Raw genomic sequence first — 72089 nt, forward strand, 5'->3', positions numbered from 1 at the left:
TTCAAGAAGGGCAAGGGAACCAAGGGATACTTCATGAAACGGCAATTCAGCTGCTGCTCTAGTGAAGAAACCCAAGGTTGAACCCAAACCCGAGACTAAGTGCTTCTGTAATAAAGGGAACAGCCACTGGAGCAGAATTACCCTAGATACTTGGTAGATGAGAAGGCTGGCAAGGTCGATAGAAGTATATTGGATATACATTATGTTAATGTGTACTTTACTAGTACTCCTAGTAGCACCAGGGTATTAGATACCGGTTCGGTTGCTAAGTGTTAGTAACTCGAAATAAAAGCTACGGAATAAAACGGAGACTGGCTAAAGGTGAGCTGACGATATGTGTTGGAAGTGTTTCCAAGTTTGATGTGATCTAACATCGCACGCTCCATCTACCATCAAGATTAGTATTAAACCTGAATAAGTGCTCTTGCACCTAAAGGAATGGTTTATTGAATCTCGATCGTAGTGATACACATGTTCATGCCAAAAGATAGTAATGATAGTACCACTTACTTGTGGCACTGCCATGTAAGTCATAATGGTATAAAACGCATGAAGAAGCTCCATGTTGATGGATCTTTGGACTCGCTCATTTTTGAAAAGTTTGAGACATGCGAACCATGTCTATTGGTATATATGCATGAAGAAACTCCATGCAAATGGACCGTTTGAACTCACTTGATTTTGAATCACTTGAGATATGCAAATCATACCACATGGGCAAGATGACTGAAAAGCCTCGGTTTCAGTAAGATGGAACAAGATAGCAACTTGTTGGAAGTAACACATTTTGATGTGTGCAGTCCAATGAGTGCTGAGGCATGCAGTGAATATCGTTATGTTCTTACTTCACAGATGATTCGAGTAGATGTTGAGAATATTTACTTGATGAAACACAAGTCTGAATTATTGAATGGTTCAAGTAATTTCAGAGTGAAGTAGAAGATCATTGTGACAAGAGGATAAAATGTCTATGATGTGATCATAGAGATGAATATCTGAGTTACGAGTTTTGGCACACAATTAAGACATTGTGGAAATTGTTTCACAATTAATACCGCCTGGAACACCATAGTGTGATGGTATGTCCGAACATCATAGTTGCACCCTATTGGATATGGTGCGTACCATGATGTCTCTTATCGAATTACCACTGTCGTTCATGGGTTAGGCATTAGAGACAACCACATTCACTTTAAATAGGGCACCACGTAATTCAGTTGAGATGACACCGTATGAATGATGGTTTAGAGAAACCTAAATTGTCGTTTCTTAAAGGTTTGGGGCTGCGACGCTTATGTGAAAAGTTTCAGGATTAAGCTCGAACCCAAAGCGGATAAAATGCATCTTCATAGGACACCCAAAACAGTTGGGTATACCTCCTAATTCAGATCCGAAAGCAATATGGATTGTTTCTTGAATCGGGTCCTTTCTCGAGGAAAGGTTTCTCTCGAAAGAGTTGAGTGGGAGGATGGTGGAGACTTGATGAGGTTATTGAACCGTCTCTTCAACTAGTGTGTGATAGGGCACAGGGAGTTGTTCCTGTGGCACCTACACCAATTGAAGTGGAAGCTTATGATATTGATCATGAAACTTCGGATCAAGTCACTCCCAAACCTCGTAGGATGACAAGGATGCGTACTACTTCAGAGTGGTACGTAATCCTGTCTTGGAAGTCATGTTGCTGGACAACAATGAACCTACGAGCTATGGAGAAGCAATGGTGGGCCCGGATTCCGATAAATGGCTCAAGGCCATAAAATCCGAGAACGGATCCATGACTTTGGAAGAAATACTTGATGGTCGTAAGGCCATTGGGTATGGATGGATTTCAAAAGGAAGACGGACAATGATGGTAAATGTCACCATTAAGAAAGCTCGACTTGTCGTTAAGATGTTTTCCGACAAGTTCAAGGAGTTGACTATGATGAGATTTCCTCACTCGTAGCGATGCTTAAAGTCCGTCGGAATCATGTTAGCATTAGCTGCATTTATGAAATCTGGCAGATGGATGTCAAAACGAGTTTCCTTACCAGCTTTCGTGAGGAAAGGTTGTATGTAATACAATCAGAAAGTTTTTTGTCGATCCTAAGGATGCTAAAAGGTATGCTAGCTCCAGCGATCCTTCTAAGGACTGGAGTGAGCATCTCGGAGTTGGAATGTATGCTTTGATGATGATCAAAAATTTTGGGTTTGTACAAAGTTTATGAGAAACTTGTATTTCCAAAGAAGTGAGTGGGAGCACTATAGAATTTCTGATGAGTATATGTTGTTGACATATTGTTGATCAGAAATGACGTAGAATTTCTGGAAAGCATATAGGGTTATTTTGAAAGTGTTTTTCAATGGAAAGCCTGGATTAAGCTACTTGAACATTGAGCATCAAGATCTATAAGGATAGATCAAAATGCTTAATAATACTTTCAAATGAGCACATACCTTGACATGATCTTGAAGGTGTTCAAGATGGATCAGTCAAAGAAGAAGTTCTTGCCTGAATTGTAAGGTACGAAGTTAAGACTTAAAGCTCGACCACGGCAGAATAGAGAGAAAGGACGAAGGTCGTCCCCTATGCTTAAGACGTAGGCTCTTCAGTATGCTATGCTGTGTACCGCACCTGAAGTGTGCCTTGCCATGAATCAGTCAAGGGGTACAAGAGTGATCCAAGAATGGCTCACAGGACAGCGGTCAAAGTTATCCTTAGTAACTAGTGGACTAAGGAATTTTCTCGATTATAGAGGTGGTAAAAGAGTTCGTCGTAAAGGTTACGACGATGCAAGCTTGACACCTATCCGGATAGCTCTGAGTAGAGAGACCGGATACATATAATGGAGCAATAATTTAGAATAGCTCCAAGTAGAACAGTTGTTTGGAATAGCTCCAAATAGAGCGTGGTAGCTGCATCTAGGAGATGACATAGAGATTTGTAAAGCACACACGGATCTGAAAGGTTCAGACCCGTTGACTAAAACCTCTCTCACAAGCAACATGATCAAACATAAAGCTCATTGAGTGTCAATCACATAGTGATGTGAACTAGACTACTGACTCTAGTAAACTCTTGGGTATTAGTCACATGGCGATGTGACCTGTGAGTGTTAATCACATGGCGATGTGAACTAGATTATTGACTCTAGTGCAAGTGGGAGACTGTTGGAAATATGCCCTAGAGGCAATAATAAAAGTATTATTATTATATTTCCTTGTTCATGATAATTGTCTTTTATTCATGCTATAACTGTATTATCCGGAAATCGTAATACACGTGTGAATACATAGACCACAATATGTCCCTAGTGAGCCTCTAGTTGACTAGCTCGTTGTGATCAACAGATAGTCATGGTTTCCTGGCTATGGACATTGGATGTCGTTGATAACGGGATCACATCATTAGGAAAATGATGTGATGGACAAGACCCAATCCTAAGCTTAGCACAAAGATCGTGTAGTTCGTTTGCTAGAGCTTTGCCAATGTCAAGTATCTCTTCCTTTGACCATGAGATCGTGTAACTCCTGGATACCGTAGGAGTGCCTTGAGTGTATCAAACGTCACAACGTAACTGGGTGACTATAAAGGTGCACTGCAGGTATCTCCGAAAGTATCTATTGTTTTATGCGGATCGAGACTGGGATTTGTCACTCCGTGTAAACGGAGAGGTATCTCTGGGCCCACTCGGTAGGACATCATCATATGCGCAATGTGACCAAGGAGTTGATCACGGGATGATGTGTTACGGAACGAGTAAAGTGACTTGCCGGTAACGAGATTGAACAAGGTATTGGATACCGACGATCGAATCTCGGGCAAGTAACATACCGATAGACAAAGGGAATTGAATACGGGATTGATTAAGTCCTTGACATCGTGGTTCATCCGATGAGATCATCGTGGAACATGTGGGAGCCAACATGGGTATCCAGATCCCGCTGTTGGTTATTGACCGGAGAACGTCTCGGTCATGTCTGCATGTCTCCCGAACCCGTAGGGTCTACACACTTAAGGTTCGATGACGCTAGGGTTATAAAGGAAGCTTGTATGTGGTTACCGAATGTTGTTCGGGGTCCCGGATGAGATCCAGGACGTCACGAGGAGTTCCAGAATGGTCCGGAGGTAAAGATTTATATATGGGAAGTCCTGTTTTGGTCACCGGAAAAGTTTCGGGCGATATCGGTATTGTACCGGGACCACCGGGAGGGTCCCGGGGTCCACCAAGTGGGGCCACCTGCCCCAGAAGGCTGCGTGGGCCAAGTGTGGGAGGGGACCAGCCCCTAGGAGGGCTGGTGCGCCCCCCACAAGGAGTCCAAGGCGCAAGAGAGAGTGGGAGGGGGCAAACCCTAGTCCAGATGGGCCTTAAGGCCCATATTGGTGCGCCTCCCTCTCCTCTCCCCCCTTGGCCGCCTCCCCTTTGCCATCTAGGGCTGGCCGCACCCCTTGGGGGTGGGAAACCCTAAAGGGGGCGCAGCCCCCCCTTCCCCCTATATATAGATGAGTTTTGGGGCTGCCATACACATGAGTTCTCTCCCTCTTGGTGCAGCCCTACCTCTCTCCCTACTCCTCCTCTCCCATAGTGCTTGGCGAAGCCCTGCGGGATTGCCACGCTCCTCCACCACCACCACGCCGTTGTGCTGCTGTTGGATGGAGACTTCCTCAACCTCTCCCTCTCTCCTTGCTGGATCAAGGCATGGGAGACGTCACCGGGCTGTACGTGTGTTGAACGCGGAGGTGCCGTGCGTTCGGCACTTGATCATCGGTGATTTGAATCACGACGAGTACGACTCCATCAACCCCGTTCACTTGAACGCTTCCGCTTAGCGATCTACAAGGGTATGTAGATGCAAACTCTCCTCTCTTTCTACTCGTTGCTGGTCTCTCCATAGATAGATCTTGGTGATACGTAGGAAAATTTTGAATTTCTGCTACGTTCCCCAACAATTCTCTCTTACTTTACAAGGTCTACATAAGGAGGGAGAATGCCGGCAGCTGGAATTCTGGGCTGGAAAAGGAGCAAATATTAGAGACCTATTCTGCGCAACTCCAAAAGTCCTGAAACTCCACTGAACATCTTAAAAAAAGAAAGAAAAATCCTTGTCAAAGATGAAGGCCAGGGGGCCCACACCCTGCTCACGAGGGTGGGGGCGCCCCCCCTAGGGCGCACCCCCCTACCTCGTGGGCCCCCTGGTGGCTCTCCGATGCCCATCTTCTCCTATATGAAGTCTTTCGATGAGAAAAAAATAAGAAGGAACTTTTCAGGACAAGACTCCGCCGCCATGAGGCGGAACCTTGGCGGATCCAGTCTAGAGCTCCGGCAGAGCTATTCTGCCGGGGATACTTCCCTCCGGGAGGGGGAAATCATCACCAACGCTCCTCTCATCAGGAGAGGGAAATCTCCATCAACATCTTCACCAACACCATTTCATCTCCAAACCCTAGTTCATCTCTTGTATCCAATCCTTGTCTCGAAGTCCGGAATTGGTGCTAGTAGGTTGCTAGTAGTGTTGATTACTCTTTGTAGTTGATGCTAGTTGGTTTATTTGGTGGAAGATCATATGTTCAGATCCTATATGCATATTATTACCCCTCTGATTATGAACATGAATATGCTTTGTGAGTAATTATGTTCGTTCCTGAGGACAAGGGAGAAGTCTTGCTATGAGTAGTCAAGTGAATTTGGTATCTGTTTGATATTTTGATAAGATGTATGTTGTCTAGCCTCTAGTGGTGTTATGTGAACGTCGACTACATAACACTTCACCATTATTTGGGCCTAGAGGAAGGCATTGGGAAGTAATAAGTAGATGATGGGTTGCTAGAGTAACAGAAGCTTAAACCCTAGTTTATGTGTTGCTTCGTAAGGGGCTGATTTGGATCCATATGTTTCATGCTATGGTTAGGTTTACCTTAATACTTTTGTTGTAGTTGCGGATGCTTGCAATAGAGGTTAATCATAAGTGGGATGTTTGTTCAAGTAAGAACAGCACCCAATCACTGGTCCACCCACATATCAAATTATCAAAGTATCGAACGCGAATCATATGAACGTGATGAAAACTAGCTTGACGATATTCCCATGTGTCCTCGGGAGCGCTTTTCCTATTATAAGAGTTTGTTCCGGCTTGTCCTTTGCTACAAAAGGATTGGGCCACCTTTCTGCACTTTATTTACTTTTGTTACTTGTTGCTCGTTACAATCTATCTTATCACAAAACCATATGTCATCACCATCGTCATCACCAACGCTCCTCTCATCGGGAGAGGGCAATCTCCATCAACATCTTCACCAACACCATCTCATCTCCAAACCCTAGTTCATCACTTGTATCCAATTCTTGTCTCAAAGTCCGAGATTGGTGCTAGTAGGTTGCTAGTAGTGTTGATTACTCCTTGTAGTTGATGCTAGTTGTTTTATTTGGTGGAAGATCATATGTTTAGATCCTATATGCATATTATTACCCCTCTGATTATGAACATGAATATGCTTTATGAGTAATTACGTTTGTTCCTGAGGACAAGGGAGAAGTCTTGCTATTAGTAGTCATGTGAATTTGGTATTCGTTTGATATTTTGATAAGATGTATGTTGTCTAGCCTCTAGTGGTGTTATGTGAACGTCGACTACATAACACTTCACCATTATTTGTTCCTAGAGGAAGGCATTGGGAAGTAAGAAGTAGATGATGGGTTGCTAGGGTGACAAAAGCTTAAACCCTAGTTTATGCGTTGCTTCATAAGGGGCTGATTTGGATCCACATGTTTCATGCTATGGTTAGGTTTACCTTAATACTTTTACTGTAGTTGTGGATGCTTGCGATAGAGGTTAATCATAAGTGGGATGCTTGTTCAAGTAAGAACAGCACCCAAGCACCGGTCCACCCACATATCAAATTATCAAAGTATCGAACGCGAATCATATGAATGTGATGAAAACTAGCTTGACGATATTCCCATGTGTCCTCGGGAGCGCTTTTCCTATTATAAGAGTTTGTTCCAACTTGTCCTTTGCTACAACAGGATTGGGCCACCTTGCTGCACTTTATTTACTTTTGTTACTTGTTGCTCGTTACAATTTATCTTATCACAAAACTATATGTTACCACTTATTTCAGTACTTGCAGAGAATACCTTGCTGAAAACCGCTTATCATTTCCTTCTGCTCCTCGTTGGGTTCGACACTCTTAATTATCGAAAGGACTACGATAAATCGCCTATACTTGTGGGTCATCAAGAATCTTTTCTGGCGCCGTTGCCGGGGAGTGTAGCACCTTTGGTTGGTGGAATTTGGTAAGGAAAAATTTATATAGTGTGCTGAAATTTACTGTCACTTTTTACTATGGAAAGTAATTCTCCGAGGGGCTTGTTCGGGGTATCCTCACCCCGTCCAGTAGAGCAAATAGTTGTTCCTAAACCTACTGAACATATTGAAAATGAAACTCCTTTTGAATTTCCTTCGGGTATGATGGAAAAACTGCTAGCTAACCCTTTTACAGGAGATGGAACAAAGCATCCTGATGAGCACTTAATATATGTGGATGAAGTTTGAGGGTTATTTAAGCTTGCAGGTATACCCGATGATGTTGCTAAGAATAAGGTCTTCCCTTTATCTTTGAAGGGAGACGCATTGATATGGTATAGGCTATGTGATGATATGAGATCATGGGACTATAAAAGATTGAAGCTGGAATTTCATCGAAAGTATTACCCTATGCATCTTGTTCATCGTGATTGCAATTATATATATAATTTCTGGCCTCGCGAAGGAGAAAGCATCGCTCAAGCTTGGGGGAGGTTTAGATCAATGTTACATTCATGCCCCAATCATGAGCTCCCGAGAGAAATAATTATGCAAAGTTTTTATGCTCGGCTTTCTGATAACAATCGCACCATGCTCGATACTTCTTGTGCTGGCTCTTTTATGATGAAGACTACTGAATTCAGATGGAATTTATTGGATAGAATTAAACCCAACTCTGAAGATTGGGACCTCGACGAAGGTAAGGAGTCAGGTATGACACCTAAGTTTGATTGTATTAAATCTTTTATGGACACCGATATTTTCCGTAAGTTTAGCACTAAATATGGACTTGACTCTTAGATAGTAGCTTCTTTCTGTGAATCTTTTGCTACTTATTTTGATCTCCCTAAGGAGAAGTGGTTTAAATATCATCCTCCCATAGAAGTAAAAGTAGCGGCACCTATTAAAGTTGAAGAAAAGACTATTACTTATACTGATCCTATTGTTCCTACTTCTTATGTTGAGAAACCACCTTTCCCTGTTATAATAAAGGATCATGCTAAAACTTCAACTGTTGTTCGTAAAAGCAATATTAGAACTTATACACCTCCTGAGAAAGTTAAAGTAGAACCTAATATCGCTATTGTTAAAGATCTCTTGTCTGATAATATTGATGGGCATGTTATTCAGTTCGAAGGTGAAACTGCTAGAATTGCTAAACCTTGTGATAAAGATAAACATAGACCTGTGGTAGGCGTGCCTGTTATTTCTGTTAAAATAGGAGATCATTGTTATCATGGCTTATGTGATATGGGTGCGAGTGCTAGTGTTATACCGCATACTTTATACGAAGAAATTAAGAATGAAATTGCACCTGCTGAGTTAGAAGATATTGATGTCACAATTAAACTTGCCAATAGAGATACTATTGCACCAATTGGAATTGTTAGAGATGTTGAAGTCTTGTGTGGGAAAACTAAATATCCTGCTGATTTTCTTGTTCTTGGTTCCCCACAAGATAGCTTTTGTCCCATTATATTTCGTAGACCCTTCTTAAATAATGTCAATGCTACCATAGATTGCACTAAGAATGTTGTTACTGTTGGCTTGGATGATATGGTTCATGAGTTTAATTTCTCTAAATTTAGTAAACAACATCATGAGGAAGAATTACCTAGTAAGGATGAAATTATTGGTCTTGCTTCTATTGCCGTACCTCCTAGTGATCCTTTAGAACACTATTTGCTAGACCATGAAAAATGATATGTTCATGAATGAAAGAAGGGAAATAGATGAAGTATTCTTTAAACAGGAACCTATTCTGCAACATAATTTGCCTGTTGAAATTTTAGGGGATCCTCCTCCACCCAAGGGTGATCCCGTGTTTGAGATTAAACCGTTGCCTGATAATCTTAAATATGCTTATCTTGAAGGAAAGATGATATATCCTGTTATTATTAGTGCTAACCTTTCAGAGCATGAAGAAGAAAGATTATTGAAAACTCTGAAGAAGCATCGTGCTGCTATTGGATATACTCTTGATGATCTTAAGGGCATTAGTCCCACTCTATGTCAACATAAAATAAATTTGGAAGCAGATGCCAAACCAGTTCGCGATCCTCAATGATGCCTGAATCCTAAAATGAAATAAGTGGTAAGAAAAGAAATACTAAAGCTTATGGAGGCAGGTATAATCTATCCCGTTGCTGATAGTGAGTGGGTAGGTCCTGTCCATTGTGTCCCTAAGAAGGGAGGTATTACTGTTGTTCCTAATGATAAAGATGAATTGATTCCACAAAGAATTATCACAGGTTATAGGATGGTAATTGATTTCCGCAAACTAAATAAAGCTACTAAGAAAGATCATTACCCCTTACCTTTTATTGATCAAATTCTAGAAAGATTATGCAAACATACACACTATTGCTTTCTAGATGGTTATTCCGGTTTCTCTCAAATACCTGTGTCGGCTAGAGATCAATCAAAGACTACTTTTACATGCCCTTTTGGTACTTTTGCTTGTAGACATATGCCTTTTGGTTTATGTAATGCACCTGCTACCTTTCAAAGATGCATTATGGCTATATTCTCTAACTTTTGTGAAAAGATTTGTGAGGTTTTCATGGATGACTTTTCCGTCTATGGTTCCTCTTTTGATGATTACTTGAGCAATCTTGATCGAGTTTTGCAGAGATGCGAAGAAACTAATCTTGTCTTGAATTGGGAAAAGTGCCACTTTATGGTTAATGAAGGTATTGTCTTCCGGTACAAAGTTTCTGAAAGAGGTATTGAAGTTGATAAAGCCAAGGTTGATGCTATTGAAAAGATGCCATGTCCCAAGGACATCAAAGGTATAAGAAGTTTCCTTGGTCACGCCGGATTTTATAGGAGGTTCATTAAGGACTTATCAAAAATTTCTCGGCTTCTGACTAATTTATTGCAAAAAGATATACCATTTGTCTTTCATGATGGTTGTGTAGAAGCATTTGAAATACTTAAGAAAGCATTAGTCACTGCACCTATTTTTCAGCCACCTGATTGGAACCTACCCTTTGAAATTATGTGTGATGCTAGTGATTATGCTGTAGGTGTTGTTCTAGGGCAAAGAGTTGATAAGAAATTAAATGTTATTCATTATGCTAGTAAGACTCTAGACAATGCTCAAAGAAATTATGCTACTACTGAAAAAGAGCTTTTAGCAGTTGTATTTGCTTGTGATAAGTTCAGATCTTATATTGTTGATTCTAAAGTAACTATTCAAACTGATCATGCTGCTATTAAATATCTTATGGAAAAGAAAGATGCTAATCTAGACTTATTAGATGGGTTCTCTTGCTACAAGAATTTGATTTGCATATTGTTGATAGAAAGGGAGCTGAGAACCCCGTTGCAGACAACTTGTCTAGGTTAGAAAATATTCTTGATGACCCACTACCTATTAATGATAGCTTTCCCGATGAACAATTAAATGTTATAAGTACTTCTCGTAGTACTCCATGGTATGCTGATTATGGTAATTATATTGTTGCTAAGTTTATACCACCTAGCTTCACATACCAACAAAAGAAAAAGTTCTTCTATGATTTGAGACATTACTTTTGGGATGACCCACATCTTTATAAAGAAGGAGTAGATGGTGTTATTAGACGTTGTGTACCTGAGCATGAACAGGAACAGATCCTACGCAAGTGTCATTCTGAGTCTTATGGAGGACACCACGCTGGAGATAGAACTGCACATAAGGTATTGCAATCTAGTTTTTATTGGCCTACTCTCTTCAAGGATGCCCGTAAGTTTGTCTTGTCTTGTGATGATTGTCAAAGAATTGGTAATATTAGTAGACGTCAAGAAATGCCTATGAATTATTCAATTTTTATTGAACCGTTTGATGTTTGGGGCTTTGATTATATGGGACCTTTTCCTGCCTCTAATGGATACACACATATTTTAGTTGCTGTTGATTACGTTACTAAGTGGGTAGAAGCTATTCCAACTAGTAGTGTTGATCATAACACTTCTATTAAAATGCTTAAGGAAGTTATTTTCCCGAGGTTTGGAGTCCCTAGATATTTAATGACTGATGGTGGTTCACACTTTATTCATGGTGCTTTCCGTAAAATGCTTGCTAAATATGATGTTAATCATAGAATTGCATCCCCTTATCACCCTCAGTCTAGCGGTCAAGTAGAGTTGAGCAATAGAGAGCTCAAATTAATTTTGCAAAAGACTGTTAATAGGTCTAGAAAGAATTGGTCCAAAAAACTTGATGATGCATTATGGGCTTATAGAACTGCATACAAAAATCCTATGGGTATGTCTCCGTATAAATTGGTTTATGGAAAAGCATGTCACTTACCTCTCGAACTAGAACATAAGGCATATTGGGCTATTAAAGAGCTTAATTATGATTTTAAACTTGCCGGTGAGAAGAGGTTATTTGATATTAGCTCACTTGATGAATGGAGAACCCAAGCTTATGAAAATGCCAAGTTGTTTAAAGAAAAGGTTAAAAGATGGCATGACAAAAGGATACAAAAGCGTGAGGTTAATGTAGGTGATTATGTATTGCTATACAACTCTCGTTTAAGATTTTTTGCAGGAAAACTCCTCTCTAAATGGGAAGGCCCCTATGTTATCGAAGAGGTCTATCGTTCCGGTGCCATAAAGATCAAAAACTTCGAGGGCACAAATCCGAAAGTGGTAAACGGTCAAAGAATTAAACATTATATCTCAGGTAATCCCATAAATGTTGAAACCAATATTATTGAAACCATAACCCCGGAGGAATACATAAGGGACACTTTCCGGAATGTTTCAGACTCCGAAAAGGAATAGGTATATGGTACGGTAAGTAAACCGATTCCAAAACAATTTTTAAGGCAATATTTCTCTGTTTTGGAATATTTAGAAAAATAGGAAAATAAGTAGCAGTCCGGGAAGGACACGAGGGCCCCACGAGGGTGGTGGGCGCACCCTACCCCCCTGGGCGCGCCCCCTACCTCGTGAGCACCTCGTGTGCCTTCCGAACTCCGTTTTCTTGCACGTTACGTATTTTGGTCGGTAAAAATTCATTATATAACCTCCCGAGGGTTTCGACTCCCGTATCACGCAAACCTCCTCTGTTCTTGTTTCTAGCTGTTTTCTGTCAGGGTTTTCCAGGCTAGGCATCATGTCGTCTCCCTCCTCCAACAATGGTGACAACAATGCTTGGCTAATGAAGATAGATCTAAAGAGGGAAGAACCCACGAGGGTCAACAAGGATGAAAGGATCAAGAGGGCCACGGAGGATCAAGCTCCGGCAGCAAAAGACATTCTTCAACCTGATCATAACCTTCTTACCCCAACTGAGATTGAAGCTTTCAAGATGATTGAGTTAGCTCGTATACAAAACAAGCATATCACACAAGAAAATATTTTGTTGAAGGAGCATATTGTTGCACTCAAGGGCATTATTTGCAAGTTGGAGGACCTCTTACGCTCGATGTGCGATTATTCATCACCTCCACCTTCTTCACCGACAAAGGAGATATAATCACATGGGTATGGGCACTCCCCTTGGCAACTGCCAAGCTTGGGGGAGGTGCCCCGGTATCGTATCACAATCACAACTCCTATCTTTGCCGTTTTTCTTAGTTCGATCCTATTAGTAGTATCTTGATCTAGTAGAATAAATTTTATGGCATGATCTAGTTTTGAGTTTTGCTTTATGATCTCTCTATGTAATCGAGTTAGTGAGCTATATATAATAAAGATTAGTGTTGAGTCAAGGGCTTGATAATTTTGCCATGATCTTGGGTGAATAAAAGAAAAGAGAAAAAGAATAAAAAGAAACAAAGAGTTCATATTGATCTTATTGAGAGTAATGACTTCACATAGAAAGAGTATGATGATTAAAAGTTGTTGGGAGTTGGCAGACATAGCTTTGGTCATTGTTGCAATTAATAGGAAGTAATAAGGAAAGAGAGGTTTTCACATATAGATATATTACCATTGACATCTTTTATGATTGGGAGCACTCATTAAAATATGACATGTTAAAGAGTTGATGTTGGACAAGGAAGACAACGTAATGAGTTATGCCTTTCTTATATCTGAGATAGAGTATGTTGTCATGGATCCTCTAACTTGTTGAGCTTGCCTTTCCCCCTCATGCTAGCCAAATTCTCAGCACCAAGTAGAAATACTACTTGTGCTTCCAAATACCCTTAAACCAGTTTTGCCATGAGAGTCCACCATATCTACCTATGGATTGAGTAAGATCCTTCAAGTAAGTTGTCATCGGTGCAAAGCAATAAAAATTGCTCTAAATATGTATGATTGATTGGTGTGGGAGAAATAAGCTTTATACGATCTTGTGATGTGGAAGTAATAAAAGCGACGGACTGCATAATAAAGGTTCATATCACAAGGGGCAATATAAAGTGACGTTCTTTCGCATTGAGATTTTATATATCCAACTATAAAAGCGCATGGCAACCTCTGCTTCCCTCTGCGAAGGGCCTATCCATTATTATTATCTTCTACCTTATGCAAGAGTCATGGTGATCTTCACCTTTTCTTTATTATTTTATCCTTTGGCAAGCTCATCATGTTGGAAAGAACATGATATATATATCTAATTGGATGTAGGGGAGCATGAACCATTATTGTTGACATTACCCTTGAGGTAAAAAGTTGTGGGGCAAAACCACAAGCCCCTATCTTCCTCTGTGTCCGATTAAAACTCCATAACCACAAGTATTGCGTGAGTGTTAGGAATTATGGAGGACTAAATGATAGTTGAGTATGTGGACTTGCTTTTTAGCTCTGACATAGACTCTTTCCGATGTTATGATAAATTGCAATTGCTTCAATGACTGAGATTATAGTTTGTCGGAGCTCAATAAGGTTTATGATTTATACTTTTGCATTGTGAATAGATCATCACTTGAACATAAGTAATCATATGACAAAATCTATATATGTTGCTGTTATGAGAATAATCATGATGCCTTCATGTCCGTATTTTATTTTTATCGACGCCTCTACCTCTAAACATGAGGACATATTTATTGTTATCGGCTTTTCGCTTGAGGACAAGCGAGGTCTAAGCTTGGGCGAGTTGATACGTCCATTTTGCATCATGCTTTTATATCGATATTTATCGCATTATGGACTATTATTTCACTTTATGTCACAATACTTATGGATATTCTCTCTTACTTTACAAGGTTTACATAAGGAGGGAGAATGTCGGCAGCTGGAATTCTGGGCTGGAAAAGGAGCAAATATTAGAGACCTATTCTGCGCAACTCCAAAAGTCCTGAAACTCCACGGAACATCTTAAAATAAATAAAGAAAAATCCTCGTCAAAGATGAAGGCCAGGGGGCCCACACCCTGCTCACGAGGGTGGGGGCGTCCCCCCCTAGGGCGCGCCCCCTACCTCGTGGGCCCCCTGGTGGATCTCCGACGCCCATCTTCTCCTATATGAAGTCTTTCGATGAGAAAAAAATAAGAAGGAACTTTTCGGGACGAGATTCCGCCGCCACGAGGCGGAACCTTGGCGGATCCAATCTAGAGCTCCGGCAGAGCTGTTCTGCCAGGGATACTTCCCTCCGGGAGGGGCAAATCATCACCATCGTCATCACCAACGCTCCTCTCATCGGGAGAGGGCAATCTCCATCAACATCTTCACCAGCACCATCTCATCTCCAAACCCTAGTTCATCTCTTGTATCCAATTCTTGTCTCAAAGTCTGGAATTGGTGCTAGTAGGTTGCTAGTAGTGTTGATTACTCCTTGTAGTTGATGCTAGTTGGTTTATTTGGTGGAAGATCATATGTTCAGATCCTATATGCATATTATTACCCCTCTGATTATGAACATGAATATGCTTTGTGAGTAATTACGTTCGTTCCTGAGGACAAGGGAGAAGTCCTGCTATGAGTAGTCATGTGAATTTGGTATTCGTTTGATATTTTGATAAGATGTATGTTGTCTAGCCTCTAGTGGTGTTATGTGAACGTCGACTACATAACACTTCACCGTTATTTGGGCCTAGAGGAAGGCATTGGGAAGTAATAAGTAGATGATGGGTTGCTAGAGTGACAGAAGCTTAAACCCTAGTTTACGCGTTGCTTCGTAAGGGGCTGATTTGGATCCATATGTTTCATGCTATGGTTAGGTTTAACTTAATACTTTTGTTGTAGTTGCGGATGCTTGCAATAGAGGTTAATCATAAGTGGGATGTTTGTTCAAGTAAGAACAACACCCAAGCACTGGTCCACCCACATATCAAATTATCAAAGTATCGAACGTGAATCATATGAATGTGATGAAAACTAGCTTGACGATATTCCCATGTGTCCTTGGAGCGCTTTTCCTATTATAAGAGTTTGTTCCGGCTTGTCCTTTGCTACAAAAGGATTGGGCCACCTTGCTGCACTTTATTTACTTTTGTTTCTTGTTGCTCGTTACAATCTATCTTATCGCAAAACTATCTGTTACCACTTATTTCAGTACTTGCAGAGAATACCTTGCTGAAAACCGCTTATCATTTCCTTCTGCTCCTCGTTGGGTTCGACACTCTTACTTATCGAAAGGACAACGATAGATCCCCTATACTTGTGGATCATCAATAAGGGTTTGTGATGGGTACTTGGTATGTTGACTTTTTCGTAGACCTCCCCGGCAATGGCGCCAGAAATCCTTCTTGCTACCTCTTGAGCACTTACATTGGTTTTCCCTTGAAGAGGAAAGGGTGGGGCAACAAAGTAGTGTAAGTATTTCCCTCAGTTTTTGAGAACCAAGGTATCAATCCAGTAGGAGGCTACGCGTCAGTCCCTCGCACCTACACAAAACAAATAAATCCTTGCAACCAACGCGATAAGGGGTTGTCAATCCCTACACGGTCACTTACGAGAGTGAGATCTGATAGATATGATAAGATAATATTTTTGGTATATTTATGATAAAGATGCAAAGTAAAATAAAAGGTAATGAAAATAACTAAGTGTTGGAAGATTAATATGATGATGATAGACCTAAGGGCCATAGGTTTCACTAGTGGCTTCTCTCAAGAGCATAAGTATTTTATGGTGGGTGAACAAATTACTATTGAGCAATTGACAGAATTGAGCATAGTTATGAGAATATCTAGGTATGATCATGTATATAGGCATCATGTCCGAGACAAGTAGACCGACTCCTGCCGGCATCTACTACTATTACTCCACACATCGACCGGTATCTAGCATGCATCTAGAGTATTAAGTTCATAAGAACAGAGTAATGCCTTAAGCAAGATGACATGATGTAGAGGGATAAACTCATGCAATATGATGAAAACCCCATCTTGTTATCCTCGATGGAAACAATACAATACGTGCCTTGCTGCCCCTACTATCACTAGGAAAGGACACCACAAGATTGAACCCAAAGCTAAGCACTTCTCCCATTGCAAGAAAGATCAATCTAGTAGGCCAAACCAAACTGATAATTCGAAGAGACTTGCAAAGATAACCAATCATACATAAAAGAATTCAGAGAAGATTCAAATATTGTTCATAGATAAACTTGATAATAAACCCACAATTCATCTGTCTCAACAAACACACCGCAAAAGAAGATTACATCGAATAGATCTCCACAAGAGAGGGGGAGAACTTTGTATTGAGATCCCAAAAGAGAGAAGAAGCCATCTAGCTAATAACTATGGACCCGAAGGTCTGAAGTAAACTACTCACACTTCATCGGAGAGGCTATGGTGTTGATGTAGAAGCCCTCCGTGATCGATGCCCCCTCCGGCGGAGCTCCGGAACAGGCCCCAAGATGGGATCTCGTGGATACAGAAAGTTACGGCGGTGGAATTAGGGTTTTGTCTCCGTATATGATCGTTTGGGGGTACGTAGGTATATATAGGAGGAAGAAGTATGTCAGTGGAGCAAGAGGGGGCCCACGAGGGTGGAGGACATGCCTGGGGGGGGGTAGGCGCACCCCCTACCTCGTGGCCTCCCTGTTGGTTGCTTGACGGGTCCAAGTCTCCTGGATCTTGTTCGTTCCAAAAATCACGTTCCCGAAGGTTTTATTCCGTTTGGACTCCGTTTGATATTCCTTTTCTTCGAAACCCTAAAATAGGCAAAAACAGCAATTCTGGGTTGGGCCTCCGGTTAATAGGTTAGTCCCAAAAATAATATAAAAGTGAATAATAAAGCCCAATAATGTCCAAAACAGAAGATAATATAACATGGAGCATTCAAAAATTATAGATACGTTGGAGACGTATCATCGTGTTGTCGTGAGGAGAGGCAAAAGGAAGATCATCGGAATGGATGGAGTCGCCAATGAGCAAGACTTCGATAAGTACGGCGACCCGAAGATGGAACATGACAACGACGATGAAGTACCATACACCACAAGAAGAAGCAGGACCACCCTACCTAAAGGACGTCCGTTCAAGAGAAGAACTCCATTTGCGAAAAAGAAGGGCAGGAAGATTGTGAAAAGATAGATAAGATCGAATCACGACGTGTCGGCCGCGTGTGTGTGTGTCAGTGGCAAGCTCAATTATTACATTCAACTAAATTATTACATGTATCACTTGATTTCAACCATGTCATCGATCTAATTCTAAATCTTTGCACAATGGTTTAAATTGTATTCTTCATTTCTCGATTGTATTTCGACATATGGAAATGGCATTTCTTCTATTCTAGTCCTCTATCCAATAACATCTTTTGTTCAAAATAGTGGGGATTAATGTTTTCTTCTGGTATTTTTATTGTTTTTATTTATGTTTATTCTGGTAAAATAAAAAAGTTTGTAATGGCGGGTGCGCCATTGCTATCAAGGTATTTATGGCGCACCCCTAGAAGGTGCGCCATTGGTATACCGATATTTTGAATTCATGAATATTTTTAAATTTCATGGGCACTTTTTGAATTCATGAATATTTTTTTCAAATTTGATGATATTTTTTCATATTCATAAATGTTTTACCAATTCACAAATGTTTTGCAACGCAAGTATTTGAAAATTAGTAATAACTACTTATATCGTAACATTTTAAAATTATGTTCATTTTATAAAAAATTATTACATGCAACTAAAAATCCAAAAAAAGTTAGTAATGGCGCACCAGGGGAAGGTGCGCCATTGCTATCACGGTGCTTATGGCGCACCCCTAGAAGGTGCGCCATTGGTATATGTATGTTTATGGCGCACCCCTAAAAGGTGCGCCATTGCTAACACTCCCCCACTCCACTTGCTCCCCTCTCCCTCTGGCCTCTCTCCCTCCCTCGCTAGATCCACCGATTCTAACCCGACGACCTACGCAGGAGCACGCCGCCGTCTACCGGCGCCCGCTCCTCCGCTGTCGCCCTGCCTCCTCGGGCTCCACCGCCGCCGCCCTACCTCCTCGAGCCGGGCAGCCACACGTGCCCAGCCTCCACGGCCCCTCCTCCGGCACCGCAGCGCCTCCCACCCCGTCCCCGGAGCAGCCGCCCCCGCCCAGCAACGCCGCCACCCGGAGCTATGCCAACGAACGGTCCATAGGCAGGTAGCCACCACCCCTCCTTCCTCCTCCCTCCCACCTCCCTCCTTCCTATTGCATCCTTTGCCCGCTCAAAATTCCCCCCTGATTTCTGCACTGGATGACCACCTTCCCTGCTGCTGCCCGCCCTCGCACGCGCGCACCGGCCCCCGCCTCTGCTCTCGCCCCGCACATCATGCTCGGCCTACCACCGGCTAAGCCCCGACCCCGCCCGCGCGACCCTGCTGCCGCTACTCTGTCGTGGTTGCACGCCTGGGCGTCGCGAGCGCCGCGCCCACCGTTGCCCTGGTCGCACCCCTGCATCACTGCGCGTGTGCACGAACGTGCCTGCCGCTGCTAGTGCTGCTGCTCACCGCCTACGCCGCCGCGCTACTCTGCTGCTCTACATGCTGCTGTCGCTGCTGCTCCTCTCCCCTCGCCCCTACTGCTACTACTACACCTCCTCAAATCTTGTTGCTGCTTCTCTGAATCCTTCTTGTTACCTCTCTCTACTGCTTCTACTCCATCTCCTTGCACCCCTGCTATTCCTCTTCAGAGTCTGAACCTCAACTTCTTGCTGCTGCTATCTCTCTCAATCTATTCTCTAATTCAGTGAACATTGAGAAGTGTATTTGATGTAAGGTTCAGATCTGACTAGCACGTGAAATTGCTATATGTTTAGTCTTGTACGATATAGTGCATTTATATGTGTGATCCCTTTCTCCCTCTTTATTCTTTAAGTTTCTTGTGTAATATTTAGTACTATGTGATGTTCAGTTTTGATAAATGTGAGTGACTGCTATTTGTTCCGTTTAGTACTATGGTACTGATGGCGCTTGTTGTTGGGTTTCTGCAGCTGCTGAAGAAGTCCAGGTGGAAGAAAGCCGGTGTCTGTGAGGTAAAAATAAGAAATTTTCTCTTTTGTTTTAGCTTTATATAGGAAGAACACTGTCTAATCCATTATAGTACTAGATAGCCAGGCAGATATACAGTACTTATCATCTTAGCTTCAATTAACAAAGATTGGCAGAATATCTTGTTTTTGCCAAGAAAGGAGTACTATGCATGAGGACCATGACTTCATGAGTAGGAGAGTAGGACTACATTTTCCTTTTATAAAAGAAAGGAGTACATTATCCTTCTTATTTGCCACTACATTTGTTTTTGCTTATTTGCCACCGATGACAAAAATGCCTTCTACCTAGATTAGCAAGCTAAAATATTTGTGAGGTGTAAATAAGCAATTTTCTCCTTTTATTTTAGCTAGATAAGAACCATAGCTAATGCACTCTAGATATACTTATCATCTTAGCTTTAGTTAACAAAGATTGGCAGAATACCTTTTTTCAAATATAGCCTATGCATGTCTTGTTTTCTGGTTATGGATATTTTATAGTACTGCATATCTTGTTTTTTTAATATAATGCTTACCAAAGGTTTCAATATTTTGTTGTTACCATTGTTCTTTGAGCATAATTCTTTTTCATTTCCTACTATCATTTACACTGTGAATCATCGACCTGTGGCTGGCATGCCATGCTTGGCAGTAGCAGAAGTGACATGGAGTAGTGTAGTGGCATGGCCATTGACCTGTCGCTGGCATCTAGACATCACACACATACATACAGAGGCACATTGTGGTGCTTCTTTGTTTCTGCGATCATATTGTGGTGCCTGGCACATTTGCCCCATCACTTCATTACCCTTTTCTCCTGAAATGTTGATTAATTTCCGTTTCGGTTGAGATTGGGGCACTCCTAGGTCAAGAAAATTAGCAAAGGTCATGCCCAATTTTCTTGACCTCGAAGGTGCCCGATTCTCAACCGAAACAAAAAATAATTAACCAAAACTAATCTCTGGTCAAAATGATGGGCTAATCATGATTAAATGATAGGAGAGGGATGCATGGGCAGTGGCACCCATTGGAGCCATACATATATACAAAGCTATAAAAAGATTATACAATAGTAGTGATCTAGTGCTTTAGTGGTTGGATTAGTTTAGTATTTTTTTCACACACTCAGACACCCTTGCTTGCCATGTGTGTGAGAGAGATAGTGAGAGGAGACAAGAAGAAGGGGGTTAGAAAGAATTATTTGACCATGGGCATGGACAGGTAGCAAATAGGAAAGGTAGAATTTGCAAAAGGGGGAGGTGGTGATTAAACCCATAAAAGTGAGGTAGTACAATGGAGGGACCCAAAGGGTGCTTCCCACTAACAAGGAATTTCACTCCACTCACATTCAACTAATGGCTAATAATTAGTGGCAGGGTGATCTTAAGCACCTAGCTCCTGTTTGTTGGGACCTGACAATGCTCAGATATTTATCTTTCTGAAAGAAAAACATTCTTATTTCAACTTGACTTCACACAAGAAACGAATCCCTTAACTGAAGATTTAAGGGATTGCTTGGCTTGCTTGGCTTAATTGAAGAGTTAAGAGATTAGCTTTAGGCTTGCTTGGCTTAACTGAAGAGTTGGTATGATCAGAAAAGTCTAGTTCCTCCCTATGGGAGGCCTAATCTTCCAAGATATTTGAATGACAATAGACTGAAACATGGTGCCAAAAAGTGCCTGTTGCCACTTGAGCACATGCACTTTGAAGATTGTAGTGGCAATTCAAATTAGTATAGTTTTCTTCATTCAAACAATTAGTGCTACCTACGTCCCTTTATCCTTAGCAAAAGTGTCACTGTTTTCTTCAGCGAAAAAAGGAGAGATACTAGAAACATTCAGTCATACCAAACATATATGTTTTGAAGCCAAACCTAACTTGCCTGAGCAGTTTCAGTTTGGCCATGCACATACAGCTTCCATGTTCATAGCTTGCCTTACTTTTCATAAACTCTGCTAGGCCAAACGCATCAATCAGTTTGGAGTAAGACGTGTGTCATTGTGTGTGGCCTTGGTTGCAAGGAAGCTACTGTCTTGGCTAGCTTAGCTTGTGCACAAATCCACTGCCACTACCTTGATTAAATTATCTTAGATGATAACAATAACTAATTATCGGTATCTATCTGTATCTGTATCATATCAGTTGCTTGCACTTGGTAAAGGTGGATGCATGGCATGGCAATGCTAGCTAGATCAATTGCTTACTTACTAATTAATCAAATGATACGGCCGGGGTATCTTTAGGGGCACCCAGTGAGCTAGTATACTCCACATGACTGGCCAGTATTAAAACAAGTTAATTACACCACCATACGACCGACTAGTCGATTAATTAAGCTACTAATCCCAATGTTACAAGCTAGAAAATTAGCCTGCAAAGATGAGGTCCCATGCTGGCTGTACCACTGCATCATCCAATAGTGCCTTCAAGATCCAAGGCAATATCACAAATAGCATAGGCAATTTGACCAAACTCACAACATTGTATCTTCGCAGCAACCAACTTTCTGGACACATCCCTCAAGAACTAGGTTACCTTGAGAACGTGGACTTGGACCTTAGCAACAACACACTAACAGGTTCCATCCCAAAACACCTAGGCAATGTCACAAACATCTCTCAATTGTTCCTTGACAATAACCAACTTTTTGGCGACATTCCTCGAGAATTAGATTATTTGGTCAACTTAGAGATCTTGTTCCTTGACAATAACCAACTTTTTGGCCAAACTTTTTTCATATTTAGAGAGAACATGGCCCACAACGATGAGGTCGGCGGTTCGGGCAAGGCATTCTGGGAGTTGTCCCAGGAGATGGAGGAAGAACCTCGCCGCTATGAGGACGCTGCGGAAGACACCGATCCTGACTACACAACCCCTAGTGGCGTCGGGGATGACACCACTGATGGTGCCGCCGAGGATGCCACCACTGATGATGGCAGCGCACGCACAGATGGCAGCCAACCAAAGAGGCAACGGAAGGATCGGTGCCCGAACATGCTCGGCACCGTCAAGGAGGAATTTACTGAAGTGTCCTCCAGTGGGCATCCAACAACGCCCAAAGAATTAGTCAGTGGGTACGCGGGACAACATCTCGATCAACACCAAGAACCTAAGGCATCGTGACCGAGGGAATTTGCGTGACCTCCTCTTCACGAAGCTGCACGAATGATACAAGTTCCCCGGTGACTTCGCAAACACACGCCTCTCAGGGAATAAAGTGAACAGTGCCGCCCTCACGAAGATGACCACGACCCTGGCTTCTTGGAGAGCCGCGGTGAAGAGAAGGATTCTAAAAGGTGATAGCTATGAGAAGATCAAGGAGACAAATCCTTTGATCAGCAAAGCTGACTACCTGGAGTTCAAGATCAAGTGCGAGAGCAACACAACTGCGGAATCAAGTCAGTGGGGGAAAGATATGCGGGACTTGAACTTGGGGTCCACAAACTCGGTGCCGGTGGTTACAGAGTGGCGGAACCTATATGGGACAAGGAGGACACGGAGCATGCCGAGCAAGGCCTACCGCCCCTCTTCGATAAATACCGTGACAAGCAGACCAGGAACTATGTCAGGGCCCGGTACAAGGTGGACCCGGTAACAAAGGAGCTTACCACGGATCCGAAGACCAAGGCGCTTGAGCTTGTTCTCGTAAGAAATACAGTCCCGCGTAATTAGCTCCATATGGTTGCATTCTAATTAATGAAGCCAAATTTCTAAATGGTTCACATTCCTTCCGCAGGAAACTGAAAGCAGTAGCGAGGGGTCGTCTCAGAGCTCCCCTTGGGATACCACTTTAAATAGGGCGTTGAACGTAATGAGACACAAGGATAAGTTCAGTAAGCCGTCGTCAGCTGGTCGTGTGGCTGGCAAAGGCTTGTCCACGAAATGGTCGGAATACTATAACGCTGGGCGAAAGGAGAGAAAGACCAGCTCGGAAAGCCAGGAGCGTGAGGTTCAAGAACCCAAGGCACAAGTGCCGCGGATTCCGGAGATAGTCGAAGAGCAAGTGCGAGACCAACTGGGAGCAACGATCACCGCCATTATGCCAACCTTTCTTGAGGGGCTGCAGGCGTGGATTGCAGGTGGCCAACAGGGGCCGCCCCCGATTCCCAGCATCACGGGCAACAACTCGCACAACGCGTCGGCGGCGCCATTGGTGTCTCCGGCGGAGGCGGCATTGGCGTCTCCGGCGTCGGCGCTGACATTAGAGCTTAATGCACCCGGGTGTGGGAAGAATACACTGGCCGGCACCTCGGCGGCAAGCGGCCCCTCTGTCACTTGCCAACCCGCCGTTGGCGGTGCCTCGACATTAGCCGAGCCCGATGCCATCACGGTAACTGATACGTCTCCAACGTATCTATAATTTTTGATTGTTCCATGCTATTATATTATCAACCTGGGATGTTTTATATGCATTTATATGCTATTTTATATGATTTTAGGACTAACCTATTAACCTAGAGCCCAGTGCCAGTTTCTGTTTTTTCCTTGCTTTAGAGTATCGCAGAAAAGGAAAATCAAATGGAGTCCAATTGACCTTAAACTTCATGGAACTTATTTTTGGACCAGAAGAAGCCCACGGAGTATCGGAGTTGGACCAGGAGAGTCCCGGGCTGCCCACGAGGGTGGGGGCGCGCCCACCCCCTGAGCGCGCCCCCTGCCTCGTGGACAGCCCGGAGGTCCACCGACGTACTTCTTCCTCCCATATATACCCATATACCCTAAAAACATCGGGGAGCATAATAGATCGGGAGTTCCGCCACCAGAAGCCAACGTAGCCACCAAAAACCTATCTAGACCCGTTCCGGCACCCTGCCGGAGGGGGAATCCCTCTCCGGTGGCCATCTTCATCATCCTGGTGCTCTCGTTGACGAGGGGGTAGTTCTCCCTCGGGGCTGAGGGTATGTACCAGTAACTATGTGTTTGATCTCTCTCTCTCATGTTCTTGAGGTGATACGATCTTGATGTATCGCGAGCTTTGCTATTATAGTTGGATCTTATTATGTTTATCCCCCCTCTACTCTCTTTTAATGGATTGAGTTTTCCCTTTGAAGTTATCTTATCGGATTGAGTCTTTAAGGATTTGAGAACACTTGATGTATGTCTTCCGTGGGATACCCGTGGTGACAATGGGGTATTCTATTGATCCACTTGATGTATGTTTTGGTGATCAACTTGCGGGTTCCGCCCATGAACCTATGCATAGGGGTTGGCACACATTTCTGTCTTGACTCTCCGGTAGAAACTTTTGGGCACTCTTTGAAGTACTTTGTGTTGGTTTGAATAGATGAATCTGAGATTGTGTGATGCATATCGTATAATAATACCCACGGATACGTGAGGTGACATTGGAGTATCTAGGTGACATTAGGGTTTTCATTGATTTGTGTCTTAAGGTGTTATTCTAGTACGAACTCTATGATAGATTGAACGGAAAGAATAGCTTCATGTTATTTTACTACAGACTCTTGAATAGATTGATCAGAAAGGATAACTTTGAGGTGGTTTCATACCCTACAATAATCTCTTCGTTTGTTCTCCGCTATTAGTGACTTTGGAGTGACTCTTTGTTGCATGTTGAGGGATAGTTATATGATCCAATTATGTTATTATTTTTGGGGATCGTAGCAGAAATTTAAAATTTTCTACGCATCACCAAGATCAATCTATGGAGTCATCTAGCAACGAGAGGGAGAGGAGGGCATCTACATACCCTTGTAGATCGCTAAGCAGAAGCGTTCAAGAGAATGGGGTTGATTGAGTCGTACTTGTCGTGATCCAAATCACCGATGATCCTAGCGCTGAACGGACGGCACCTCTATGTTCAACACACGTACGGAGCGGAGACGTCTCCTCCTTCTTGATCCAGCAAGGGGGGAGGAGAAGTTGAAGGAGATCCAACAGCATGACGGCGTGGTGGTGGAAGTAGCGGGATCCCGGCAGGGCTTCACCAAGCGCAAGCGGGGAGGAAAATATGTCACGGGAGGGACGGAGGCGCCAGGACTTGGGTGTTGATGCCCTCCCTCCCCTCCACTATATATAGGGGCCCTGGGGAGGCGCCGGCCCCTAGAGATCCCATCTAATGGGAGGGGCGGCGGCCTAGGGGGTGGCTTGGCCCCCAAGCCAGGTGGAGGCGCCCCCACCCTTTTAGGGTTTCCAACCCTAGGCGCAAGGGAGGCCCAAGGGTGGCACACTAGCCCACTAGGGGCTGGTTCCCATGTCACTGCAGCCCATGGGGCCCTCCGGGACAGGTGGCCCCACCCGGTGGACCCCCGGGACCCTTCCGGTGGTCCCGGTACAATACCGGTGACCCCGAAACTCTCCCGATGGCCGAAACTGGACTTCCTATATATACCTCCGAACCATTCCGGAACTCCTCGTGACGCCCAGGATCTCATCCGGGACTCCGAACAACTTTCGGTTAACCGCATACTAATATCTCTACAACTCTAGCGTCACCGAACCTTAAGTGTGTAGACCCTATGGGTTCGGGAGACACGTAGACATGACAGAGACAACTCTCCGGCCAATAACCAACAGCGGGATCTGGATACCCATGTTGGCTCCCACATGCTCCATGATGATCTCATCGGATGAACCACGATGTCGAGGATTCAATCAATCCCGTATACAATTCCCTTTGTCTACCGGTATAGTACTTACCCGAGATTCGGTCGTCGGTATCCCGATACCTTGTTCAATCTCGTTACTGGCAAGTCTCTTTACTCGTTCCATAACACATAGTCCCGTGATCAACTCCTTGGTCACATTGTGCACATTATGATGATTTCCTACCGAGTGGGCCCACCTCTCCGTTTACACGGAGTGACAAATCCCAGTCTTGATTCGTGCCAACCCAATAGACACTTTTGGAGATACCTGTAGTGCACCTTTATAGCCACCCAGTTACGTTGTGACGTTTGGTACACCCAAAGCATTCCTACGGTATCCGGGAGTTGCACAATCTCATGGTTTAAGGAAATGATAATTGACATTAGAAAAGCTTTAGCAAACGAACTATATGATCTTGTGCTAGGCTTAGGATTGGGTCTTGTCCATCACATCATTCTCCTAATGATATGATCCCGTTATCAATAACATCCAATGTCCATGGTCAGGAAACCATGACCATCTATTGATCAACGAGCTAGTAAACTAGAGGCTTACTAGGGACATGTTGTGGTCTATGTATTCACACATGTATTACGGTTTCCGGTTAATACAATTATAGCATGAACAATAGACAATTATCATGAACAAGGAAATATAATAATAACCATTTTATTATTGCCTCTAGGCATATTTCCAACAGTCTCCCACTTGCACTAGAGTCAATAAACTAGTTCACATCACTATGTGATTGCAATGAATCCAACACCCATGGGGTTTGTTCATATCTTGCTTGTGAGAGAGGTTTATTAGTCAATGAGTCTGAACCTTTCATATCCATGTGTGCTTTACAAATCTCTATGTCATCTTGTAGATGCAGCTACCACGTGCTACTTGGAGCTATTCTAAATAACTGTTCTACTATACGAATCCGGTTTACTACTCATAGTCATCCGGATTAGTGTCAAAGTTTGCATTGACGTAACCCTTTACGACAAACTCTTTTACCACCTCCATAATCGATAAAATTCCTTAGTCCACTAGTTACTAAGGATAAGTTTGACCGCTGTTATGTGATCCATTCCTGGATCACTCTTTTACCCCTTGACTAACTCATGGCAAGGCACACTTCAGGTGCGGTCACAGCATAGCATACTGTAGAGCCTACATCTAAAGCATAGGGGACGACCTTCGTCCTTTCTCTCTCATCTGCCGTGGTCAGGTCTTGAGTCTTACTCAATACTCACACCTTGTAACACAGCCAAGAACTCCTTCTTTGCTGATCTATTTTGAACTCCTTCAAAATCTTATCACAGTATGTATTCATTTGAAAGTAATATGAAGCGTTTTTGATCTATCCTTATAGATCTTGATGCTTAATGTTCAAGTAGCTTAATACAGGTTTTCCATTGAAAAACACTTTTCAAATAACCCTGCATGCTTTCCAGAAATTCTACATCATTTCTGATCAACAATATGTTAACAACATATACTCATCAAAAATTCTATAGTGCTCCCTCTCACTTCTTTGGAAATACAAGTTTCTCATAAACTTTGTATAAACCCAAAATCTTTGATCATCTCATCAAAGTGTACATTCCAACTCCGAGATGCTTACTCCAGTCCTTAGAAGGATTGTTGGAGCTTTGCATACTTGTTAGCATCTTTCAGGATTGACAAAACCTTCTGGTTGTATCACATACAACCTTTCCTCAAGAAAAATGTCGAGGAAACAATGTTTTTTTTACATCCTATCTACAAGATTTCATAAATAATGCAGTAACTGCTAACATAATTCCAACAGACTCTTAGCATCGCTACGAGTGAGAAAGTCTCATCGTAGTCAACTCCTTAAACTTGTCGGGAAACATCTTAACTGTAACATCCCAAATTTTCAATTTGGAATGTTATACATTAGATCATCATGCATATCATATTTTATTTTGCTTTTGGTTTTGATCCTAGAAAATCCTAAGCAACTCAAGGACCCACGGAGAGAGTTGGGGATTTTGTTATTTACATATTTGAGTTTTCTCAAATTTTGTAAACAGGATCATTTGATTTTATTTATTTTATCATCAATTATTTCTATTACAAAAATATGAGAAAGGGAATAAAATGACTTTCCCAAAATATAGAAATATTGAGGATTTAATAAAAAATCAAATAAGATTTATTTCAGAGTTTTTCGGTATTTTTAATTGAATTTAGGAAAAATACACGTTTTTCAAAGTTGTATTTTGGGCTCAAATAAATGTTCCCTTTATCGGGCTTGATTTTAGAAACCTGGAAAAATTTATTTCATGAGTTTTGGAGTCCGTTTAGTATTTCTTTTTATTTTTCTTCCGAGCGTAATTATTAAAAAAACGAAACCGACTATGGGTCGTACCCGAGCGGGACTCCGCCCGGGGCGCCTTTAAATAGCGAGGCACCCGGCGCCCCAGCACATAACCGCGCCCGCGCCCGAAACCCTAGCCCGCCGCCGCCGCCACCGGACCCGCCCACGACTCGCCGGAGTTGCACGCCGCCCGAGGTTCGCCGCCGCCTCGACTTCCGTGTCGATTTTTTTAAAAAAAATATTATATATATATATATATTCATCGGTTTTATTTTCGATTTTTTTATTATTTTAATATTATTTTATTATTTTAATTATTTTTGGATTAGGTTAATTAACGATTAATCTGTTCGTCGTTTTTCTTTTTCGTCGGATTTTCCGCGGTTATTTTCTGATCGTGATTTCTGATACGATTTTCGTTTTAGTATAACTTTTCGCTCATTTATCGAAATCAGGCGATTCAAGCGCCTCGAGTTTCGTCTCGAAACCCTCTTTCCGAATAATCAACTTAAACAAGTTTTTGCTACTGTAAAATTTGACTTAGATCTAGATTACTAGAACGAAGTTGATTTCTTTCGTTGTTTGATTTTTTTTCGCTTCGTTCGATTTGATTCTTTTTGCAAACCAGGATTCTTAAGTTGAACTTTCTGGTTAGATCTTCTATTTGAGTTTTACCTGTGCATTAGATGAGTACTTATTGTATGCTTGTTTGATTGTCTGTGATAGAGTACCCGGAGTGCGCCGCCTGTTACTTCGAATCGTTAGGTTTCGCGGATCATCAGCAAGGAAAGTAACACTTTGATCATACTTTTTCTACAACCCAGTTTTATTGCATTAGATCAATCCTCACACATTGCATGATTAGGATCTAATTAAATTATGGGATGGGAAGTAGATGAGGTAGTACCTATTACCTGTTTATTATCAAACCTTTGGGAGTTATTTCTACGTTTGCTTATTATGCCATGCTATGCTAGTAGACGTGGATTGGGTGAGTGATATACATGACAGATGTGAGATTGTTAATTAATGGTTTATCTAAGGTGGCAACCTAAACACACATCTGGGTGGATTGAGGCACCTGGGTATTCCAGGACTTGCCTGTTTTTCTTTTGGACCGCCACCCAGGCTCAAAGGGATCATGAGATTATTCATACTAGAAACTTCCGTGTGCAGCCACAAGGCATTATGGGCTCTGGCATAGTTGATTAAGTCGTGCGAACTCTTACAGGGTAGACTAGCAGATGTAGGGGAAAGTAGGTGTACCGGTCTATCCATCGTAAGGTGCTAGCGCTTCAGAAAGACTGTGTCTCGGTCATCTGTTTCTCAAACACCTTGTAGTGCGAGAAATCCAACAGAGGCGATCGAGTCTTGTTGGGAAAAGTGTGCAAACCTCTGCAGAGTGTAATAAACTAATCATGGTTAGCCGTGTCCCTGGTTATGGACATCTTGAGTATCTAGTACCTGGATTATCATGTGTATCTCAACATGTTACTCTAAAGTTAATTTTGTTGGGTTTGTTAAATGATGATTCTTAATTGGGATTGAGAATGCTGTCAACCATTCTCAATGTTTAACAACCACCATGATAGTAATTAAATTTATTCCTTTGAAGTAGGGAAAAATTGGCTTTATGCAAAAACTGTAACCATAGAGCTTTCCACCAGCCAAATATGCATATAGTATAGTTGCTTCATTCCATTACTCTCTATGTGTTACCTTGCCAGCATATTCCATGTGCTGACCCGTTCTCGGGCTGCAACGTTAATGTTGCAGACTTTTCAGACGACGATTAAGGAGTTTTTCGGTCGTGGTTCTATACTCAGTGATGCCGTTGGAGTTGATGGACTCACTTATCTTCCAAGCCTTCCGCTGTTATCGTTATTAGATGGCCTTAAGCCATATTTATTGTAATAAGTTCTCTTTTGAGACACTCGATGTAATAAGTGTGTGATTGCTACTCTTCTATAAATCCTCCGAGTATTGTGTGGTGTCAGCATTACTGATCCAGGGATGACACCAGAGCACAGAGATCAGACTGTTTGAGGTCTGGTCGCTACAGAGATGGTATCAGAGCACACGCTGACTGTAGGACACGACCACTAAGCTAAAAAACCTAGATCACTACTCACTCTCTTCTCTTCTGACTTCTCATCTTTTCTACTCTTTAGGATGGCGGATGCAAGGAACAAGTTCACACAACCAGATGAAGATACATCCTTTGGACGCCACTTGAAGGAAGTCACTAGATACCTGAACATAGGAGTACCAAGCTTCACGGGAACCTACAACGCCACTTTACCTGAAGAAGAGCGCAGGATGATTCAAGTTCAAGTTCCAGGAAGGACGTTTATGCCAGTCACTGAGCCCATAGAGTTTTCTTTTGATGCACCAACTTGGAGTCTAGGAAAGAGTATGGCAGCTCACATTGCCATGGGACACATTGGAGAAGTCTACCGCAAGGATCTCAAGGATACTATCTACCAGATTTGTGGACGCCGAGATGAACACTGGGAGATGATCAGCACCAGGAAAGATAGATCAATTGCAGCTTTTATCCAGGAGTTAAACCAGCACATTCGACGACAGGAGAATCAGGTGTGCGCCGACATGATAGATCTGAAGAAGGCTAAGAGTAGAATCAAGGAACTGGAGGAAGAACTCAAGGCTACACGTGAAGATTATGAAGAAGAAATTGAAGTATTTGTGGAGAAGAATGACGACCTGATCAAGAAGATTGGAATATTTATGGGAGGCCCGACACCAGTAGATGAAGACGAAGAACCCAAGGAGATTAGCCCGGAAGACTACATCATCATCGACGGCACCGACTCGGAAGTAGATAGTAGCGATGATGACTATGTTGATGAAGCTGGAGCCGATATTATGGAGTCTACAACCGTAGAATATTTTTAGTAGACCACCTCACCAGTAGTAGTAGTCCACCATGTAAATTTAGTAGTCCGAGCACTTTTGAGATAGCTAGATCGATTGTATGCCTTTGTTTGATTGAATGAAGTGAATTGTTTGCTTTTGCCTCATGTGCATATGGGTAGTGTTTTATCTTTAGACCCCCTCTATTCTTATATCTCATCTTTTCTAAACCATCAGATGCCTCCGAGACGTGACCCCGGATTTGCCTTTCTGCCGGAGCTCACCCAGTTGATCCAGCAGCAGAACACCTTGATGTAGTTGCTAGTTCAGAATCAAAATCAGGGGAACAACAACAACAACCCACCACCACCACCACCACCTGTTGACCACTTAGCCCGTTTTCTTAGGCTGAATCCGCCGGTGTTTTCCAGTAGCACCGAGCCGATAGTAGCAGATGATTGGCTCCGCAAGACAGCTAGGGAGTTGACCACAGCAGGATGCATAGATGCAGAGAAGGTGAAGTTTGCCACACATCAGTAAGAAGGACCCGCAGCATCATGGTGGGAGAATTTCACAGCCACCTTCCCAGTCAACACTGTCACATGGGACCAGTTTCAGCAGGCTTTTCGTACTGCCCATGTTTCAGCAGGAGCAATGGCCATGAAGAAGCGTGAGTTTCGTAACTTGCGCCAAGGAGGACGGACAGTTGGCCAGTATGTGGAGGAGTTTAGTAAGCTAGCACGTTATGCCCCAGATGACGTTGCTACGGATGCAGCTAAGCAGGAGAAATTCCTGGAAGGACTGAATGATGAGTTGAGTATGCAGTTGATGGTAGCCACCTTCAACAACTACCAGGAGTTGGTAGATCGTGCTCTTATGATTGAAGGGAAGCAGCAGCAAATTGAGAACTGCAAGAGGAAGTATGGACAAGGAAAGTATAATTCAGGAGCTCAGCAGAAGCCACATTTTACCCCTAGACCGGGAGGACATTTTCAGCATACCCATGGAGTAGGTAGCTCGCACAATCACAATGGCACCAAGAATGGTAATGGGAATGGAGGAAGCAATGGACAGAACCGCAACACCCCATCAACCCCGGCCAAGAGAGATCTGAGTCAAGTCACCTGTTTCAAGTGTTCCAAGACCGGACATTATGCCAATGAATGTCCTGAAGGCCAAAACGGCAATGGAAGCTCTGGAAAGAAGCCGAACCCTTTCAACAGGGGACAGGTGAACCACGTTAATGTGGAGGAGGTTGAAGCTCAGCCCGATGCAGTAATAGGTAAGTTTTTGGTTAAGTCATTTACTGCACTCGTTATTTTTGATACTGGTACATCGCATTCATACATATCAAGGGGATTTGTGGAAAAGTATAGCCTGCCCACTAGGGTTCTTCAAACACCTATGCTAGTAAGCTCGCCAGGAGCAGAGTACATGGCCAGACAAGGATGTTTTCAAGTGCCATTAAGTATAGGAAGGCATGTTTTCCCAACGGATTTAATTATTCTGGAATCCCAAGGTTTGGATGTAATTCACGGTATGGATTGGCTGTCGATGTATGGAGGAAACATCGATTGCTCCAGTAAGACAATTTTGCTCACAACGCCAGAAGGAAGAAGGATCAAGTATGTATCCCGACATGCACCAAACAGGACACAAGTAAATTCCTTATCAGGAGTTGTGCAAGAGGAAGTACCAGTGGTAAAGGATTTTCCTGACATATTTCCAAAAGAGTTGCCAGGCATGCCACCGGATAGAGACATTGAGTTTTTGATTGAGCTTTTGCCAGGCACTGGGCCAATATCGAAGAGACCATACAGGATGCCCGCAAAGGATTTGGTGGAAATTAAGAAGCAGATTAAGGAGTTACTGGATAAAGGTTACATTCGCCCAAGTTCTTTGCCTTGGGGATCACCGGTACTTCTAGTGGAGAAGAAGGATGGATCGTTAAGGATGGTTGTTGATTATCGAGGATTGAATGAAGTAACAATCAAGAACAAGTACCCGCTACCAATGATCAATGATCTGTTTGATCGACTGCAAGGAGCTAAAGTGTTTTTCCAAGATCGATTTGCGATCAGGGTACCATCAGTTGAAGATTCGAGAGCAGGACATACCTAAGATAGCATTCACCACAAGATATGGACTGTATGAGTATACCGTTATGTCATTTGGACTGACTAATGCACCTGCCTATTTTATGAACATGATGAACAAAGTGTTTATGGAGTTTTTGGATAAGTTCGTCGTGGTTTTCATCGATGATATTCTGGTATTCTCAAAGAATGAAGAGGAGCATAAAGAACATTTGCGATTGGTACTTGAGAAGCTCAGAGAACATCAGTTATATGCCAAGTTCAGCAAATGTGAGTTTTGGTTGAAGGAAGTTGGATTCCTCGGACATGTTATATCCGGAGAAGGAATAGCAGTTGACCCCACCAAGGTTATCACTGTGACCAATTGGGAAGCACCAACAACAGTTGGAGAGATCCGGAGTTTTCTGGGACTCGCAGGATACTACCGGAGATTTATTGAGAACTTCTCAAAGATTGCGAAGCCTATGACAGAGTTGCTGAAGAAGGATACTAAGTTCAAATGGACTGAGGAGTGTGAGGCTAGTTTCCAGGAATTGAAGAAACGTTTGGTTACCTCGCCAGTGTTGATTTTGCCAGATCAAACCAAGGATTATGAGGTGTATTGCGATGCTTCATGTCGAGGACTTGGAGCAGTGCTTATGCAGGAGGGAAGAGTTGTTTCGTATGCTTCACGACAACTGAAGCCTCATGAATTGAATTATGCCACGCATGATTTGGAGTTAGCAGCCGTAGTGCATGCATTGAAGACATGGAGACATTTCCTCATTGGAAATCATTGTGAGGTGTACACGGATCACAAGAGTTTGAAGTACATTTTCACGCAGAAGGAGTTGAACCTCAGACAAAGGAGATGGTTGGAGCTCATCAAGGATTATGATATGAGATTGCATTACCATCCCGGAAAAGCTAATGTAGTAGCTGACGCATTAAGCCATAAGAGCCATGTCAATACGTTAATGACAGGAGAAATACCCAAGGAGTTAGCAGAAAACCTTCGTGAACTAGGTTTGGAGATAGTTCCGAGAGGCTATGTGGCAGCATTGTAGATTCAGTCAACATTGATGGATAAAATCAGAGAGGCTCAGAAATCTGACAAGGAGATTGCTTCTATAAAAGAGAAAATGAGCCAAGGAAAAGCTAAGGGATTTCGTGAGGATGAGCACGACACCCTATGGTTTGAAGACCGTGTTTATGTACCCAATGACCCGGAGATGAGAAAGTTGATTCTGCAAGAGGCACATGATTCACCGTATTCGATTCACCCAGGAAATACCAAGATGTATTTGGATTTGAAGGATATTTTCTGGTGGACCGGAATGAAGAAGGATATTGCGGAGTATGTAGCAGTTTGTGACGTATGTTAGAGAGTAAAGGCAGAGCATCAGAAGCCAGCAGGATTGTTGCAACCATTGCCGATACCCGAATGGAAGTGGAATAAGCTAGGCATGGATTTTATCACGGGATTACCAAGGACTCGTTCAGGCTATGACTCGATTTGGGTTGTAGTTGATCGATTGACGAAGGTAGCTCATTTCATCCCAGTAAAGACCACTTACACCAGTGCTAAGTTGGCAAAGATATACATGACCAGGATCGTATGTTTGCATGGAGTTCCGAGGAGTACCGTATCAGATAGAGGAACCCAGTTTACCTCAAAGTTTTGGAAGCAGTTGCATGAGACTTTGGGTACTAGGCTAGAATTTAGTACAACTTTTCATCCGCAGACAGATGGACAGACCGAGAGAGTCAATCAGATTTTGGAGGATATGCTGAGAGCTTGTGCGCTAGATTATGGATCTAGTTGGGATGATAATTTGCCATATGCAGAGTTCTCTTACAATAATAGCTATCAGACCAGTTTGAAGATGGCCCCTTTTGAAGCTTTGTACGGAAGGAGGTGCAGGACACTGTTGTCATGGGACGAAGTTGGAGACTGCCAGTTGTTTGGACCAGATCTGATTAAAGAGTCTGAACAGAAGGTGAAATTGATTCGCGATAGGCTCAAGGTAGCCCAGTCCAGGCAGAAGAGCTACGCAGATTCTAAACGCAAGGAGACAGTTTACAAAGTCGGAGACAGAGCTTATCTTCGAGTATCCCCACTTCGAGGGATTAAGCGCTTTGGAGTTAAGGGGAAGTTAGCGCCACGATTTGTAGGGCCATATCGAGTTTTGGAGCGTATGGGAGAAGTGGCCTACAAGTTGGAATTGCCAGAAGGATTGACAGGAGTTCATGATGTGTTCCACGTTTCTCAGTTGAAGAAGTGTCACGCGGAGATGGCTAACATACCTTTGAGAGACACAGTGCCATTGGAAGCAATTCAGTTGGATAACAATTTGACCTATGAGGAGAAACCAGTCAAGATTCTCGAGTTTGCCAGCCGAGTCACTCGCAGCAAGGTTATCAAGTTTTGCAAAGTTCAGTGGAGCCACCACACGGAGGATGGAGCCACCTGGGAGCGAGAGGAAGATTTGCTCAAGGACCACCCTCACCTATTTTCTAGCCAACCCAAATCTCGAGGGCAAGATTCATCTTAAGGGGGGTAGGTTTGTAACATCCCAAATTTTCAATTTGGAATGTTATACATTAGATCATCATGCATATCATATTTTATTTTGCTTTTGGTTTTGATCCTAGAAAATCCTAAGCAACTCAAGGACCCACGGAGAGAGTTGGGGATTTTCTTTTTCTTTTTCGTTGGATTTTCCGCGGTTATTTTGTGATCGTGATTTCTGATCCGATTTTCGTTTTAGTATAACTTTTCGCTCGTTTTTCGGAATCAGGCGATTCAAGCGCCTGGAGTTTCGTCTCGAAATCCTCTTTCCGAATAATCAACTTAAACAAGTTTTTGCTACTGTAAAATTTGACTTAGATCTAGATTACTAGAACAAAGTTGATTTCTTTCGCCGTTTGATTTTTTTTCACTTCGTTCGATTTGATTCTTTTTGCAAACCAGGGTTCTTAATTGAACTTTCTGGTTAGATCTTCTATTTGAGTTTTACCTGTGCATTAGCTGAGTACTTATTGTATGCTTGTTTGATTGTCTGCGATAGAGTACCCGGAGTGCGCCGCCTGTTACTTTGAATCGTTAGGTTTCGCGGATCATCGGCAAGGCAAGTAACACTTTGATCATACTTTTTCTACAACCCAGTTTTATTGCATTAGATCAATCCTCACACATTGCATGATTAGGATCTAATTAAATTTTGGGATGGGAAGTAGATGAGGTAGTACCTATTACCTGTTTATTATCAAACCTTTGGGAGTTATTTCTACGTTTGCTTATTATGCCATGCTATGCTAGTAGACGTGGATTGGGTGAGTGATATACATGACAGATGTGAGATTGTTAATTAATGGTTTATCTAAGGTGGCAACTTAAACACACATCTGGGTGGATTGAGGCACCTGGGTATTCCAGGACTTGCCTGTTTTTCTTTTGGACCGCCACCCAGGCTCAAAGGGATCATGAGATTATTCATACTAGAAACTTCCGTGTGCAGCCACAAGGCATTATGGGCTCTGGCATAGTTGATTAAGTCGTGCGAACTCTTACAGGGTAGACTAGCAGATGTAGGGGAAAGTAGGTGTACCGGTCTATCCGTCGTAAGGTGCTAGCGCTTCTGAAAGACTGTGTCTCGGTCATCCGTTTCTCAAACACCTTGTAGTGCGAGAAATCCAACGGAGGCGATCGAGTCTTGTGGGGAAAAGTGTGCAAACCTCTGCAGAGTGTAATAAACTAATCATGGTTAGCCGTGTCCCCGGTTATGGACATCTTGAGTATCTAGTACCTGGATTATCATGTGAATCTCAACATGTTACTCTAAAGTTAATTTTGTTGGGTTTGTTAAATGATGATGCTTAATTGGGATTGAGAATGCTGTCAACCATTCTCAATGTTTAACAACCACCATGATAGTAATTAAATTTATTCCTTTGAAGTAGGGAAAAATTGGCTTTACGCAAAAACTGTAACCATAGAGCTTTCCACCAGCCAAATATGCATATAGTATAGTTGCTTCATTCCATTACTCTCTATGTGTTACCTTGCCAGCATATTCCATGTGCTGACCCGTTCTCGGGCTACAACGTTAATGTTGCAGACTTTTCAGACGACGATTAAGGAGTTTTTAGGTCATGGTTCTATACTCAGTGATGCCGTTGGAGTTTATGGACTCACTTATGTTCCAAGCCTTCCGCTGTTATCATTAGTAGATGGCCTTAAGCCATATTTTTTGTTATAAGTTCTCTTTTGAGACACTCGATGTAATAAGTGTGTGATTGCTACTCTGCTATAAATCCTCCGAATACCGTGTGGTGTCAGCATTACTGATCCAGGGATGACACCGGAGCACAGAGATCAGACTGTTTGAGGTCCGGTCGCTACATTAACGATAAGTCGAGCTTTCTTAATGGTAACACTTACCATCATTGTATGTCTTCCTTTTAAAATCCATCTGCACCCAACAGCCTTACGACCATCAAGTGGTTCTTTCAAAGTCTATACTTTCTTTTATACATGGATCCTCTCTCGAATTTTATGGCCTCGAGCCATTCTTCGGAATCTGGGCCCACCATCACTTCTCCATAGCTCATAGGTTCATAGTTGTCTAGTACCATGACTTCCAAGACATGATTACGTACCACTCTAAGGAAGTATGCATCCTTGTCGACCTATGAGGTTTGGTAGTGACTTGATCCGAAGTTTCATGATCACTATCATAAGCTTCCACTTCCATTGGTGTAGGTGCCACAGGAACAACTTCTTGTTCCCTACTACACACTAGTTGAAGTGACGGTTCAATAACCTCATCAAGTCTCCACCATCCTCCCACTCAATTCTTTTGAGAGAAACTTTTCCTCGAGAAAGGACCCATTTCTAGAAACAATCACTTTTGCTTCCGAATCTGAAATAGGAGGTATACCCAACTATTTTTGGGTATTCTATGAAGATGCATTTATCCGCTTTGGGTTCGAGCTTATCAGCCTGAAACTTTTTCACATAAGCATCGCAGCCCCAAACTTTTAAGAAATGATAGCTTAGGTTTCTCTAAACCATAGTTCATACGGTGTCGTCTCAACGGAATTGTTTGGTGCCCTATTTAAAGTGAGTGCGGTTGTCTCTAATGCCTAACCCATAAACGATAGTGATAATTCGATAAGAGACATCATGGTATGCACCATATCCAATAGGGTGCAGTTATGATGTTCGGACACACCATCACACTATGGTGGTCCAGGCGGTATTAGTTGTGAAACAATTTCCACAATGTCTTAATTGTGTGCCAAACTCGTAACTCAGATATTCATCTCTATGATCATATCATAGACATTTTATCACCTTGTCACGATGATCTTCAACTTCACTCTGAAATTACTTAAACCTTTCAATAAATCAGATTTGTGTTTCATCAAGTAAATATACTTAGCATCAACTCAAATCATATGTGAAGTAAGAACATGACGATATCCACTGCGTGCCTCAGCACTCATTGGATTGCACACATCAAAATGTATTACTTCCAACAAGTTGCTTTCTTGTTCCATTTTACTGAAAATGAGGCCTTTCAGTCATCTTGCCCATGTGGTATGATTTGCATGTCTCAAGTGATTCAAAATTAAGTGAGTCCAAACGATCCATCTGTATGGAGTTTCTTCATGCATATCTACCAATAGACATGGTTCGCATGTCTCAATCTTTTCAAAAACGAGTGAGTCCAAAGATCCATCAACATGGAGCTTCTTCATGCGTTTTATACCAACATGACTCAAATGGCAGTGCCACAAGTATGTGGTACTATCATTACTATCTTATATCTTTTGGCATGAACATGTGTATCACTACGATCGAGATTCAATAAACCATTCATTTTAGGTGCAAGACAATTGAAGGTATTGATACGTCTCCAACGTTTCTATAATTTTTAATTGCTCCATGCTATATTATCTACTATTTTGGACTATATTGGGCTTTATTTTCCACTTTTATATTATTTTTGGGACTAACCTATTAACCGGAGGCCCAGCCCAGAATTGCTGCTTTTTGCCTATTTTAGTGTTTCGAAGAAACGGAATATCAAACGGAGTCCAAATGGAATAAAACCTTCGGGAACGTGATTTTCTCACCGAACGTGATCCAGGAGACTTGGACCCTACTCCAAGGAGTCAAAGAGGCGGTCACGAGGGTGGGGGCGCCTACCTAGGGTGTGCCCCCTGCCTCGTGGGCCCCTCGGTGCTCCTTCGACGTACTTCTTCCTCCTATATATACCTGCGTACCCCCAAACGAACAAAAGGGGAGCCAAAAACCTAATTCCACCGCCGCAACTTTCTGTATCCACGAGATCCCATCTTGGGGCCTGTTCTGGAGCTCCGCCGAAGAGGGTCGTCATCACGGAGGGCTTCTACATCATCATAGCCTCTCCGATGAAGTGTGAGTAGTTTACCTCAGACCTTTGGGTCCATAGTTAGTAGCTAGATGGCTTCTTCTCTCTTTTTGGATCTCAATACAAAGTTCTCCCCCTCTCTTCTGGAGATCTATTCGATGTAATCTTCTTTTTGCGGTGTGTTTGTTGAGACCGATGGATTGTGAGTTTATGATCAAGTCTATCTATGAATAATATTTGAATCTTCTCTGAATTCTTTTATGTATGATTGGTTATCTTTGCAAGTCTCTTCGAATTATCTGTTTGGTTTGGCCAACTAGATTGGTACTTCTTGCAATGGGAGAAGTCCTTAGCTTTGGGTTCGATCTTGCGGTGTCCTTTCCCAGTGACAGAAGGGGCAGCAAGGCACGTATTGTATCGTTGCCATCGAGGATAACAAGATGGGGTTTATTTCATATTGCATGAATTTATCTCTCTACATCATGTCATCTTGCTTAAGGCGTTACTCTGTTTTTAACTTAATACTCTAGATGCATGCTCGATAGCGGTCGATGAGTGGAGTAATAGTAGTAGATGCAGAATCGTTTCGGTCTACTTTTCACGGACGTGATGCCTATATACATGATCATGCCTAGATATTCTCATAACTATGCTCAATTCTGTCAACTGCTCAACAATAATTTGTTCACCCACCGTAGAATACTTATGCTCTTGAGAGAAGCCACTAGTGAAACCTATGCCCCCCGGGTCTATTCTCATCATATCAATCTCCATCACTTTAATCTTGTTTTTCTTTTTACTTTGCCTTTACTTTTCACTTTGCATCTTTATAGCAAAAATACCAAAAATATTATATCTATCAGATCTCACTCTTGTAAGTGACCGTGAAGGGATTGACAACCCCTAATCGCGTTGGTTGCGAGTAGCTATCGTTTTGTGCAGGTACGAGGGACTTGAGCATGGCCTCCTACTGGATTGATACCTTGGTTCTCAAAAACTGAGGGAAATACTTACGCTACTCTGCTGCATCATCCCTTCCTCTTCGAGGAAAACCAACGCAAGCTCAAGACGTAGCAAGAAGGATTTCTGGCACTGTTGCCAGGGAGTCTATGCAAAAAGTCAAAATACCAAGTACCCATCACAATCCCTATCTCCCGCATTACATTATTTGCCATTTGCCTCTCATTTTCCTCTCCCCCACTTCACCCTTGACGTTTTATTCACCCTCTCTCTATCCTCCCTCTCTAGTTGCCTCTTTTGCCCGTTTCTTGTTTGCTTGTATGGTTGGAATAGTTGTTTATTTATTACTAAACAGAGAACCTAAGATCTATGGATCCTCATCTGCTTGCTAATCTTTTTAAGAGATCTAATTATGATGAACCAGTTGCTAGTAAGTTTTGTGCACTAGATTATCTTTATGAGGTTTTGCTTGAAATTCGTGAATCTGAAAAGTGTGATGAATTACTTTATGAAGCGATTCATGTTAGATCTTTGAATAAAAAGCATGATTGCAATGATTTTACTATAAACTCTCTTGATGACAATTGTGCTAATAATATGCAAAACCCTAAGCTTGGGGATGCTAGTTTTGCTATGTCCTCTACTTGTTGCAATGATCATGATTGGGGTGATTCTTCTTATGATATTGAAAATTTATTTAAGACCCATGATGGATATGAGATTGATAATAGTGTTTGCAATATTACTGAAAGTGGGTTTGGAAGAGTATCAACTTTAGATCCCACAAATTTGGAGAATGATCAATCTTATGAAATTTTTGATAAAAGTGGGTCTGGAAAGGTCATGACTTTAGTTAATGTTAATCCCACTATTTTGAAAGAGTGTCAACTTTGCATGCATGTGGATCGTGTTGAAAATATTTTATGTGATAGCTATTTTGTTGAATTTGCTTATGATCCTACATATAATTATTATGAGAGAGGAAAATATGGTGGTAGAAATTTTCATGTTACTAAATTACCTCTCGCTATGTTGAGATTGCTATTATTTCTTTCCCCTTCCTTGCATATGCTAGTTTTTGCTTGCTATGATAATTTATTTGCCTTTAAGATGCCTATGCATAGGAAGTATGTTAGACTTAGATGTGTTTCTAACATGCTTTATGATGCTCCTTTTGTGCTTCAATTCTTGTGTTTCTTGTGAGCATATCATTAAAATTACCAATGCCTAGCTATAAGGCTTTAAAGAAAAGCGCTTGTTGGGAGCCAACCCAATATTTTTCCTTTATGTTATTCAATAAATAATTTATTTAGCCTCTGTTTTAGTTGTGTTTTTTGTGTTTAATTAGTGTTTGTGCCAAGTAGAACCGTTGGGAAGACTTGGGCAAAGTCTTGTTGAACTTGCTGTAAAAAACAGAAACTTTAGCGCTCACGAGAACTTCTGTCATTTTTATTTTAAGAGTGATATTTAGTTAATTCTTTTTTAAGATGATTAATAGATAAATTCCTCACGTTCAGCAATTTATTTTAGAATTTTTGGGGTTCCAGATCTTGCGCTAGCTACATATTACTACAGACTGTTCTGTTTTTGACAATTCTGTTTTTCGTGTGTTGTTTGCTTATTTTGATGAATCTATGGTTAGTAAAATAGTTTATAATCCATAGAGAAGTTGGAATACAGTAGGTTTAACACCAATATAAATAAATAATGATTTCATTACAGTACCTTGAAGTGGTCTTTTGTTTTCTTTCGCTAACGGAGCTCACGAGTTTTCTGCTTTAAGTTTTGTGTTGTGAAGTTTTCAAGTTTTGGGTGAATTCTTGTGATGGGTTATGGAACAAGGAGTGGAAAGAGCCTAAGCTTCGGGATGCCCATGGCACCCCCAAGATAATCCAAGGACACCAAAAATTCAAAGCTTGGGGATGCCCCGGAAGGCATCCCCTCTTTCGTCCACTTCCATCGGTAATTTACTTGGAGCTATATTTTTATTCACCAACATGATATGTGTTTTGCTTGGAGCGTCTTGTATTATTTGTGCCTTTGTGTTTTAGTATGCCACAATCATCCTTTCTGTACACACCTTTTGAGAGAGCCATACATGAATTAAAATTTTATAGAATACTCTATGTGCTTCACTTATATCTTTTGAGCTAAGTAGTTTTGCTCTATGTGCTTCACTTATATCCTTTGAGCATTATAATTTTGCTCTATGCGCTTCACTTAGATCTTTTAGAGAACGGTGGTGGATTTATTTTAAAGAAACTATTGATCTCTCATGCTTCACTTAAATTATTTTGAGAGTCTTAATAGCATGGTAATTTGCTCAATAATAACATGCTTGGTATTCAAGATTTGTGAAACTTTCTTTTGAGTGTGTTGAATACTAAGAAAAGTTGGATGCTTGATAATTGTTTTGAGATATGGAGGTAATAATATCAAAGTCATGCTAGTAGAGTAATTGTGAATTTGAGAAGTGCTTGAGTTAAAGTTTGCAAGTCCCGTAGCATGCACGTATGGTAAATGTTATGCAACAAATTTGAAACATGAGGTGTTATTTGATTGTCCTCCTTATGAGTGGCGGTCGGGGACGAGCGATGGTCTTTTCCTACCAATCTATCCCCCTAGGAGCATGCGTGTAATACTTTGGTTTTTGATGGCTTGTAGATTTTTGCAATAAGTATATGAGTTCTTTATGACTAATGTTGAGTCCATGGATTATACGCACTCTCACCCTTCCATCATTGCTAGCCTCTACGGTACTGTGCATTGCCCTTTCTCACATCGAGAGTTGGTGCAAACTTCGTCGGTGCATCCAAACCCCATGATATGGTACGCTCTTTCACACATAAACCTCCTTATATCTTCCTCAAAACAGCCACCATACCTACCTATTATGGCATTTCCATAGCCATTCCGAGATATATTGCCATGCAACTTTCCACCATCCAGTTTATCATGACACATTCATCATTGTCATATTGCTTAGCATGATCATGTAGTTGACATAGTATTTGTGGCAAAGCCACCGTTCATAATTTTTTCATACTTGTCACTCTTGATTCATTGCATATCCCGGTACACCGCCGGAGGCATCCATATAGAGTCACACTTTGTTCTAGTATCGAGTTGTAATCATTGAGTTGTAAATAAATAAAAGTGTGATGATCATCATTCAATAGAGCATTGTCCCAATAAAAAAAGATAAATAAATAAAAAGGGGCAATGCTACTATTCCTTTTTTCACACTTGTGCTTCAAACTAGCACCATGATTCTTCATATAGAGAGTCTCTTGAGTTATCACTTTCGTACACTAGTGGGAATTTTCATTATAGAACTTGGTTTCTATATTCCAACAATGGGCCTCCTCAAGTGCCCTAGGTCTTCGTGAGCAAGCAAGTTGGATGCACACCCACTTAGTTTCTTTTATTGAGCTTTCATACATTTATAGCTCTAGTGCATCCGTTGCATGGCAATCCCTACTCCTTGCATTAACATCAATTGATGGGCATCTCCATAGCCCATTGATTCGCCTCGTTGATGTGAGACTTTCTCTTTTTTGTCTTCTCCACATAACCCCCATCATTCTATTCTACCCATAGTGCTATATCCATGGCTCACGCTCATGTATTGCGTGAAAATTTATAAGTTTGAAATTATTAAGGTATGAAACAATTGCTTGGCTTGTCATCGGGGTTGTGCATGATGAGAGCATTCTTGTGTGACGAAAATGGAGTATGACTAAACTATATGATTTTGTAGGGATAAACTTTCTTTGGCCATGTTACTTTAAGAAAACATAATTGCTTTGTTGGTTTGCTTGAAGTATTATTATTCTTTATGTCAATAAGAACTTTTGTCTTGAATCTTCCTAAATCTGAATATTCATACCACAATTAAGAAGATTTGCATTGAAATTATGCCAAGTAGCACTCCGCATCAAAAATTCTCTTTTTATCATTTACCTACTCGAGGACGAGCATGGATTAAGCTTGGGGATGCCTGATACGTCTCCAACGTATCTATAATTTTTGATTGCTCCATGCTATATTATCTATTGTTTTGGACTATATTGGGCTTTAATTTCGACTTTTAATTATTTTGGGACTAACCTATTAACCGGAGGCCCAGCCTAGAATTGATGGTTTTTGCCTATTTCAGTGTTTCAAAGAAACATAATATCAAACGGAGTCCAAACGGAATAAAACCTTCGGGAACGTGATTTTCTCACCGAACGTGATCCGGGAGACTTGGACCCTATTCCAAGGAGTCAAAGAGGCGGTCACGAGGGTGGGGGGGCACCCCCCTGCCTCGTGGGCCCCTCGGTGCTCCTCCGACGTACTTCTTCCTCCTATATATACCTACGTACCCCCAAACGAACAGAAGGGGAGCCAAAAACCTAATTCCACTGCCGCAACTTTCTGTATCCACGAGATCCCATCTTGGGGCCTGTTCTGGAGCTCCGCCGAAGAGGGCCGTCATCACGGAGGGCTTCTACATCATCATAGCCTCTTCGATGAAGTGTGAGTAGTTTACCTCAGACCTTCGGGTCCATAGTTAGTAGCTAGATGGCTTCTTCTCTCTTTTTGGATCTCAATACAAAGTTCTCCCCCTCTCTTGTGGAGATCTATTCGATGTAATCTTCTTTTTGCGGTGTGTTTGTTGAGACCGATGAATTGTGGGTTTATGATCAAGTCTATCTATGAATAATATTTGAATCTTCTCTGAATTCTTTTATGTATGATTGGTTATCTTTGCAAGTCTCTTCAAATTATCCGTTTGGTTTGGCCCACTAGATTGGTAGTTCTTGCCATGGGAGAAGTCCTTAGCTTTGGGTTCGATCTTGCGGTGTCCTTTCCCAGTGACAGAAGGGGCAGCAAGGCACGTATTGTATCATTGCAATCGAGGATAACAAGATGGGGTTTATTTCATATTGCATGAATTTATCTCTCTACATCATGTCATCTTGCTCAAGGCGTTACTCTATTTTTAACTTAATACTCTAGATGCATGCTGGATAGCGGTCGATGAGTGGAGTAATAGTAGTAGATGCAGAATCGTTTCGGTCTACTTGTCACGGACGTGATGCCTATATACATGATCATGCCTAGATATTCTCATAACTATGCTCAATTCTGTCAATTGCTCAACAGTAATTTGTTCACCCACTGTAGAATACTTATGCTCTTGAGAGAAGCCACTAGTGAAACCTATGGCCCCGGGGTCTATTCTCATCATATCAATCTCCATCACTTTAATCTTGTTTTGCTTTTTTACTTTGCCTTTACTTTTCACTTTGCATCTTTATACCAAAAATACCAAAAATATTATATCTATCAGATCTCACTCTCGTAAGTGACCGTGAAGGGATTAACAACCCCTAATCGTGTTGGTTGCGAGTAGCTGTCGTTTTGTGCAGGTACGAGGGACTTGAGCGTGGCCTCCTACTGGATTGATACCTTGGTTCTCAAAAACTGAGGGAAATACTTATGCTACTCTGCTGCATCATCCCTTCCTCTTCGGGGAAAACCAACGCAAGCTCAAGACGTAGCAGGTATTATTCAAATAAAAAGAGTAACCATTATTCTCCTTAAATGAATAACCGTGTGGCGATAAACATGATCCAATCATGTCTATGCTCAACGCAAACACCAAATAACAATTATTTCGGTTTAACACCAATCCTGATGGTAGAGGGAGCGTGCAATTTGATCACATCAACCTTGGAAACACTTCCAACACATATCGTGATCTCACCTTTAGCTAGTCTCTGCAGCCTTTTATTTTGAGTTACTAACGCTTAGCAACCGAACCGGTATTTATTACCCTGGTGCTACTAGGAGTACTAGTAAAGTACACAATAATATGACGTATATCCAAAATACTTCTGTCGACCTTGCCAGCCTTCTCATCTACCAAGTATCTAGGGTAGTTCTGCTTCAGTGACCGTTCCCCTCATTATAGAAGCACTTAGTCTCGGGTTTGGTTCAACCTTGGGTTCTTCACTAGAGCAGCAACTGATTTGCCATCTCATTAAGTATCCCTTCTTTCCCTTGCCCTTCTTGAAACTAGTGGTTTAACCATCAACAATTGATGCTCCTACTTGATTTCTACTTCCGCGGTGTCAAACATCGTGAGTTGCTCAAGGATCATCATGTCTATCCCTGATATGTTATAGTTCATCACGAAGCTCCAATAGCTTGGTGGCAGTGACTATGGAGAACCATCACTATCTCATCTGGAAGATTAACTCCCACTCAATTCAAGCGATTGTAGTACTCAGACAATCTGAGCACATGCTCAACGATTGAGTTTTTTCTCCCTTAGTTTGCAGGCTTAAGAAACTTGTCAGAGGTCTCATACCTCTTGACGTGGGCACTAGTCTGAAATTCCAATTTCAGTCTTTGGAACATCTCATATGTTCTGCGACATTTCAAAAAACGTCTTTGGTGCCACAATTCTAAACCGTTAGTATTACGTACTGAACTATCACGTAGTCATCAAAACGTGTACGTCAGATGTTTCCCAACATCTACAGACAATGCTCGAGGTTCAACACACTGAGCGGTGCATTAAGGACATAACCCTTTTGTGCAGCAATGAGGACAATCCTCAGTTCACGGACCGAGTCCGCATAATTGCTACTGTCAACTCTCATCTAAATTTTCTCTAGGAACATATCTAAAACAGTAGAACCAAAGCGTGAGCTACGACATGATTTGCAAAGACCTTTTTGACTATGTTCATGATAATTAAGTTCATCTAATAAAATTATTCAATGAACTCCCACTTAGATAGACATCCTCTAGTCATCTAAGTGATACATGATCCGAGTCAACTAGGTAGTGTCCGTTCATCACGTGAGACGGACTAGTCATCATCGGTGAACATCTTCATGTTGATCGTATCCACTATACGACTCATGTTCGACCTTTCGGTCTCTTGTGTTCCAAGGCCATGTCTGTACATGCTAGGCTCGTCAAGTCAACCTAAGTGTTTCGCATGTGTAAATCTGGCTTACACCCGTTGTATGCGAACGTTAGAACCTATCACATCCAATCATCACGTGGTGCTTCGGAACAACAGACCTTAGCAACGGTGCACAGTTAGGGGGAAGACTTTCTTGAAATTATTGCGAGGGATCATCTTTTTTATGCTACCGTCGTTTTAAGCAAATAAGATGTAAACATGACAAACATCACATGCAAATCATAAAGTGACATGATATGGCCAATATCATCTTGCGCCTTTGATCTCCATCTTCAAGGCGCGGCATGAACACCATCGTCACCGGCATGACACCATGATCTCCATCATCGTGTCTTCATGAAGTTGCCTCGCCAACTATTACTTCTACTACTATGGCTAACGGTTAGCAATAAAGTAAAGTAATTACATGGCGTTTTCATTGACACACAGGTCATAAATAAATTAAGACAACTCCTATGGCTCCTGCCGGTTGTCATACTCATCGACATGCAAGTCGTGATTCCTGTTACAAGAACATGATCAATCTCATACATCACATATATCATTCATCACATCCTTTTGGCCATATCACATCACATAGCATACCCTGCAAAAACAAGTTAGACGTCCTCTAATTGTTGTTGCATGTTTTACGTGGCTGCTATGGGTTTCCAGCAAGAACGTTTCTGACCTACGCAAAACCATAACGGTGATATGCCAATTGCTATTTACCGTTCATAAGGACCCTTTTCATCGAATCCGATCCGACTAAAGTGGGAGAGGCAGACACCCGCCAGCCACCTTATGCATCAAGTGCATGTCAGTCGGTGGAACCTGTCTCACGTAAGTGTACGTGTAAGGTCGGTCCGGGCCGCTTCATCCCACAATGCCGCCGAATCAAGATAAGACTAGTAACGGCAAGAAAATTGAACAAATCATCGCCCACAACTACTTTGTGTTCTACTCGTGCATAGAATCTACGCATAGACCTAGCTCATGATGCCACTGTTGGGGATCGTAGCAGAAATTTAAAATTTTCTACGCATCACCAAGATCAATCTATGGAGTCATCTAGCAACGAGAGGGAGAGGAGTGCATCTACATACCCTTGTAGATCGCTAAGCGGAAGCGTTCAAGAGAACGGGGTTGATGGAGTCGTACTCGTCGTGATCCAAATCATCAATGATCCTAGTGCCGAACGGACGACACCTCCGCGTTCAACACACGTACGGAGCGGAGACGTCTCCTCCTTCTTGATCCAGCAAGGGGGGGAGGAGAAGTTGAAGGAGATCCAGCAGCACAACGGCGTGGTGGTGGAAGTAGCGGGATTCCGGCAGGGCTTCGCCAAGCGCAAGCGGGGAGGAAGAGGTGTCACGGGAGGGAGGGAGGCGCCAGTGCTTGGGTGCTGCTGCCCTCCCTCCCCTCCACTATATATAGGGGCCCTGGGGGCACCGACCCCTAGAGATCCCATCTAATGGGAGGGGCGGCGGCCTAGGGGGTGGCTTGGCCCCCAAGCCAGGTGGAGGCGCCCCCACCCTTTTAGGGTTTCCAACCCTAGGCGCAAGGGAGGCCCAAGGGTGGCGCACCAGCCCACTAGGACCTGGTTCCCACGTCACTTCAGCCCATGGGGCTCTCCGGGATAGGTGGCCCCACCTGGTGGACCCCCGGGACCCTTCCGGTGGTCCCGGTACAATACCGGTGACCCGAAACTCTCCCGGTGGCGGAAACTGGACTTCATATATATATATATATATATATATAGTGTTACTATTCATCAACCAGGGTGCAGAATAAGTTATTCTTCACCCAAGGTAATCTTACGATCATTTCATAATTAAATTACATTTCGAATTCAAATAGTTACATTCCTATTGATTCACTACGTAAAATTTGACATAAGAAAATAAAAATATAGGTCATAAGACAAGAAAATTTGCAGTTTATGTGTATTTTAGACTATGTTTTTATGTTTGTAATTTTACATAACATAAAATATTTTTTACGGCGATTATATATTTTCTTACGGTTCCTTTTTGCGTCGGAAATAAGACAAAACTTACGGAACGTAAATTTATGGTGCATTGATGGTAAAATAGGGGGGGTGAAGAATAACTATGCCTCACCTAGAGTGACGAATAGCGCGACCCTATATATATATATACTATTCTAATCATGAGATTAGAATAACTATTTGGATCACAGCACACCTATATGACGTGGATCCTCCTGAACTCCCGAGATACCCATCCAATCGGTATAAAGAAAAAAAAATCCCACCCCACCCCACCCACATCCCACGACCCCTCCCCTAACCTCCCCGATCCCATCTGCCCTCTCCTCCCACTGCATCGCGCCGCCGGCGGCTCCCTCCCTGGCCCCCGCGGCCGCCGGCCCCTGCCACTAACAACTCCGCCGCCTCCACCCATTCGCCATCCTCCCGCAACAAACCAGCGCGAAGCCTCCCCAACCCACCCGCATCATCGCCGGCCCCGACCATGATGATGCGCGCCGCCGCTGACCAGCATCCCGCGCCACCGCCACTCCTCCCCTGCTTCAACCACGGCGTCCGCCTTGCCCCTGCTTCTACGACTGCACCACCCTTCCCTCGGATCCATCAGTTGCCGTCCCCAGATCCGGCCGCCGCGATGGCCTGCCTTCCCCATCGCGTTGTCGCCCCGCCTTCTCAATCCTTCCATCGCCCGTCTTCCCCGTCGTATCGCCACCCACTCCCACCGCCCCGCCGCCCGGTCACCCCACCAGCCCCTCCGCGCGCTGCCGCGGATGACAGCAGCACCCACCGGCGTGCGCCGCTACAGCACCTACCGCCAGCCTTCGCCGTCCCCCACCACTAGCCCCTACCACGAACCCTTCTCAGCCATCAAGCGCCCGCCTCCACCGTCTCCCTCCATCTCCCTCTACGCGTGATGGATGCCATGGCACGGAAGCCCTGAGCTCGCCGAGATTCCTGCAGGGTGTTGAAGTTCAATTACAGAGATCGTTGAAGTGGCAGGCCGAACAAGAAAATACTTTTGTGCAGGAACAAACAAGGTGGAGAAAATCAATTGAAAAATGTATCAGTTCGTTGGGTAAACATTCATAGTTGAAAAAACAGTTTGTCAAAAAAAGATGTTGAAGAGAAGTTCATAGTGTGTATTGTGTGGCGTTCAAAATGTTCATTTTCGGAAAAAAGACAAACTGGGAGAAATTAATTTCAGTGTGTTCAAATTTAACTAGAAGTTCAAATTTGAAAGACGAAGAAGTTCAAAATTTAACAACAATTGTCAGCTTTCGTCGTTGATATTTACAGTGGCAAACAAATAACAAGTTCATATTTGTCAAATAATTTAAGTTCATGTATACGTACATATGAGAGCACAATTAAAAAACTATGGTTCACCGAGGGCCCAATTAAAAAACTATGGTTCACCGAGGGCCATGGATGTAGAAGTTTTGTAAAGTGGGTGTGGCGTGTGTACGAAAAATCAAATTGTGTTCATAAAAACAAAAAAGAAATAAAATAGACAAAACCCAAGATGTCCGTAGGAAAAATTATGAGTTCAAAGTATTGAAATATGCACGTTTAAAATTGTTAAAATCAATCCAAACTTTTCAAGTACTCTCCTCCCACGTCTATTCTCACAATACAAAAATATAAAGCTTCTCTCTTGAAAACAAAAAAAACTAAGGAATTTCACGAACAAAACTTATATGGACAACCTAGATATGTTGGAAAAAGAAAAGACCGCACGTGTTCAACTTTATTTCCCCCCTTTTTGAAATAAATACACAGAAGTTCGAAATAAAAAAATGAGAAGTTCAAATTAAAATAAAAGAGTAGTTCAAAGCTTAAAAAAACTTACTAAATAATGAGAAGTACCAAGTTCAAGCAGAAATAGAGCAGGTTAAAATTCATAAAAAAAGATTTTGTTGTTTCTAAATAAAAAATTTCCATTAGTTCAAATTTCAATAACAGACCGCTTCAATACTTATTACGAAACTGGGTTTTTCCCGTTACTAAGCGAAATAAACCAAGAAGTCCAAATTACAAAAATAGAGAAGATTGATATTTATAAAAAAAACTCAGATTTTCCTTGTTACTAAATAATGACGATGTTGAAATTAAAAAAGAGGAGTAGTTCGATGTATATGGGAAACTCAAATTATTACAGTCTCTAAGAAAAAAACTATGAAGTTCACTTTACAAAAAAAACATTTGATGCCTATTTGAAAACATATTTTTTTTCTAAGAATAAGACTAAGAAGTTCAATTTGAAATAACAGAGAATTTTGAATTATATAAAAAACTCAGATTTGTTGCAAGAAGTTCAGGTGCACCTCCTTTCACGGTTCAGAATTTATATTGTGGGGCGTTCGAACTCCAATTACATGTTTTAAAATGGCAAAAAATGACGTTCGACCTTCAATTATGTGTAATTCGACATATACATAGAAATGTGATAGAAGTTCATAGTGAAAACAGCGAGAAGTTCAAGTACTATAAGGAATGCATTTCAGGTGAGAATAAAAATATAGAAAAATAAAAGGATAAAAGGTTTGTTGAAAGAAGTTCAAGTGCTCTGTCCAAGGGAGTTCAAAAATTCTTGCGAGAGAGGTTCGCCTCGAATTTCCATATTTTATTTTTCCGTATAAAAATCGAATACAATTCTTTACTCAAAATATGAAAAGGTGAAGTTCAAATTGAAATAACAGAGAAGTTCGGAGTTTATTAAAACCTAGGATTTACCTGTTCAAAAAATAAAAAACACAACGCCATTTTTTGCACTTTTGAAAACAACTCATAAACGAAAAAATGGTTGCTAGAAGTTCAAGTACTCGGCGAGGAAAAGTTAAAAAAATTGTGAGAGAGGTTCACCGTGTATTTAGATGTTCAAAATACATAAAAAATGTTATTTTTGTGTTTTAGAATAATTATCTCAAACCAGAGAAAAGTTCAAAGTGATAACAGCCGGAAGTTCACGTACTACATGGTGTGTATTTCATATAATAAAAATGCAATAAAGTGAAACAGAGTGAAGTTCAGACAGACTTGCCCCAGAAGTTCAACTACTTCACGCAGTGCAAAAAACAGCACGTAAAAAACAGAGTGAAGTTCAAACAGACATGCCCGAGAAGTTCAACTACTTCACGCAGTGCGTTTCCATTCGCAATGAAGGAAAAAATCATGATCTCGTCATTTCTCTAATTTACTTCAAAACAACAGGAAATATCATCTGTGTAAGTTCAAGTCCTCGATCGAAGAAAGTTAAAAAAATATTGTGAGAGAGGTTTGTACAAAAAGAGTATCATTTGTGTAACACTGACGAAATGGATGAGAAAATTACAAAGGAAAATACGTCACAGAAGTTCAACGTGAAAACAGAATGAAGTTCAACTACTATAGTGAATGAATTTGAGATGAAAAACTTTTAAAATCGTCGGGAGTATGAAAAAATGATCAACACGGGAAAGTTGCGTGTTTACAATAGCTTTCCATCAGTATATCACTTGCTCAATTCAAGTGCGTGGATGGAGAGTTACGAGCAGTGGATGAAGAGCTATGAGCAAGAAAAGAACATGAAAAAACAGAGTGAAGTTCAGGTACCGGCGCCGAGAAGTTCAGGTTCTTCACGCGGTGCATTTTTGAAGAATCTGTTTCGCGATAAAGGCAGAATGCATCATCCCGCCGTTTTCGAAATTACTTGAAAACGACTAGGAATCAGAGAAAACCATCAACATGAAAAAGTTTCGCATTTTCCGTAGCTTTTCAGCGGTATATTAGTTGCCCCATTCCGATAAAGTTTGTAGAAATTACGGTGAAAATACGTTTTTTGCCATTTTCGAAACTGACTTAAAACCGTAAAGAATTGGGAGAAACAATACATACCAAAAAGTTTCGCATTTGTTCAAGCTTTCCAACGCCATATCATTTGCTGCATTCGGATGCACAGTTAATAAATTAGCTCGAAAATACGAACTCGGTAGGACTTGGACCATTTTCTAAATTACTCTTAAACCATTCAAAATTAGAAAAAAAATTTCAAGATGAAAAATTAGCGCATTTTCATAAGCTTTCCAACGCCGTATCCCTCCATTGGATTAGCCGTTTAGAAATGACATCGAAAAAACGAACTCAGCTGTTCGGTTTACGAAATTTTACATTTTTTCAAATTACTCTTTAACCATAAGGAAGTAGAGAAAACTTTCAACATGTGGAAGGAGCAGTTTTGCAGCAGCTTTCCAACGCCATATTATATGCCTCATTCCGATAAACGGTTTAGAAATGCGATCGAAAATACGATTCACATTTTTTGTGTGAAGAAAAAACGGTTTTCAAAACTGCTCTTAAACCGCTTATATTTTGTCAAAAATTTAAGTTGGGTCATGATATTGGTGTCCATAGCTTTCCAATGGTATATCGCAAGCCCCATTTAGGCAATGTTGGCGGAAGTTCAACGTACTATTAGCAGGGCAGGTCAGGTTGTGATCAGAATATTATTCTGATCCCGTGATTAGAATAGTGTGGAACTCCTCGTGATGTCTGGGATCTCATCCGGGACTCCGAACAACTTTCGATTAACCGCATACTAATATCTCTACAACTCTAGCGTCACTGAACCTTAAGTTTGTAGACCCTACGGGTTCGGGAGACACGTAGACATGACAGAGACAACTCTCCGGCCAATAACCAACAGCGGGATCTGGATACCCATGTTGGCTCCCACATGCTCCATGATGATCTCATCGGATGAACCACGATGTTGAGGATTCAATCAATCCCGTATACAATTCCCTTTGTCTACCGCTATTGTACTTGCCCGAGATTCGATCGTCGGTATCCCGATACCTTGTTCAATCTCATTACCGGCAAGTCTCTTTACTCATTCCGTAACACATCATCCCGTGATCAACTCCTTGGTCACATTGTGCACATTATGATGATGTCCTACCGAGTGGGCCCAGAGATACCTCTCCATTTACACGGAGTGACAAATCCCAGTCTTGATTCGTGCCAATCCAACAGACACTTTCGGACATACCCGTAGTGCACCTTTATAGCCACCCAGTCACGTTGTGACGTTTGGCACACCCAAAGCATTCCTATGGTATCCGAGAGTTGCACAATCTCATGGTCTAAGGAAATGATACTTGACATTAGAAAAGCTTTAGCAGATGAACTATATGATCTTGTGCTAGGCTTAGGATTGGGTCTTGTCCATCACATCATTCTCCTAATGATGTGATCCCGTTATCAATGACATCCAATGTCCATGGTCAGGAAACCATGACCATCTATTTATCAATGAGCTAGTCAACTAGAGACTTACTAGGGACATGTTGTGGTCTATGTATTCACACATGTATTACGGTTTCCGGTTAATACAATTATAGCATGAACAACAGACAATTATCATCAACAAGGAAATACAATAATAACCATTTTATTATTGCCTCTAGGGCATATTTCCAACAATTATTGTTGAGAGGACTTGCACTAGTGAAAGTATGAACCCTAGGCCTTGTTTCAACGCGTTGCAATACCGTTTAGGCTCACTTTTATCATTAGTTACCTTGCTGTTTTTATATTTTCATATTACAAAAACTATTATCTACTATCTATATTGCACTTGTATCACCATCTCTTCGCCGAACTAGTGCACCTATACAATTCACCATTGTATTGGGTGTGTTGGGGACACAAGAGACTCTTTGTTATTTGGTTGCAGGATTGTTTGAGAGAGACCATCTTCATCCTACGCCTCCTATGGATTGATAAACCTTAGGTCATCCACTTGAGGGAAATTTGCTACTGTCCTACAAACCTCTGCACTTGGAGTCCCAACAACGTCTACACAAAGAGGTTGTGTAGTAGACATCAAGCTCTTATCTGGCGCCGTTGCCGGAGGTGAGTGCTTGAAGGTATATGTTTAGATCTTGCAATCGAATCTTTTTGTTTCTTGTTCTATCACTAGTTTAGTTTATAAAAGAAAACTAAAAATGGAATTACGGTTACCTCATATGCTTCATCTTTTTAATGTCTTTCGTGAAAATAAGGATTCCGATAATTGTGCCAAAGTGTTAGAAGAAGAATGCATTAGAATGTTTGGCACTAAATCTTTGTATGATGAGCATGATTGCAATGTTGTTAGTACGAATTCCTTGAATATCCATGATGCTAATGATATGCAAAGCCACAAGCTTGGGGAATCTATGTTTGATGAAGATGATATTTTTTGTCCCCCAAGTTTTGATGAGAAAATTTATTACGATAAAAGCATGTCTCCTATTTATGATGATTATATTGATGAAAGTGGATTTGGAGAGGTCATGACTTTATTTTGTGATGAATCCACTATTTTGGAAGAGGTTCCAATTGATTATGAGAACAAAGTTGCTATCTATGATGATTATTGTGATGACTTGTATGCTATAAAGAATAATGATATCCATGAAACTTTTCATCATGATTTTAGTTTTCAATTGGATTATGCCTCACATGATAATTATTATGTTGAGTTTGCTCCCACTATTATTCATGAGAAGAATTTTGCTTGTGTGGAGAGCAATAAAATTTCTATGCTTGTAGATCATGAAAATAATGCTTTAGGTAATGGTTATATTGTTGAATTAATTCATGATGCTACTGAAAATTATTATGAGGGAGGAATATATGCTTGTAGGAATTACAATAATACAAAGTTTCCTCTCTATGTGCTTAAAGTTTTAAATTTATGCTTGTTTTGCCTCCCTATGCTAGTTGATTATTGCTCCCATAAATTGTTTGTTCACAAAATACCTATGCATATGAAGAGGGTTAGACTTAAATGTGCTAGTTATATTCTTCATGATGCTCTCTTTATGTTACAATTCTTATCTTTTATGTGAGCATCATTGAAATCATCATGCCTAGCTAGGGGCGTTAAACGATAGCGCTTGTTGGGAGGCAACCCAATTCTATTTTTATTCCTTTATTTTTTGCTCCTATTTAGTAATAAATAATTTATCTAGCCTCTGTTTTGGTTGTTTTTTTGTGTTTAATTAGTGTTTGTGCCAAGTAGAACCATTGGGAAGACTTGGGGAAAGTCTTTTTAATCTTGATGTAAAAAACAGAAACTTTAGCGTTCACGAGAACTGCTGCCATTTTTATTTGGATAGTGATGTTTAGTTAATTATTTTTTCAGATGATTAATAGATAAATTCCTCAAGTCCAGAAATTTATTTGAGAATTTTATGAGTTCCAGAAGTATACGTTTGATCCAGATTACTACAGACTATTCAGTTTTTGACAGATTCTGTTTTTGATGTGTTGTTTGCTTATTTTGATGAATCTATGAGTAGTATCGGAGGGTATGAACCATAGATGAGTTATAATACAGTAGATATTACACCAATATGAATTTATAATGAGTTCACAACAGTACCTAAGTGGTGTTTTGTTTTCTTTCTCTAACGGAGCTTACGAGTTTTTTGTTAAGTTTTGTGTTGTGAAGTTTTCACGTTTTGGGTAAAGATTCAATGGACTATGGAATAAGGAGTGGCAAAAGCCTAAGCTTGGGGATTCCCAAGGAACCCCAAGGTAATATTCAAGGACAACCAAAATCCTAAGCTTGGGGATGCCCCGGAAGGCATCCCCTCTTTCGTCCTCATTCATCGGTAACTTTACTTGGAGCTATATTTTTATTTACCACATGATATGTGTTTTGCTTGGAGAATCATTTTATTTTATTTTATTTTGCTTGATATTTGAATAAAATACCAAGATCTGAAATTCTTAAATGTTAGAGAGTCTTCACATAGTTGCATAATTATTCAACTACTCATTGATCTTCACTTATATCCTTCGGAGTAGTTTGTTGTTGCTCTAGTGCTTCACTTATATCTTTTTAGAGCACGGTGGTGGTTTTATTTTATAGAAATAGACGAACTCTCATGCTTCACTTATATTATTTTGAGAGTCCTAAACAGCATGGTAATTTGCTTTGGTTATGAATTTAGTCCTAATATGATAGGCATCCAAGTGGGATATAATAAAAACTTTCATATAAAGTGCATTGAATACTATGAGAAGTTTGATACTTGATGATTGTTTTGAGATATGGAGATGGTAATATTAGAGTAAAGCTAGTGAGTAGTTGTGAATTTGAGAAATACTTGTGTTGAAGTTTGTGATTCCCGTAGCATGCACGCAAGGTTGTCAGAATCGCGATTCTGTTATACGATTCTACGACTTTACGATCCAAGCTAACATCTATGATTCTATGATTTTAGTTCTTAGAATCTACGTTTCTATGATCCTGATAGTGAAGATTCTACGATTTGCGATCCTGCCATCGAAGCTCCGATTCAATTCAAAATCACGATTCTGACAACTTTGCACATATGGTGAACCGTTATGTGATGAAGTCGGAGCATGATTTATTTATTTATTGCCTTCCTTATGAGTGGCGGTCGGGGACGAGCGATGGTCTTTTCCTACCAATCTATCCCCCTAGGAGCATGCACGTAATACTTTGTTTCGATAACTAATAAATTTTTGCAATAAGTATGTGAGTTCTTTATGACTAATGTTGAGTCCATGGATTATACGCACTCTCACCCTTCCACCATTGCTAGCCTCTCTAGTACCGTACAACTTTCGTCGGTACCATAAACCCACCATATACCCTCCTCAAAACAGCCACCATACCTACCTATTATGGCATTTCCATAGCCATTTCGAGATATATCTCCATGCAACTTTCCACCATTCCGTTATTATGACAAGCTTCATCATTGTCATATTGCTTTGCATGATCATGTAGTTGACATCGTATTTGTGGCAAAGCAACGTTCATAATTCTTCCATACATGTCACTCTTGAGTCATTGCACATCCCGGTACACCGCTGAAGGCATTCATATAGAGTCATATTTTGTTCTAAGTATCGAGTTGTAATTCTTGAGTTGTAAGTAAATAAAAGTGTGATGATCATCATTATTAGAGCATTGTCACAGTGAGGAAAGGATGATGGAGACTATGATTCCCCCATAAGTCGTGACGAGACTTCGAACGAAAAAAAAGAGAAAAAAGAGGCCATAAAAAAAGAGAAAAGTCCAATAAAAATAAAAAATAAAAAATGAGAGAAAAAGAGAGAAGGGGCAATACTACTATCCTTTTACCACACTTGTGCTTCAAAGTAGCACCATGATCTTCATGATAGAGAGTCTCCTATGTTGTCACTTTCATATACTAGTGGGAATCTTTCATTATATAACTTGGCTTGTATATTCCAATGATGGGCTTCCTGAAAATGCCCTAGGTCTTCGTGAGCAAGCGAGTTGGATGCACACACGCTAGTTTCTTTTGTTGAGCTTTCATACATTTATAGCTCTAGTGCATCCGTTGCATGGCAATCCCTACTCACTCACATTGATATCTATTGATGGGAATCTCCATAGCCCGTTGATACGCCTAGTTGATGTGAGACTATCTTCTCCTTTTTGTCTTCTCCACAACCACCATTCTATTGCACCTATAGTGCTATGTCCGTGGCTCACGCTCATGTCTTGCATGAAGATTGAAAAAGTTTGAGAACATCAAAAGTATGAAACAATTGCTTGGCTTGGCATCGGAGTTGTGCATGATTTAAATATTTTGTGTGGTGAAGATAGAGCATAGCCAGACTATATGATTTTGTAGGGATAGCTTTCTTTGGCCATGTTATTTTGAGAAGACATGATTACTTGGTTAGTATGCTTGAAGTATTATTATTATTTTTATGTCAATATTAAACTTTTGTCTTGAATCTTATGGATCTGAATATTCTTGCCAAAATAAAGAAGAATACATTGATAAATATGTTAGGTAGCATTTCACATCAAAAAATCTGTTTTTATCATTTACCTACTCGAGGACGAGCAGGAATCAAGCTTGGGGATGCTGATACATCTCCAACGTATCTATAATTTTTTATTGTTCCATGCTATTATATTATGAACCTGGGATGTTTTAAATGCATTTATATGCTATTTTATATGATTTTTGGGACTAACCTATTAACCTAGAGCCCAGTGCCAGTTTCTATTTTTTCCTTGTTTTAGAGTATCGCAGAAAAGGAAAATCAAACGAGTCCAATTGAGATGAAACTTCACGGAACTTATTTTTGGACCAGAAAAATCCCACGGAGTATCTGAGTTGGACCAAGAGAGTCCCGGGCTGCCCACAAGGGTGGGGGGTGCGCCCACCCCCTTGGCGCGCTCCCTGCCTTGTGGATAGCCCGGAGGTCCACCAACGTACTTCTTCCTCCCACATATACCCATATACCCTAAAAACATTGGGGAGCACAATAGATCGGGAGTTCTGCCGCCAGAAGCCTCCGTAGCCACCAAAAACCAATCTAGACCCGTTCCGGCACCCTGCCGGATGGGGAATCCCTCTCTGGTGGCCATCTTCATCATCCCGGCACTCTCCATGACGAGGAGGGAGTAGTTCTCCCTCGGGGCTGAGGGTATGTACCAGTAGCTATGTGTTTGATCTCTCTCTCTCTCTCTCGTGTACTTGAGGTGATACGATCTTGATGTATCGCAAGCTTTGCTATTATAGTTCGATCTTATGATGTTTCTCCCCCCTCTACTCTCTTGTAATGGATTGAGTTTTCCCTTTCAAGTTATCTTATCGGATTGAGTCTTTAAGGATTTGAGAACACTTGATGTATGTCTTGTGTGGGATACCCGTGGTGACAACGGGGTATTCTATTGATCCACTTGATGTATGTTTTGGTGATCAACTTGCGGGTTCCGCCCATGAACCTATGCATAGGGGTTGGCACACCTTTTCTCCTTGACTCTCCGGTAGAAACTTTTGGGCACTCTTTGAAGTACTTTGTGTTGGTTTGAATAGATGAATCTGAGATTGTGTGATGCATATCATATAATCATACCCACGGATATTTGAGGTGACATCGGAGTATCTAGGTGACATTAGGGTCTTGGTTGATTTGTGTCTTAAGGTGTTATTCTAGTACGAACTCTATGATAGATTGAACGGAAAGAATAGCTTCATGTTATCTTACTACGGACTCTTGAATAGATCGATCAGAAAGGATAACTTTGAGGTGAATTCGTACCCTACCATAATCTCTTCGTTTGTTCTCCGCTATTAGTGACTTTGGAGTGACTCTTTGTTGCATGTTGAGGTATATTTATATGATACAATTATGTTATTATTGTTGAGAGGACTTGCACTAGTGAAAGTATGAACCCTAGGCCTTGTTTCAACGCATTGCAATACCGTTTACGCTCACTTTTATCATTAGTTACCTTGCTGTTTTTATATTTTCACATCACAAAAACTATTTTCTACTATCCATATTGCACTTGTATCACCATCTCTTCGCCGAACTAGTGCACCTATACAATTTACCATTGTATTGGGTGTGTTGGGGACACAAGAGACTCTTTGTTATTTGGTTGTAGGCTTGTTTGAGAGAGACCATCTTAATCCTACGCCTCCTACGGATTGATAAACCTTAGGTCATCCACTTGAGGGAAATTTTCTACTGTCCTACAAACCTCTGCACTTGGAGGCCCAACAACATCGACAAGAAGAAGGTTGTGTACTAGACATCAGTAACTAAGCCTCTCGGCCGATGACTTCATCTCCTTGCCTTTGACTGGGCATCCCCGACGCCCTACATGTTTTCGCAGGGCGCCGCCGACGTTCCATGCACTCTCCTGCACTTCGTGGACGGCGAGTTGATCGATGTCGCCAAGGCCAGAATCATTCAACTGGGCAATTGCAACCTCCTGTTCCACGGTAATCCGATGCCACCCACCGTGTATAGGGTTCAACTGGTTTGGGTGCTGCGGGGCTGCGACGACTTGTTACCTCCTATCGACCCCCTGGGGCCAACGAAGATGATGTGACGACCCTCAACGCCTGCATAAGCTGGTCCATGCTTTGGCCAAAGAGTCAGATTCGTTTGGGGCGGGGGACACCACCCCACAGACAACACCGCCAGTCGTGCCGGCGCCAAGTCACGGCAAGACCGCCGCAACGCTACCGGTGTCAGCTGATCCGGACATGCATATGGCACAGGATCCGGACGACGACAACGGTACATTTACCAGGGTCGATAAGTACTTCAACGAACATGGGTACGGTGACGAATTCTTGGGGCCTCCTTCTCAAGAACCCAACCCTGCAAAAGACGATTGTGATCTAGCTGGTACCGCGGAGAAACCCAATTGCAACAGGCGTCGTCTAGCGTTTAGTTCTCAGGAGACACCTCCAGCTGCCGCCTTCACCGAGCCTCAGATAGCCGAGGTGCGAAATATTATCAGCCCCAACACACTCAAGAAGGTGGTCTCTGAGCAGAACTCGATCCCATTACAACAGAAGATGCAGAAGGGACGGAAAAGAAAGAATAACAAGGGTGCGAGCCAGCCGGCACCGAGTACGATCCATGCTCAGGACGGGCCACCTTCACCTAAGGATATCTCGAGGAGGGTGCATGTGGCGGGTAGGCCGATGTGAAGAAAATATGCCCTAGAGGCAATAATAAAGTTATTATTTATTTCCTTATACCATGATAAATGTTTATTATTCATGATAGAATTGTATTAACCGGAAACATAATACATGTGTGAATACATAGACAAATAGAGTGTCACTAGTATGCCTCTACTTGACTAGCTCGTTGATCGAAGATGGTTATATTTCCTAACCATAGACATGAGTTGTCATCTGATTAACAGGATCACATCATTAGGAGAATGATATGATTGACTTGACCCATTCCGTTAGCTTAGCACTTGATCATTTAGTTTGTTGCTATTGCTTTCTTCATAACTTATACATGTTCCTATGACTATGAGATTATGCAACTCCCGTTTACCGTAGGAACACTTTGTGTGCTACCAAACGTCACAACGTAACTGGGTGATTATAAAGGTGCTCTACAGGTGTCTCCGAAGGTATTTGTTGGGTTGGCGTATTTCGAGATTAGGATTTGTCACTCCGATTGTCGGAGAGGTATCTCTGGGCCCTCTCGGTAATACACATCACTCAAGCCTTGCAAGCATTGCAACTAATAAGCTGGTTGAGGGATGATGTATTACGAAACGAGTAAAGAGACTTGCCGGTAACGAGATTGAACTAGGTATTGAGATACCGACAATCGAATCTCGGGCAAGTAAAATACCGATGACAAAGGGAACAACGTATATTGTTATGTGGTTTGACCGATAAAGATCTTCGTAGAATATGTAGGAACCAATATGAGCATCCAGGTTCCGCTATTGGTTATTGACCGGAGACGTGTCTCGGTCATGTCTACATAGTTCTCGAACCCATAGGGTCCGCACGCTTAAAGTTCGGTGACGATCGTAATTCGGGTTTTTGTGTTTTGATGTACCGAAGGTTGTTCGGAGTCCCGGATATGATTGCGGACATTACGAGGAGTCTTGAAATGGTCGAGACATAAAGATTGATATATTGGAAGCCTATATTTGGATACCGGAAACATTCCGGGTGAAATCGGGATTTTACCGGAGTACCGGGGGGTTACTGGACCCCCCCAGGGGGGGGGGGTTAATGGGCCTACATGGGCCCTAAGGGAGAAGAGGAGGGCCGGCCAGGGCAGGCCGCGTGCCCCCTCCCCTCCTAGTCCGAATAGGACAAGGAAGGGGGGCAGCGCCCCCCTTTCCTCTTTCCCCCTTCCCCTTTCCTTCTCCAACAAGGCAAGAGGGGGAGTCCTACTCCCGGTGGGAGTAGGACTCCTCCAAGAGCACCCCTAGGGCCGGCCGCACCTCCCCATCTTCCTCCTTTATATACGGGGGCAAGGGGCACCCCATGACACACAAGTTGATCTTCGTGATCGTTCCTTAGCCGTGTGCGGTGCCCCCTTCCACCATATTCCACCTCGGTCATATCGTAGCGGTGCTTAGGCGAAGCCCTGCATCGGTAGAACATCATCACTGTCATCACGCCGTCGTGCTGACGAAACTCTCCCACAACGCTCGGCTGGATCGGAGCTCGAGGGACGTCACCGAGTTGAACGTGTGCAGAACTCGGATGTGCCGTAGGTTCGGTGCTTGGATCGGTCGGATCGGGAAGACGTACGACTGCTTCCTCTACATTGTGTCAACGCTTCCGTTGCCGGTCTACGAGGGTACGTAGACAACACTCTCCCCTCTCGTTGCTATGCATCACCATGATCTTGCATGTGCGTAGGAATTTTTTTGAAATTACTACGTTCCCCAACAGTGGCATCCGAGCCAGGTTTTATGCGTTGATGTTATGCATGAGTAGAACACAGGTGAGTTATGGGCGATATAAGTCATACTGCTTACCAGCATGTCATACTTTGGTTCGGCGATATTGTTGGATGAAGCGGCCCAGACTGACATTACGCGTACGCTTACGCGAGACTGGTTCTACCGACGTGCTTTGCACACAGGTGGCTGGCGGTTGTCAGTTTCTCCAACTTTAGTTGAACCGAGTGTGGCAACGCCCAGTCCTTGCGAAGGTTAAAACAACACCAACTTGACAAACTATCGTTGTGGTTTTGATGCGTAGGTAAAAACGGTTCTTGCTAAGCCCACAGCAGCCACGTAAAACTTGCAACAACAAAGTAGAGGACGTCTAACTTGTTTTTGTAGGGCATGTTGTGATGTGATATGGTCAAGACATGATGCTAAATTTTATTGTATGAGATGATCATGTTTTGTAACCGAGTTATCGGCAACTGGCAGCAGCCATATGGTTGTCGCTTTATTGTATGCAATGCAATCGCGATGTAATGCTTTACTTTATCACCAAGCGGCAGCGATAGTAGTGGAAGCATAAGAATGGCGAGACGACAACGATGCTACGATGGAGATCAAGGTGTCGCGCCGGTGACGATGGTGATCATGACGGTACTTCGGAGATGGAGATCACAAGTACAAGATGATGATGGCCATATCATATCAGTTATATTGATTGCATGTGATGTTTATCTTTTATGCATCTTATCTTGCTTTGATTGACGGTAGCATTATAAGATGATCTCTCACTAAATTTCAAGATAAAAGTGTTCTCCCTGAGTATGCACCGTTGCCAAAGTTCGTCGTGCCCAGACACCACATGATGACCAGGTGTGATAAGCTCTACGTCCATCTACAACGGGTGCAAGCCAGTTTTTGCACACGCAGAATACTTAGGTTAAACTTGACGAGCCTAGCATATGCAGATATGGCCTCGAAACACTGAGACCGAAAGGTCGAGCATGAATCATATAGTAGATATGATCAACATATTGATGTTCACCATTGAAAGCTACTCCATTTCACGTGATGATCGGCTATGGTTTAGTTGATTTGGATCACGTGATCACTTAGAAGACTAGAGGGATGTCTTTCTAAGTGGGAGTTCTTAAGTAATATGATTAATTGAACTTAAATTTATCATGAACTTAGTACCTGATACTATCTTGCTTGTTTATGTTTGGTTGTAGATAGATGACCCGTGTTGTTGTTCCGTTGAATTTTAATGCGTTCCTTGAGAAAGCAAAGTTGAAAGATGATGGTAGCATACGAACTGGGTCCGTAACTTGAGGATTATCCTCATTGCTACACAGAAGAATTACGTCCGGGAAGCACCGCTGGGTGCCAGGCCTGCTGCTGGAGCAACACTAGATGTTATGAACGTCTGGCAGAGCAAAGCTGATGACTACTCGATAGTTCAGTGTGCCATGCTTTACGGCTTAGAATCGGGACTTCAACGATGTTTCGACCGTCATAGAGCATATGAGATGTTCCAAGAGTTGAAGTTAATATTTCAAGCAAATGCCCGGATTGAGAGATATGAAGTCTCCAATAAAGTTCTATAGCTGCAAGATGGAGGAGAATAGTTCTGTCAGTAAACATATACTCAAAATGTCTGGGTATCATAATCACTTGACTCAACTGGGAGTTAATCTTCTTGTTGATAGTGTCATTGACAGAGTTCTTCAATCACTGCCACCAAGCTACAAGAGCTTCGTGATGAACTATAACATGCAAGGGATGGATAAGACGATTCCCGGGCTCTTCGCAATGCTAAAGGCTGCGGAGGTAGAAATAAAGAAGGAGCATCAAGTGTTGATGGTCAACAAGACCGCCAGTTTCAAGAAAAAGGGCAAAGGGAAGAAGGGGAACTTCAAGAAGAACAGCAAGCAAGTTGCTGCTCAGGAGAAGAAACCCAAATCTGGACCTAAGCCTGAAACGGAGTGCTTCTACTGCAAGCAGACTAGACACTGGAAGCAGAACTGCCCCAAGTATTTGGCGGATAAGAAGGATGGCAAGGTGAACAAAGGTATATGTGATATACATGTTATCGATGTGTACCTTACTAGAGCTTGCAGTAGCACCTGGGTATTTGGTACTGGTTCTGTTGCTAATATTTGCAACTCGAAACAGGGACTACGGATTAAGCGAACACTGGCGAAGGACGAGGTGACGATGCACGTGGGAAATGGTTCCAAAGTCGATGTGATCGCAGTCGGCACGCTACCTCTACATCTACCTTCGGGATTAGTATTAGACCTAAATAATTGTTATTTGGTGCCAGCATTAAGCATGAACATTATATCTGGATCTTGTTTGATGCGAGACGGTTATTCATTTAAATCAGAGAATAATGGTTGTTCTATTTATATGAGTAATATCTTTTATGGTCATGCACCCTTGAAGAGTGGTCTATTTTTGATGAATCTCGATAGTAGTGATACACATATTCATAATGTTGAAGCCAAAAGATGCAGAGTTGATAATGATAGTGCAACTTATTTATGGCACTGCCGTTTAGGTCATATCAGTGTAAAGCGCATGAAGAAACTCCATACTGATGGACTTTTGGAATCACTTGATTATGAATCACTTGGTACTTGCGAACCATGCCTCATGGGCAAGATGACTAAAACACCGTTCTCCGGTACTATGGAGAGAGCAACAGATTTGTTGGAAATCATACATACAGATGTATGTGGTCCGATGAATGTTGATGCTCGTGGCGGATATCATTATTTTCTCACTTTCACAGATGATTTAAGCAGATATGGGTATATCTACTTAATGAAGCATAATTCTGAAACATGTGAAAAGTTCAAAGAATTTCAGAGTGAAGTTGAAAATCATCGTAACAAGAAAATAAAGTTTCTACAATCTGATCGTGGAGGAAAATATTTGAGTTACGAGTTTGGTCTACATTTGAAACAATGCGGAATAGTTTCGCAACTCACGCCACCCAGAACACCACAGCGTAATGGTGTGTCCGAACGTCGTAGTCGTACTTTACTAGATATGGTGCGATCTATGATGTCTCTTACTGATTTACCGCTATCGTTTTGGGGTTATGCTTTAGAGATGGCTACATTCACGTTAAATAGGGCACCATCGAAATCCATTGAAACGACGCCTTATCAACTGTGGTTTGGCAAGAAACCGAAGTTGTCGTTTCTAAAAGTTTGGGGCTGCGATGCTTATGTGAAAAAACTTCAACCTGATAAGCTCGAACCCAAATCGGAGAAATGTGTCTTCATAGGATACCCCAAAGGAGACTGTTGGGTACACCTTCTATCACAGATCCGAAGGCAAGACATTCGTTGCTAAGAATGGATCCTTTCTAGAGAAGGAGTTTCTCTCGAAAGAAGTGAGTGGGAGGAAAGTAGAACTTAATGAGGTAACTGTACCTGCTCCCTTATTGGAAAGTAGTACATCACAGAAACCGGTTTCTGTGACACCTATACCAATTAGTGAGGAAGCTAATGATAATGATCACGAAGCTTCAGATCAATTTACTACCGAACCTCGTAGATCAACTAGAGTAAGATCCGCACCAGAGTGGTACGGTAATCCTGTTCTGGAAGTCATGCTACTAGATCATGATGAACCTACGAAAAGAAGCGATGGTGAGCCCAGATTCCGCAAAATGGCTAGAAGCCATGAAATCTAAGATGGGATCCATGTATGAGAACAAAGTGTGGACTTTGGTTGACTTGCCCGTTGATCGGCAAGCAATTGAGAATAAATTGATCTTCAAGAAGAACACTGACGCTGACGGTAATGTTACTGTCTACAAAGCTCGACTTGTTGCGGAAGTATTTCGACAAGTTCAAGGGATTAACTACGATGAGACCTTCTCACCCGTAGTGATGCTTAAGTCTGTCCGAATCATGTTAGCGATTGACGCATTTTATGATTATGAAATTTGGCAGATGGATGTCAAAACTGCATTCCTGAATGGATTTCTGGAAGAAGAGTTGTATATGATGCAACTAGAAGGTTTTGTCAATCCAAAGGGAGCTAACAAAGTGTGCAAGCTCCAGCGATCCATTTATGGACTGGTGCAAGCCTCTTGGAGTTGGAATAAACGCTTTGATAGTGTGATCAAAGCGTTTGGTTTTGTACAGACTTTTGGAGAAGCCTGTATTTACAAGAAAGTGAGTGGGAGCTCTGTAGCATTTCAATGAAAGGGATACTTGAATAAGAGTTTTTCAATGAAAGACCTCGGTGAAGCTGCTTACATATTGGGCATTAAGATCTATAGAGATAGATCAAGACGCTTAATTGGACTTTCACAAAGCACATACCTTGACAAAGTTTTGAAGAAGTTCGAAATGGATCAAACAAAGAAAGGGTTCTTGCCTGTGTTACAAGGTGTGAAGTTGAGTAAGACTCAATGTCCGACCACCGCAGAAGATAGAGAGAAAATGAAAAATGTTCCCTATGCTTCAGCCATAGGCTCTATAATGTATGCAATGATGTGTACCAGACCTGATGTGTGCCTTGCTATAAGTCTAGCAGGGAGGTACCAAAGTAATCCAGGAGTGGATCACTGGACAGCGGTCAAGAACATCCTGAAGTACCTGAAAAGGACTAAGGATATGTTTCTCGTATATGGAGGTGACAAAGAGCTCATCGTAAATGGTTACATTGATGCAAGCTTTGACACTGATCCGGACGATTCTAAATTGCAAACCGGATACGTGTTTATACTGAACAATGGAGCTGTCAGTTGGTGCAGTTCTAAACAAAGCGTTGTGGCGGGATCTACATGTGAAGCAGAGTACATAGCTGCTTCGGAAGCAGCAAATGAAGGAGTCTGGATGAAGGAGTTCATATCCGATCTAGGTGTCATACCTAGTGCATCGGGTCCAATGAAAATCTTTTGCCTTGGCGAAGGAATCCAGATTTCACAAGAGAACAAAGCACATCAAGAGACGCTTAAATTCCATTCGGGATTTAGTCCAAGTGGGAGACATAGAAATTTGCAAGATACATACGGATCTGAATGTTGCAGACCCGCTGACTAAGCCTCTTCCACGAGCAAAACATGATCAGCACCAAGGCTCCATGGGTGTTAGAATCATTACTATGTAATCTAGATTATTGACTCTAGTGCAATTGGGAGACTGAAGGAAATATGCCCTAGAGGCAATAATAAAGTTATTATTTATTTCCTTATACCATGATAAATGTTTATTATTCATGCTAGAATTGTATTAACCGGAAATATAATACATGTGTGAATACATAGACAAACAGAGTGTCACTAGTATGCCTCTACTTGACTAGCTTGTTGATCAAAGATGGTTATGTTTCCTAACCATAGACATGAGTTGTCATTTGATTAACGGGATCACATCATTAGGAGAATGATGTGATTGACTTGACCCATTCCGTTAGCATAGCACTTGATCGTTTAGTTTGTTGCTATTGCTTTCTTCATGACTTATACATGTTCCTATGAATATGAGATTATGCAACTCCCGTTTACCGGAGGAACACTTTGTGTGCCACCAAACATCACAATGTAACTGGGTGATTATAAAGGTGCTCTACAGGTGTCTCCGAAGGTACTTGTTGGGTTGGCGTATTTCGAGATTAGGATTTGTCACTAAGATTGTCGGAGAGGTATCTCTGGGCCCTCTCGGTAATGCACATCACTTAAGCCTTGCAAGCATTGCAACCAATGAGTTAGTTGTAGGATGATGCATTACGGAACGAGTAAAGAGACTTGCCAGTAACGAGATTGAACTAGGTATTGAGATATCGATGATCGAATCTCGGGCAAGTAACATACCGATGACAAAGGGAACAACGTATGTTGTTATGCGGTCTGACCGATAAAGATCTTCGTAAAATATGTGGGAGCCAATATGAGCATCCAGGTTCCGCTATTGGTTATTGACTGGAGACGTGTCTCGGTCATGTCTACATTGTTCTCGAACCCGTAGGGTCCGCACGCTTAAGGTTTCAAATTATATCATGATAAATATTTATTAATATTCATGCTAGAATTGTATTAACCGGAAACATAATACATGTGTGAATACATAGACAAACAGAGTGTCACTAGTATGCCTCTACTTGACTAGCTCATTGATCGAACATGGTTATGTTTCCTAACCATAGACATGAGTTGTCATTTGATTAACGGGATCACATCATTAGGAGAATGATGTGATTGACTTGACCCATTCCGTTAGCATAGCACTTGATTGTTTAGTTTGTTGCTATTGCTTTCTTCATAACTTATACATGTTCCTATGACTATGAGATTATGCAACTCCCGTTTACCGGAGGAACACTTTGTGTGCTACCAAACATCACAACGTAACTGGGTGATTATAAAGGTGCTCTACAGGTGTCTCCGAAGGTATTTGTTGGGTTGGCGTATTTCGAGATTAGGATTTGTCACTTCGATTGTCGGAGAGGTATCTCTGGGCCCTCTCGGTAATACACATCACTCAAGCCTTGCAAGCATTGCAACTAATAAGCTGGTTGCGGGATGATGTATTACGAAATGAGTAAAGAGACCTGCCGGTAACGAGATTGAACTAGGTATTGAGATACCGACGATCAAATCTCGGGCAAGTAACATACCGATGACAAAGGGAACAACGTATATTGTTATGCGGTTGGATCGATAAAGATCTTTGTAGAATATGTAGGAACCAATATGAGCATCCAGGTTCCGCAATTGGTTATTGACCGGAGACGTGTCTCGGTCATGTCTACATAGTTCTCGAACCCGTAGGGTCTGCACGCTTAAAGTTCGATGACGATCGTAATTAGGGTTTTTGTGTTTTGATGTACCGAAGGTTGTTCGGAGTCCCGGATATGATCACGGACATGATGAGGAGTCTCGAAATGGTCGAGACATAAAGATTGATATATTGGAAGCCTATATTTGGATATCGGAAACGTTCCGGGTGAAATCGGGATTTTGCCGGAGTACCGGGGGGTTACCGGACCCCCCGGGGGGTTAATGGGCCTACATGGGCCCTAAGGGAGAAGAGGAGGGCCGGCCAGGGCAGGCCGCGCCCCCCTCCCCCCTAGTCCGAATAGGACAAGGAAGGGGGGCGGCGCCTGTTGGAAATATGCCCTAGAGGCAATAATAAATTGATTATTATTATATTTCCTTTTTCATGATAATCATTTATTATCCATGCTAGAATTGTATTGATAGGAAACTCAGATACATGTGTGGATACATAGACAACACCATGTCCCTAGTAAGCCTCTAGTTGACTAGCTCGTTGATCAATATATGGTTACGGTTTCCTAACCATGGACATTGGATGTCGTTGATAACGGGATCACATCATTAGGAGAATGACGTGATGGACAAGACCCAATCCTAAGCCTAGCACAAAGATCGTGTAGTTCGTTTGCTAAAGCTTTTCTAATGTCAAGTATCATTTCCTTAGACCATGAGATTGTGCAACTCCCGGATACCGTAGGTGTGCTTTGGGTGTGCCAAACGTCACAACGTAACTGGGTGGCTATAAAGGTACACTACATGTATCTCCGAAAGTGTCTGTTGGGTTGGCACGAATCGAGACTGGGATTTGTCACTCCGTGTAAACGGAGAGGTATCCCTGGGCCCACTCGGTAGGACATCATCATAATGTGCACAATGTGATCAAGGAGTTGATCACGGGATGATGTGTTACGGAACGAGTAAAGAGACTTGCCAGTAACGAGATTGAACAAGGTATCGGATACCGATGATCGAATCTCGGGCAAGTACAATACCGCTGGACAAAGGGAATTGTATACGGGATTGATTGAATCCTCGACATCGTGGTTCATCCGATGAGATCATCGTGGAACATGTGGGAGCCAACTAAGGGTATCAAGATCCCGCTGTTGGTTATTGGCCGGAGAGTTGTCTCGGTCATGTCTGCATGGTTCTCGAACCCGTAGGGTCTACACACTTAAGGTTCGATGACGCTAG

Source organism: Triticum dicoccoides, chromosome 2A, assembly GCF_002162155.2.
Source record: "Triticum dicoccoides isolate Atlit2015 ecotype Zavitan chromosome 2A, WEW_v2.0, whole genome shotgun sequence".
Classification (NCBI taxonomy): domain Eukaryota; kingdom Viridiplantae; phylum Streptophyta; class Magnoliopsida; order Poales; family Poaceae; genus Triticum; species Triticum dicoccoides.